Source organism: Rhinatrema bivittatum, chromosome 3 (genome assembly GCF_901001135.1).
Source record: "Rhinatrema bivittatum chromosome 3, aRhiBiv1.1, whole genome shotgun sequence".
NCBI lineage: Eukaryota > Metazoa > Chordata > Amphibia > Gymnophiona > Rhinatrematidae > Rhinatrema > Rhinatrema bivittatum.
The window spans coordinates 133,375,997-133,448,085 of NC_042617.1; positions in this window are offsets into that span (position 1 = coordinate 133,375,997).

Genomic DNA, 72,089 nt, shown 5'->3' on the forward strand with positions numbered 1-72,089 from the left:
AATTATGACTGCAGTGTACCAGAATAGATTGGTTTTAGATTACCCTCTGGCCCAGGAAGGAGGGTTTGTGGAACATTTAACCTCTCCAATTGTTGTTTACAGGTAGATGACCAAAACAAGGTTATCCAAGACATCACTGATCGCATGGTCAAGATGGCACATGTCCCTGTCCAGCAATGGAATAGTGCTTGGGACTGGACCAATGGATTCCGTGGTTGGTTTTCCATGATCGGTGGATTTAAGAGCTTGTTTGTTATCCCAGCCAGTTTAATTCTGTTTTGTTTTTTAGGACCCTGAATTATTCCTTTCTTGCTCAAACCGCCTTCGTCGGGTGATGAAGGACATTGCTGAACGCAAAACAGCCACGCAGCTTCTGTCACTGTACATGTATTCCTCTGAGCCTATAGAACCTGTTTAACCATCCTCATGTTTTATCCTGGGCCATCTTCCCATACATGACAAGTTCGGGCTACAAAGGGGGGTGGAGCCAATAGGGCCCATCCGTCTCAAACCCGTGAAGAAACCATCGGACTGTTTGGGAAATTAGGGCCCCCTGAGAACTCAAATTGCTAATTTTTCTTGTTTCTGTTTCTTTCAGCTCCACAGTTGCGTTGTGATGGTGTGATACTTTTCATAAATAATGATAAGTATCAAAGGGGGGAATGAAGGGGTCTGAACGCTTCAACCTGACAAAGGACTTCATGTACCAGAATTCCCTGCTTCATGACGGGTTTACTTACAGTCTGCAATACAGCTGTAATTAGGACATTGAGAAACTTTCTGTCAGCACATTGCACATTTTCATTTTTTTTGGCTTCGCTGTTCTTATTCTCTGATAAGCTTTCACTGCTGTAACCTAGATTAGAACAATGGATGTATTATGTGATGGGCTGTACTACTGCAGACTCGCGAATTCCTTTCCAGAACTGCAAGTCCCAGCAGCCTCTCCTGCAGAACATGGGAGAAGTTTCACGAAAGTTCCAGGGTGTCTAGGGAGGGGGTCAGTAGCCCCTTCAGCCGGAATATGCTCGCTCAGCAATGCTTAGAACGCATGTGTAAAAGATAAGAACTGTAAAGTGCATAAGAGTCTGCTCCTGGAGGGGAGGGGCATGCAGTTGTACTAAGCCTTTGTCTTAGCTGCATCTTGCTGGCAATAAAAGTCTATCTTTACGGATCAGTTGTCTGGACCTCCTTACTGACTAAAAAGAGACGGTTACACTTTCATAACTCTGAAGGACATTACTTGGGACCTACAAGGGGATCGAACTGGGGACCTTCCACATAGCATTGCGCAGCCACCAACATGGCTCCATAATTCTGTGATTCCATGAAGAACGTTAAATATTATAGAAAGGGTGGAGAAGAACAACAATATGTAATTATACTGCACATCTCAGAATGTTATTCTGAAATTAGAACACAAAGGAGTAGATTGTCCACTGTGCGCACGCACGTCCATGGCGCGCATGTTAGAAAATCCACGGGCAGCGCGTGCAAGGGGGGGACTTTTGCATTTTCCGTCCAGCGACGCATTCGGGCCTTCCCCAGTTCCTCCCAGTCTGCTCCAAGTAAGGAGCGGACTGGGAGAGAACTTCCCTACCCCACTACCTAACCTCTCTTCCCCTTTCCTCCCCATCCCCTAAACCTACCTAGCTTTTATTTTTTTTTTTTGTTTCAGGACTTACTTCAGCTCCCGATCAATGGTGCTGTCCCAGCCCACCCCCTGTTCCTCCCCTCCCAGAACACGCCCCCCCCGGCCCGCCCCTTCAAACAGGCCCGGTACTTATGTGTGTACTGGCGATTATGCGCGTTTCTGGGACCCTTTGAAGATTCACATAGTGTAGCAAGGCCTGGCCACGTGCGTAAATACTGGGATTTACGCACATAGAGCTTTTAAAATCCATTCTAAATTCTTTTGCAGATTGTGATTTCTTTTCCTGCAAAGATGTTGTAGTACATGAGTTTATGAGACCATTTGTGTAAAGAAGGGACCTATATTTTTCCCTATTGTTGCATTTTTTGATATCTAGCTAGACAACCTAAACTATGGTATCTGAATGTAATCCACTTTGAAATGTCTGAAAGTCAGAATATAAATTAATTTAAATAGACTTCACATATGCAGATTGACCTGTTTCTTAACTTTGAAACACTTATTACAGAAAAATTGAATAAACATAGAACTTACTGTAAGATGAAATAGAATTAAGAACTGTACAGACTGTCTGAATTCTTACAACTGTGATGAATATTTCTTAGAATACTCTGGTTGAATGCAGGATTAAAAGAATGCCTCTTTAGGATCTCAGAGAGCGAGAGTGTTGCAAGAGTCTTCATAAAGAAATAGAAGTTTCTCCCCAAGAAAAACAACTTCTCCAGGGTGTCCTGGGCTCTTTAGGGGTGACCAGTTGGGAAAAATATTACACTTTGAATCAGGAAATGGAAACCAGAAAATGCCCACCCAGAAAGTATCAGATTACCCACAATCCAGTTCTCATGACTAGCTGAATCAAAGGTTACAGGCTTTTGCAGTGTAACTGAGTTAATCAATTACAACCACAGGTCAAAGGATGGCAGTCTGATGAGAACTATAAATTATATATAACAAAAGATATATCATCATGTACTGTATCATCTTTGGATTATGATGTCTATTATTATGTCAGAACAGTATAAGGTGTCATTTCTTCTCTCCAGTCTTCTCTCCAGAACCAATATGACTTTCAATACTCTCCACTTAGAGGCTGATATTTAAGGACCTAGGTGCCTAACTTTAAGACTTATGTGCTTTGATCTGGAAAAAGTGAATGTATGTCTTATCCAAACTCCTAAATTTAGGGCTCTGCGAGGTTGATATTCAAAAGCCATTTAGACGGGTAACTGAAAAGTTATTCATCTAAATGGCAAAACGGCAATATTCAATGCCGTATGCGGCTACATTCTAGTAGCATAAATCAGGGCTGGGTCGGAGGCGGACAAGAGGCAGATATGTTTATCCAGCTAACTTGCCAAGCCACACCGCAGCTGAAAAAAAGACCCCTGCCTTTATAAGGCTTCTAAATTTAAATGCCTTAAAAATGGTCTGGGCCAGGTTGGGGGATTGAAGGCAGAGAGCTAAAATGAGGTAAACAAATGGCCATCCTAAATTATAAGCTCCTCAATGCTAAGCATCTATAATTTCAAAGAGCTGCCTATACTCAGCTCAAAATGAAGACACTGAAAGTTGGCTGAACCTAGGCATCTAAAGTTAGGCTCTGAGCACTCTGAATATTGGGATCACAGCTACCATTTCATCCATTTTCCAGTTTATGATGACATGCAAAAGAAAACGTAAGCATCAGAGACAATTTCAACTCTCCACCTTATTTTCTCTTTTTTTTTTACTTCCTTGTAGAGGATGTAGTTTCTTTTAGTGCTGCTAGTTAGAGCTACTATGCTCAGCTTGAGGCAAAATGAATCAAAGTGAAGCATGTTTTGGCTTTGTTGTAGCATATGGCCAAGAATATGTATTCCATTCTTTAGAAATACCCAGCATTCTGAGCTGCTTGTAAAGTGACATAAAAAAACATGCCCACTACTTGTTTTCCTCTCTGTTGTTATTTCATTATTTGTTTTTATTTATTTGAGTTTTCTGTTGCAGCCCATCCATTCAGGCAACATGTTGCTGATCAGAAACGGCACTGAACCAGCCAGAAGGAAAGTGGAATCCACCCATCCTCCCTAATATCCCAGCAAGAGTTCATTCTTCTGGAACAAGAACTGCATGCACTTGCTGGCTAATGACAGTACGTAGAAACTCAGAAAACACATTTACATGAATTAATTGAAATTATACAAATTAAAAACATAACTAATATAAATGTAAATATAAGTTGATTTAAAATGTTTTAAATTATCTTTAAACTGGCTTCGCAGCGGTGCTTATTTCAGTGAGAGTGCTAAGCCTCACTAATTTCTGTTTTCTTCTGTTTTCTGGTAATGATTTTATCTGTTGTCTTAGAAGCTTTCCCTTTGGAAAGGTCCATAGGGAAACATAAAACCTCTCTTTAGTCTGCGCGCTGACAATGGAGGCTCAAATTTGAATGCCTCATGAGACAAGCTAACTTCTTACTGGTCTGTCATTCTCCCCCCCCCGCCCCCTCTCAAGCTACTGCTCTTCTGAAATGGAGGTGTTTGGGGATGTAGAAAGTGACCTTGCCTACACATTTTATGGCCATGTGGTATTAAAGACAGTAAAAATAGACAACTAACAAGGGAGCATTTTTACAAGAGGGCAAAGAAGCACATAGACCAGTGGGAAATGCCTTTCTCCTTTCTCACTCCCTTTCTATGTCTCTCTCTCTCTCTCCCCCTTATTCTCCATCTCCCTTACAAACACAGAGCCCTGGACAGAAGTGATCAATGTTCTCGCAGGGCCTGGATCTTGCTGAAATCGCACACATGAGTACTAACAAAACACCCCCCTCCTCCTCTAACTTGCTCTTCAGGACAAGATGAACCCATCCACCTAAAATCATGTTTTCTTTGCATCCTAACTGAAACACCATTAAAGGGAGAAATGGGAATTCAGAGCTGCCAGCTATCTCTGCTATCAGTTCACCAATAAGGCCTAGTACAGACCTGGAGAGCCTCTGGATAAATTGTATTTTCCAAGGGTTAATTAAGCTGTCTTGAGCGGCTGCATGAAGGGGAACAAACTGGCACTTGCAGCGTTTTCTGAAACCTGCTGTCGACATTACAGTCCCTGCTGCTTTTAGCTGTATCGATCCAATGCCTGACCTGTGAAATCCTTGATGGCTGCTAACACTGGAAGCTTACTGGAGCTTTCCAAGGGAGCTTCAGGACAGCTTGTGTAGTCAAGTACAATTACCTGTCCCTCCAGGAGAGCCAATTAGTTCACAAAGAGCTGGAGCAGAACAAATGTTTTGTGTGCGATTTAGAATCTTTAAAAAAAAAAAAAAAAAAAAAAGCTTTGTTCTGTCTGATTCTTTTGTCTCTGATTTTATGACTATTTTTCAGCTTGTGATGCTCTGCTAAGCCTTTATTTGCATGCTACATACAAAATTGCAAACACATAATAACATAGTTTTGAGATTATTTTTAGAAAGCTACTCTTGCAGGAACATTTTACATTCAATGGTAAGATCCTTCAGTTTAATGAGTCCTAATATAATGCACCCTACTTAAAGTTTCAGGGCAAACATGATTTTTATATCATGTCCTGAAACTGGCGCCTTTTGCAGTGTGCTGAATAGGATGCCACATTTGGCAATGCCGCAACTTTTTCTTTCTATGCAAAACATAAAGCATCCCACAATAAATAGCACGGGACAACAATATAGCAGTCTATTTACCAAACATGCGTTAAAGACTCATTTGCATATGATACTCCCTCGTTTACATTTGGGTATAGGAAATTTTAACACATGCAAATTAATGTATTGAGAGACCATGATAGCATGATATTGCATAACATGGTATTTTTAGCATGTATTAAAGAACCTTACCATACATATTAAGCCTTATTGCATAGGTCCCAGAGGACTGCCTTTAGATGGTGCTGTATTATAGGAATATGCTGTATAAAAGTTGTTTTTCAATTCTTGTCAGAGTTCCAAAATGGCTTGGTTAACTTTTGGAAAATTGCTTGCTGTGTTGCTGACACTTCAAAATGATCACCTTTCCAATGCGCAAGGATTGGTTCCAGCAATCTCAGTCAATTTACTATGAAAACATATTTACTGCCGAGTTTGTCATGGGAGAAACCTTAACATTTTAAATGTTATAATAAAAGCACTCCATGGCTTTAGGTGTTACAGCTCTAGGGGAGTAGAGAATTGTGTTACCTTATGTAGGCCTGCATTGAAATTCTGTCACATACATAAACAGTAGTGGGACAAAAATGCGCTTATTCATTAAAATACCCCCTAACAGAATAAATAATTTAACTCTAAAAATACAGGCATATTAGTTTAATAAACTAACTAATTTATTTCAATCCCTTGTGTAAAAAAATATTTCTACATACTAAATGCTGTAAGGTAATATTTTGCCACATAGTCATTAATATGACTATTGCACTATACCTACCGAATGTGCCATTGAAACAATGTGCTGACATCAGTTCTTGTAGTGTGCATTTTTATTTATTAAGAGGTCGGTTTTAAAAGCATTGCTCTAGCTAAAATGGCCACACATATGTGCCTGTGGGCCGCGCGCAAGCAGCATAGATTTTGAAAGCCGTGGTTTATGTGCGTATTTGCACGAGCATAAAAATAAGGGACAGAAAAGGGGAGGGGCCAACTGTTGCATGCATAACTCCGTATTTTAAAACTGGAGGCCACAGCGCACGGTGCCTTGTTAGCCAAGTAACTTTACTGCTGCTCCTGATGAGGAGCAAATCTTCAGATCTTGCATTCTAGGGCTTACATAACAGGGTGAGGGGTCCAGGTCAAAAGGGGGGTCGTGCCGGATGACCTTGAGATTGACTGGGTAAACCAGTGGACCAATTGGAAAAACTGGGAATATCTCTCGAGTTAGCATGTTTTTAAAATCCACTTACATACTCGTGTTAAAGCCGGCAAAGTTGTATGGAAGATATGTGAAGTAGGTTTGCTTGAGAAACTTCTTAAAATTAGGAGCATACTTACGCGCGATAGGCGTAGTTTAAATCATACACGCACATATATGTGCATGATTTAAAATGACAGTGTCTATCTGCTTGCGTGCTGATTTAAAGTTAGCCTGTAAGAGTTTAACTTTCAAACCTTTCCATGCTAGAGCATTTGCATGCATAAGAGGATGTGCTAAGAATTATGCTAGTATTTTAAACATTTTCTGTCAGGAGCCGCACAGTTTATAAAAGAAAACTGCGTAGTTCTGCGTTGAAAGTGTATGCATATGTTTCAGTATGTGTGACCTATTTCCAATGCAAGAAAAGACATGCCTTTCTCTATCTTATAAACATACATATGTATATTTTAGGTGCATAAAAAGATATAACGTGCACATAATAACTCCGAGTTATATGTGGAGGTAGGTGTTTTATAAAGTATGGGCGTATACTTTTTTGAAAGTACTTACCTGCATGCACACTTGAAATCATTAGTTCGCTGATATCTCAGCCAGTTCATCCAGTCCATCTCCAGTTCACCTAGACTCTCTAGCATTTTACCCTGAACCCAACCAGTTCAGCCAGACCTCCCACTCAAAACCTGTTAGGGATGTGCATTCATTTGAATGAGATAGGAAATGTCAACATTATGTTTTCAAAACAGAATGAAAATTTAATTGCTTTTTCTTTGTTGATTTTCTTGGTTTCACTTTGAACAACTGGCCAAAAAAAAAAAAATGTCTGCTGGCCTATGACCTGCCGCATAGCCTGCCCCAAGACCTGCTCTGAAACATCACACAGACCACATTACCCATCCTCTGGTGAGAGCACCTTACTCTAGTCCAGGCCTGGGAAAGCTGCTATTGTGATGCCATGCTGATGCTGCGGCCTTCTAAGCACGTGAGTGCACCGCATGCCTTGAGAGCTCCGTGGCAGGAATGCATCTGCGGTGCCTTGAGATGACGTCAGCTGACTGGGCCATTTAAGCTGCCTTGGAACAATAGCTGATACCTCAGCAAAAGGTGCTCCTGCGTACCCTGTGTTCATTGCTTCATTCCTGCCTTGCCTGTCCTTGTCTAGCCTTGGTTTGTTCCAGATCCTAGCTTTATTCCTACCTTGCTGCAGTTCCTTGCTCTCTTTCTGCCTTGTTCCTGCTCCTTGTCCTGCCTTCTCCATCTTTTGCCTAGCCTTGCTCCAGCCCTTCCTTTGCCCTGGTCCTCAGTCCCCCTTGACCTCTGTCTGCTCTCTATTGCCTTGACCTCTGCCCAGATAGCTTGACCACCACCTGCCTAGACTCTTGCCTGGATCCTGTTGCAGTCTGACTGCTGCCTGCCTTGACCCGGGACCACTCCTCTAGTTGTGCTATCTCTTAAGTCCTGCTGCCCTCAGAACTCAAAGGCTCAACCTGTGGGGGAAGAGGCTGGTATAGGTGAAGCCTCTTCTATCTCCCAGCCAGGAACGTGCCTGCCTGCTGTTGGCGCGGATCTGGCCCATGCCCGACGAGCTAGGTAGCACCAACTCTGCTACAGCTCATGGACTCAATTTCCGTGACATGTTCATAGCCTGCCCTGCAGCCTCTCTAAGCCCCTCCTTCTAGAAAACGAATGGGGCTGGGAACCATCGTTGCCCCACTTACCCCATTTATAGGGGTCCTGGGCAGTTAAAAGGGCACTAAGAATGCCCACTCACCTCCTGCCCCATTAATCATCTCTTTAAAATGGCGCTGTCAGTTTTGAGACTGGCACCATAGAGACTATGAAATAGTACTGGGCTCAGGGCAGGCCAGCGCCATTTTCTTGTATGGATGTACGTTTGTATTATATCACTATGATGCTTGTCTCGGCTGACCAGTGCCGTTTTAAAGAGACAACCAAGGAGTCTGGAGGCAAATGAGCATCCCTCCTGCCCATTTTATTACCCAGGACTTTTGTGGATGGGGTAAGTTGGATCAGGGCTTGTTCTAGACCTCAGCACCTTTTGGGGGCAGGGGGGCAGGGTCCCTAGGGACTCCCTCCCATTTCATTTTTTTTCTTTTTTTTAAATGTTCATTTAATTTTGGTAAAGGAACCGAAATTAAATAAACATTAAACAAAATGGTACTCGGGGGGAAAAATATTCCAAAAACAAAAAAATAAAATACAATTTTTGTGATTGCAGACCCCTATTAACTTCAGTGGGATAGCCGTGTTAATCTCGTGTAGCAAAAAATAACAGGCGTCAGGTGGCACCTTATAGACTAACCAATTTATTGAAGCATGAGCTTTTGAGGACAGTGTCCACTTCGTCAGATGCTTGAAGTGATGTATAGGAGATGGGTAAAATACACACAGAACAAAGAAAAGGCATTGGATTAGGCACCAGCAACCACAAATTGTACAACAATGACACCAGACCCTGCCAGAAACCCAGATGCCAACTCAGGCCACAAACTAAACCAGACAACACCATCACAGGACCCAACATCAACTACAACATTGGGGGCTCATTCACCTGCTCTTCTTCCAATGTAATACATGTCATTACCTACTTGCTAGCAATGTCCCTCTTCTGTCTACCTAGAACAAACAGGTCAATTCCTAAGGAAAAGAACAAATGGACATAAGTCTGACCTGCCTAATCCAATGTCTTCTCTTTGTTCTGTGTGTATTTTACCCATCACCTGTACTTCGCTTCATGCATCTGACGAAGTGGACTCTGTCCTCGAAAGCTTATGCTTCAATAAGTTGGTTAGTCTCTAAGGTGCCACCCGACTCCTGCCATTTTTTGCTACACCTATTAACTGTTTCATTACATTATTGAAAAAGGGGAGAAAACTGTACCGAGCATGTGCAGTCCTTGATATCAATGCAAATGAAGGGCAAGAAGCTAAAAACACCTGTCCACACTTCAATATCCACGCCATCTCATTTGCACATTCTGTGAAACAATTTAACCTCCCTGGCTTCATAGTATTCAGTGGGGAAAGGCCCAACACATACAGCCTTGCACAGAAGAAAATATTTACTACAGTTTGAAAAATCCCACAAAGTCAATAACAAGTTGCAGCACATGAGAACAGCTGGCAAGCAAGGCCAACATGCATTTAAATATAGCTCCCGGTGCAGGCCCCTGCCAATGCCATGTTCTGAACATATGCTGCATTGCTCAAGACAAAGCACTCCAAAACAGCATATTTATTTTCTTTCAGTTTCTGTTTCTGTACAGATAACAGCACAATTCTATGCCATTGAGGTAGCAGGGCCATTTTAGACACATACATTATAGTTGGGGTGAGGGGCGGGGAAGGGAACGGACGACAGTCAGCACTTTTTTCAAAGTATTTTGACATCGTGTATCTATTTGGCGGCACATCTCTAGCAGTCACAGTCTCACAGATGATCTAAAGTCACATTGCAGGCACTCTGGACAGATTTCACTGTAACTTTCCACCCAGGATGTGTTTTGGTTTCACAAAGAGATATGTCTCCTATTGTTTTGTTTAAAGAGGAGAAAATGGGAGAGTGGCCTTGCAATGTCCACATGCACACAGGACCTACTGACAGTTCTCAGCAGTTTCAGCAAATATGTTGAGCTTGGCTTTTTCAGTAGCACTAGCATTTAGTAGTATTTCATCTTGGCTCACAGGAGTTAGCATGAGTTGCCACAGAAGTTAGCATGAATCTTGTGCTTGGCCTGTAGAACTGGACATGGAATTACGCAATGCATAATTTTTGCAGAACTAACCACAACAAATGTTTTCTTAAAAAAAAAATAAAATCCTTTACTGATAAATTGATTGCAGGCAAAATCACGATGGCTGCATTTCTACTACTGAAGCATAAAGTCCTATAGACATCTCAGCCTCAGTAAATGGCAGCTATGAACATTCGGCAGTAGGTACTCACCAGGAAACCCCCCCTGGGCACTTCCCTGGTAATACCTGCACTTCTGGATGCAGTTCTCTTAAATTCAGTAGACAGGCAAGCCTCTGTCTGATGCTTTCCTCAGAGAACAAATTTATGGGATCCAGTTTTCTGCGAGGAAGTCCTTCCTTTGATTCCCCGCAAAACACAGTCCTCTCTAAAATCACTCTTGCAGAAATCTCCTCTTGGGCAGATGAGAAATCTGGGAGTAACTTCCCTTTCATCAATGTCCTCTCTGACTCCTCAGCACAGACTCAGGAATCCATTCTCTTCCACTCCGAAGAAATCCCTCTCTAGTGGCTCTTCGGAAATCTTCCCTGGATCTCCACTACAAGATCTTCCCTAGTCCTATAGGCCTGAGCACCCTGACTACGGGCTGGAGCTGCCCTCCTGGGACAAGACACCAGAAAGAAGTCCAAACTTTTCTTTATTTGAGTGGAGACAAGAATTCATACAAACGCCTGACTCGGGCCGAGTTTCGCCCCACTTGGGGCTGCCTCAGGGGCTAGAATGACAAATACAACATGTAAATAAACATACATACACAAATAATTAAAATCCATAAATTAAATTGAGGGTACCACAGAACTGAATGAAACATAAATACCACTTGATGATTAAATCATATACATAAAATTACATAATATGCTTTAGCAGAGATGTTTGTACCTGTATGTAGATGTTCCTTTTTTTTAAATAAAAGGTATTCTTATGTTAGGCTTCAAATGTATGAAAGTCTGAAAATAAATGTATAAGATATTATGACTTCTAAGTTCAATACTACGGTCAAATAAATGTACATAATATTGCAAACAAGGCGACATATCTGTGAATTATGGGCAACACATAGGATATTAAATGCATGTAACTAAACCATATTTAAATACATCAACATAAAACTGTGCGAGGATAGGTCAAAAACAATACACAGAATAAACTTGTTTGAACAGCTGAAGCAACTAAAGTGACTTTAAAATATTATTTTTAATAAAAAGACCTTTTACATCACTTGATGCAGGTTTGCGTATAAACAAGCGATTGGAAAATTTTAACAAAAAATCAAATTGATATAACTGCCTTACTAGATTTGTGATGATTTACAAATACCAAGTAAATAACTCAATGTTAATTAAAGTATTGAAATATTACATGTATTTCAATTAGATGAAACAACGGAAATCACTTAAAATATATATACAGTACTGCTATGATAATTTAAATCAATGCATGAAAACAAAATGGACAGTAGTACAGCTGCAATATAGGTCTAATACTGATTTTTGGTTAATCTTGTTATTTTTGTTATTTTGAATACCATTATATCGCGGCAAGTGCTTAGATTCATTGATCTCTATTAAACCAATTATGATATCAATGTGCGTGTGGTCTGCTCAAAAAAACTAAGTATACTCGAACAACATAAAGACTGCCATAATTAATCGGTACAGGCATATTTTTATTAAGACCAACTGCTTGTTTCAATATCAAAATAGATGTGCACGGTCTCCACTCGGGTGCATAACAACCTGCAACGCTGCAACGCCATGATGGTTATTTGAATAAGCAAGAAACCGCGCCAAAATGCGCTGTATTTTGCCAATGCCAAAACATTGATATTGAAACAAGCAGTTGGTCTTAATAAAAATATGCACCGATTAAATATGATTTAGTTACATGCATTTAATATCCTATGTGTTGCCCATAATTCACAGATATGTCGCCTTGTTTACAATATTATGTACATTTATTTGACCGTAGTATTGAACTTAGAAGTCATAATATCTTATACATTTATTTTCAGACTTTCATACATTTGAAGCCTAACATAAGAATACCTTTTATTTAAAAAAAAGGAACATCTACATACAGGTACAAACATCTCTGCTAAAGCATATTATGTAATTTTATGTATATGATTTAATCATCAAGTGGTATTTATGTTTCATTCAGTTCTGTGGTACCCTCAATTTAATTTATGGATTTTAATTATTTGTGTATGTATGTTTATTTACATGTTGTATTTGTCATTCTAGCCCCTGAGGCATCCCCAAGTGGGGCGAAACTCGGCCCGAGTCGGGCGTTTGTATGAATTCTTGTCTCCACTCAAATAAAGAAAAGTTTGGACTTCTTTCTGGTGTCTAATCCATATTCTTGCCTACACGGCGTTCTTAGACAACTTACCCTCTTGCTTCATCACTCCTGGGACAAGAGGCAGCACAAGCAGTTCTCTCCCTTGGGAGAGACGACTCTCCAGCACCTTTCTCCATGGAAGAGACACCCCGAGGAACTGTACTCTGACACACCCTCCTCGTGCAAAATTTAGCTGGCTAGAAATAACAGGCAGTGATTGGAGGTGTTCCAGAGGCATGGTTAAACTTATCTGACTAGTACTAATATTCCATGCTAGCTGCATAAATTTATCTGGCTAGCCCTGATGGGAAAAACTGGTATACTAAAGTTAGCTGGATAAGTAAAATCTAGTGGGCAGAGAGCTGGGCTGAATATTAAGTGTCACGTGAATAGACCAATGAATGGCCCCTTCATAATTGTTAGTGAAGGGGACAATCATTGGTCTATTCACCCGACTGTAGTATTTAGTCATCTCCTCCTGCTGGGCTTCTGAGGCACTTTGGGGGGTTTCTTGATGGAAATGGGGATTTGTAGCAACCCATTTATTAAATAAAGCATGGGGGGTTGGGGGAATCCATGTTGCTTGCCCCACTGTCTTTTTAAAAATATCTTAGGTGATGAGTGCCTGAGCCACTCAGCCCATACTACATTTCTTTTAAAATATCTTGACGCGCAGGATGGGTGGGGGCTGCTTGGCCTGCATTACTTATTTATTCTATCCTGGAGTTGGAAGGGAGAGGGAATTGGAGTGGCTGGTGGCCGCTAATTTTTTTCCAATATTCAAAAGCCCAGTGAGCAGCAAAACTACCCAGATAACTCGACCTGGGTAACTTTAGCTGAGTATTTTCAAACGCATTTTTTTCGGGATAATTGCCACTGAATATTTGGCTAAAGTCGTCTGGGTATCTTTATCTAAATAACTTTTCCATTCATCAACTTACTGAATATTGACTTCTAACTTTTTCCCATAGACGTAAAATGAGAAAAACCATTTAGAGCTTAAGGCTCGCAATGTCTAATTTGGAAATATCCCAAAAAGTGACCATTGGGATGTTCCAGCTAAAGTTCATCTGGTGAAATGAGAAAAGCTTTTCCATATTTGGATTACTACATTTCTACAGGTTAATACCTCCTGCTTCCCAACATTGAAAATGTATCCTTTGATGCAGGGGTACTCAAACAGGTCTTCGGGTGCCTTCAGCTAGTCAGGTTTTCAGGATATCCCTAATAAATACGCTTCAGAAATATTTCCATACATAGGAAGTAGTGCTTTTTTTTTTTTTTTAATTAAATCCAACAGAGAGCCATCTGGATAAAACGTTTTACAGAAAACAACCTTCATAAGCCATGCATAGCAGTCAAAGTGAGATAAATGTAAATGTTTTGAATGTAGTATTAACATTTTAATATTATCCAAAATATGAGATATGTTCAAATTTTATATTTATTGGGTTTCGCTATAATGCCAAATTAAGGCCTAGATTCATCAAAATGCAATGTGTTCTCACAGGAGGGGTCCCAATTTGTGTGTGTGGGGGGGGGAGTGTTGCCGCGATAGTAGGGCCCCTGCCCTAAAAACACATCACAGATCCATGGTGCATTATTTTGTGTCACTGCTAAACACCATGACATAAAAGAACGTGGCAAGCGGATCTTTAACATGATGGTTGCCCCAACATCATGGGACCGCCATCATCTTAAAGGGCCACTGGTTGCCGAAAACCCCCCCCACATGGCCAAATGGAGAGGTTGAGTGGGGGTCATTGCTGACTCCCGTTTTAACCCAGGTCAAGGCGGCCCTGAGGTCTCATAAGAAAAATAAAGTTGACAGTAAGTGGGCAGTGGCCCCCCTCCCCTTCTCCGGCCCACCGATAGCCATATATACAAAGCCCCCCTGACCACCTCAGCCCATACTCTATCATACCATCAACCTGACCCCTAGGTTGATGGTATGATAGAGTTTTTAACATTTATAGTGGAATTCTTTAAGTGCTTCAAGTTCATAGGTCCAGATGATGAAGATGTCATCAATGTACCTTAGGTTGAGGAGCAGCTTGTGATTGTAGGAGCTGAGGAAATAATGTTCTAAGTCTGCTAAGAAGATGTTGACATATTGTGGAGCAATGTGGGTACCCATAGCAATGCTCGTGATTTGCTGATACAAGTCCTCTTTAAAGCTGAAGTAGTTGTGTGAGGACAAAATGGCAAAGTTTGTTGACCAGGTCAACTGTGGTGGTGCCTGTAATGATATTCCTGATGGTCTGTAATGGTCTGTAGTCTATCTTTGTGGAGGATTTTGGTGTAAAGAGCTTATAACATTTATGGTTGCCAGAATGGTGTTGTCTGGGAGGTGGCCAATAGAATGGAACTTCCTTAGAAAATGTGTGCAGTCACTCAGATATCTAGGAGTGCTGGTGGCACTTAACTGTTGTCAGCTCATCTTGTCTTTTCACACATCTCAGTTGTTAATAGGCCTTATTCAGTGCTTCTCTTTGTTCTGTAGCCCTCATTTCCTCCCACCCATCATTATGGGTGAGATAGAATTCCTCTACTGTCTCCAAAGGCACATAGAAATAAAATAGACCTTATGTGCAATCAGTTCTCCATGGGTAGCTTTTTACTTCTAAGGTCCAGGGCTTCCTGTGGGGGAAGCATAGCTTCAAGACCCCTTTGCACTAATCAAAGTACAAAGCCCCTTTTCCACTCTCTATAAACAGTGCTGATAATTTCCATAATCTATAACATAAATCACCGAGAAGCAATGCAGTTTCCAATTTCCTTACTGATAGTTTATAAAACAAATAAAGAATCTTTACAGCACTTAGACTTAAAATAAAGTTGATAAAAAGAATGAAAATTAATTAATTTGTGACCTCATTCTGCTAGTAAAGTCTCTGAATTTGTGGAAGCCAATTCTTTAATAATTGAACTCCTTCTTTCCAATTATTCAGACTGAAGAAAGCATAATCCTTCTTCCAATTCCCAAATTTAAATCAATTTTCTTCCCATTGTCAAATGGTTAGAATTTAGTCCCAGTTACTAATCAGAGCACAAGGAGTCCCATTTCTCATATCTCTCCTGTATTCTTCTCAAATGTCTTAGGTCTTCTTCTAAAAGCATCATTGAGCAATTTCTTCTCAAGTACATCACACTTGAGTCAACAGAAAAGATATGAATTGAACACTACCTTCACCTCTTTCCCTCTGGCAATGGACAGGGTTCTATTCCACTCAGATGACTCCTCTAATCTTCAGGTTCTTCCCAGGTGAATGATACCTCTTCCAATGGATTTAGAAACTCATTCCCTAGTACCAAAGGCACTAAGTTCTAAATGGAACAAAAATAGACATAGACTCAAAAGGGTGAAAAATAGAGAAGAGATGGGAAGGGTGGAAAAACTTCCTTGTCTCCCAAATGAGGAGATAGCCATTGAAGAAAACCAACTGGAATGTGAAATTCCTCGGTATCAGGTCACTGACGTATCTATCCACTGGAGGTGAGATAGAGATCAGCAAAGTCTTCTTTACCCTCTGATCTATCCTTATACAGGGACACCCCAATCCTCTGTGAAGAGGTACTAAAGTTCTCACAGTGAAAGTCTTCAACAATGGATTAAATAGAAGGAAATAAGCCAAAATGGGTCAACCAGAAGCCTGATCCCTAAAAGATAACTCAGAAAAACTCCTCTGAATTGAATTAGAGAGAAAATAAATAGCAGGAGGCACAAACCTAAGATGGTTGCAGAGGTTTATATACACTACTAGAGCACATCATATGCAGCTCCCACATAGGGAAGTAAAACCCAAACCTCTAAATCTCTCCAAACCTCCCCAGCTAGTTAGTAGAGTCCATCTGATAAGGAAACTAGAGCTTCCTTACATGTATATTTTACCCACCTCCTGTACTACACTTCATGCATCTGATGAAGTAGACTCTGCCCTCAAAAGCTCATGCCTCAATAAATTGGCTAGTCTATAAGGTACCATTTGCCTCTTGTCATTTTTTCAGATGATGTACACTAAGAACTTAGGGGTAAATTTTAAAAGGGCTGCACGGGTATCCATGTGTATGCGGATCCTGGCATGCGCACATGGACGTGCCAATTTTATAATATGCGTGAGTTGCCGCATGCATGTTATAAAATCCAAATCCCATACGCATGTGCACCCGATTTTATATCGGGGGATTTTTCAATAAACGCGCAGCGATGCAATCGGGCCAGCCCCAGTTCTCTAACCCACTTCTTTTCCTTCCTACCTTTTACCCTCTCCTCACTGACCCCTAAACCCCACCTATCTACCTGAATTTTTTTTTGTTTTAAAACTTAATTGCTCCCAGAAGCAGCAGTAAGTTCCACTTGCCAGCTGGCTGCTGGTGTGTTCTGTCCTGGCTGGCCCCCTCCCCACCCCTGCCCCACCTTGACCTTGCCCAGGTCTGCCCCTTTTGAAAAGCCTGGCACGTCTGCGCGTACCGGGAGATAAAGTCATGGCGGGGGTGCTCTGAAAATGCACTTAGTGCGTTTGCGGCCCAGCCATGCACATATCTCCCAGTATTGGCGTGCACCAGGGATTTAAAATTCCCTCGTTAATGTAAGAGTCACGTACTGAGGAATTAGTACAGTGTCACTGACTCTTTTACACAGAAAAAGTAAGCTGTCCCCTGTCACAGTCACTGGCCATGTTGCACACGCTTTAACAGAAAATCAATCCCTCTCTTTGCATGTTTCTTACAGACACTGACATATGCTGCATGCTGGCTGCAAAAAGTGTAGTCTTACCCTGCTGATGTACAGTTACACTGTAACCTTCTGACAGAGATTATAGTATCTCTTGCTACTGGTAGCACAGCTAGGACACAATGACAGTGACTGTAGAAGCACACCTTGCTTTCTCCTCTAAATCTAAAGCTTTCTTCTAATATTTCCTTTAACTCCAGAACTTTGGAACAAGAAGCTTCAAAATCTGTCTTCTCTGACATCCAACAGAGGAATGACTGAAAGCAAAACAAAAAAAAAAAGATGAAGTCAATCCATGCAGCTGTCAGCTAGGCTAGTTGAAAAAGTGCTGAAAAATGACTTTTCCTGCTCTTTCCTTATCCTATCACCAAATAGCTCCACTCTGTCCAGCTTTGCATCCCCCATACACTTTAATGGGATTGAGCCAAATGGGTGCAGTCCCCCAAATCATCTGAATCCTTTTGGATCATTTGGTTCAGATGACCCAAACCAAATTGAAAATTGACTCATTAGGATCACGTTTCACATTTGGACTATTTAATTATTTATTTATTTATTTTTAGCTTTTATATACCGATCTTCTTGCATTGGATACAAATCAAACCGGTTTACACTGAACAGTAAGAACTTGCCGGTGGGCTTTACAAAGAACAAGATACATCTAAGCAAAAACTTTAAGTACCATAGTGTGCAACTTAAGTAACAATTTAAACTTAAATAATAATTTAAACAGAACTTAAATAGTAATTAAGTTTTTTAACTTAATTTAAACTTAAATTTAAACTTAAATAATAATTTAAACAGAAATTAAATAGTAATTTAAACAGATTGAAATGAAATAGCAAAACATATATACAAGCGGTCGATTCAAGTACTTGGGCTAGGTTGGATTAAAGGGGGAGAGGAAAAGGATGTGGTACCAATGGCTTGCAAAGGACAGAAGGAGTCTGTGGATCTCAAATGGGAACGTGAAATTAAGGTGAGGAGGAGCTAATTTGAGAGCGCATAGTGTCAAGTCATACTTTTAGGGAGAATGGGCTAGGTGAGAAATAAGGTGAGAATATGATCGGTTAATTTGCGGGATCTGGAAACGCTAGTTTGAATAGCCATGTTTTGAGTTTTTTCTTGAAAGAAATTTGGCAGGGGTCCTGTCGGAGGTCAGGTGGGAGAGTGTTCCATTGCTTAGGACCTGCTGTGGGTAGGGCTCTATTCCTTAGAGATGTTTTAGCTTGATGAATGAAAAGAGTGCCTTGGTATGCACTTCTAATCGGTCTGGAGGAGTTGTTAGGGTGAAGCTGGAAGGTGAGCTCAATAGGTGCTAAGTTGTGTAGGGTTTTGTGCATGGTGGTCAGAACTTTGTAGAGGATTCTATATTTAATAGGGAGCCAGTGGAGGTTGTAGAGGATTGGCGTGATGTGATCCCTCTTTTTTGAGTTTGTTAGGATCCTGGCGGCTGAGTTCAGTAACATTTGGAGAGGCTTGATGGTGACAGCAGGGAGACCAAGCAGCAACGAATTGCAGTAATCAACTTTTGTGAGGCTAATTGATTGCAGAACCAGGCGAAAATCATATGCGTGCAGAAGAGGTTTAAGTCTTTTCAGCACTTGTAATTTGAAAAAGCACTCCCTAGCCGTATTGTTGACGAATCTTTTGAGGTTCAGCTGGTTGTCCAAGAGCACGCCTAAGTCTCTTACATGTGAAGTGTTTTTGAGGTTGTCCGGAGTGGTTGAGGGGGAGTGAGGGCGAGAGTGATTTTTGTCCTGTGATTGGTCCTCTGGGTGAATGGTTGTCTTACTAGAGAAGAGGTTTTTTTCTTGGGAGATGATGAGGAATTCAGTCTTGTCTTTATTGATAACTAGGTTAAGCCTAGTGAGGAGGGAGCTGATTTCCTGAAAACAGCTGTTCCAGAAGTTAAGGGATTTTTGTAAGGACTCCTTGATAGGGATGACAATTTGAACATCATCCGCGTATATGTAATGCTTGATTTTCAGCTTGGTAAGGAGGAGGCAGAGAGGGAGAAGGTATATGTTGAAGAGGGTTGGTGAGAGGGAAGAACCTTGCGGGACTCCCAGATTAGATCTGATAGGATGAGATTGTTTGTTATTGATTTTTACCTTGAATGATCTGGTGCTGAGAAATGAACGGAACCAAACGAGAGCAGTGCCTGAGATACCAATGTCCCCGAGCTGGTCTAGAAGGATTGAATGGTTGACTGTATCAAAGGCTGCAGAGAGATCCAGAAGGATGAGTAGGTGGGATTGACTTTTGTCCATGTTCAGGATGATGGAGTCAGTAAGAGAGATCAGAAGGGATTCCGTGTTTCGGGATTTATGAAAACCATATTGTGATGGTGCCAGGATCTTGTGTTCCTCCAGGAATTCTGTGAGTTGTTTATTAACTATTTTCTCCATTATCTTGGTGATGAGGGGTAGATTGGCTATCGGGCGGAAGTTAGCTGGATCTGATGTTGATAAATTGGTTTTTTTTAGGAGAGGTTTCAAGATGGCCTGTTTTAATGAATCGGGAACTAGACCTTGGGTAAACGAGCAGTTGATGATTTCTGCAATGGGTTTTGCAATGGTGTTTGGTATTGAGATGAGGAGGTTTGATGGCTTTGATGGAGGTTTGATGGTTTTGATGGAGGTTTGATGGTTTTGATGGAGGTTTGATGACTATCCGAATGCACATCCTTAATATTCAACCCAAATCAAAACTGGCTGAATATCAGGTCTAAAATTGTCAGGACAAAGTTGTCTGGATAATATTAGGCTTGTTATCAAATAACTTTGTACAAACAGTGCTGAAGCCATACAATAAAATGGCGCTGGCCTCAGGTTGGCCAACACCATTTTGAAAAACAGTAGCAATAGAGCAGGAGTGAATGAGAATCATTCCTGTCCCATTTAAACCTTGCATGGGGTAAGAGAGATCCAGAGGTTAAAGGGGGAGGGTGTCAATTAATTTTTGTAGGTTTCATAGGTAGTACTCCATGAGGACACTTTCATTTTGATTTTCCCCTTTCTTTTTTTTCTTTTTTTTCATTTAATTTTGAATAAATGAACCAAAATAAACAAAGCAATGAAAAAAAAGTAAATCGAATGAAATAATTTTATTTTAGTGTTTATTTCATGACCCTGACTAAGGGGCCTGTGCATTAAGCCATGTTAAATCAGCCGTTAACATGGTGATTTTAACATTGGAATTATCTGCCAATTTAAAGCCTGATGTACTAAAAGGAGTTAAGCCTTTTGTGCATTGGGTGTTAACAGTAGGTTTTAACACTGCTGGTAATGCACCTGCATAAACATTGCTGGTAATATATCCATGTTACTGGCAGTAATAATGATAGCCCTAATTTGAACCTAACCCCTTTCCTACCAAGTACAAGAATAAAGGACCTAGTTGGCTCAGTAAATTCCCAAATCCCCACATCAGATCAAGGGCCTTCCAAGGCCCAGTTCATTTGGCATCTACTTCAAGGTTCCTCCAAGTGCTGATCTCTTCCATCAGTTGACATCCACATTGAGCACCTTCTGAGGTTCAGTTATCCTGATATCCACATCATGGGCTCTCTGAGGTCCAATGGATCCTTGAGCTCCCTTCTTTCTCCATGAAGAGTGACCTCCCCTCTTTGCTTACCTGACCCAAAATAGCCAAAAATGAACATAGGGGCAAAAAAAGGCATGATGTCATCCTATCCCATTGGCTTTAATTTCCAAAATAGTATTATCTGAACTTATGAAATTCTTTGGCCTGCACATGCAAGGAGCTGGTGAGAGAGGAGGAAGTCCTGTTCTCTCCTTCTCCCACCTTTGTTTTGGCTACTTTGGATGGGATAAGAGATGGAGAAGGTCAGCTGGCTGCTAATTATTCATCATATGTCATACACGACAAGTGCAAACAAATCCTCAGATGGTCCAAATTCTTGAATTGATCAAAATTTTTAATATGGCAACTCCACTGTTAATATAATTTCTCAATATAATTCAAGGATCCCCCGACATGGACCCCATGTTTCACCAAAGCTGGCTGCATTGGGAGGGACAACACAGTTAGAGCATCTTTCTGTAAGAACAAATATAAATATCACCATTCAAGGAACATAGGGCACAACAGAAAGTCCATTACAGGAAACTTAAAGTATATAAGAACATATCGTTTTCCGTATAAAATGACAGATTACAGGGAATGTGTCAATGTTACAGTACAACCAAGATTTAAACGCCACTTAACATGCATTTGCATGATAGGCAATTCATTTTACATTTTTTATATGTTAGGGCACTTAAATCCATGTTAACGTTAATATATATTAAAATGGGCTAATACAATTTTGTGTTAACTAACTCATTTAGCATGCTTTAGTACTTGTGTTATCATTTAGCATATACTACAAACTTGGGTTACCATTAATCCTTTGGCACATAATGTTAGGCGACAAATCCGTACCTCTGTCTTGCCCTCGACCTCCCGACATGATCAGGGCTGTGTCTGGCATGGCCATGCACCACGGCACATCGCGCAGGCCGACGTGGTTGGGCTCCTCCCCTTACGTCAGCATTCCTCCTGTCACTCTCCGCGCCTAGCATGGGAAAAAAACCAGTACTTAAGCTGACAGGTCAGCACAAGCCCTTGCCTCATCTACAGGCTCGCTTGTGCTGGTGCTATCTTCAGGGTTTGCTGCTTTCTCGATTGGACCTGGTCTGTCTACGGTTTGCCTTGTCTGCTGCCTGCCTCTTGATTTGGATTGTCTCTGGATTTACCCTGCTTGCCACCTGCCCTTGGATTCAGACTGTCTCTGGATTTACCTTGTTTGCTGTCCGCTCTGGTGGATCTGTGCTACCCTTTACAGTGTGCAGGATTGCTGCCTCCTCGGCTGACCCAGGTAAGGCTGTTATTCTACCAATTGGGTCCACATAAACTAACACATAAATCCCTAAGTGTGGCCACATGAGACAAATTCTACATTTGATTTAGCTAGCCTTGAGCATTAAAACTATCATTTGTCAAAACATATGCAGATATGATTGGGGTATACATCCACCCTTTCTTATTATTATAAAGTAATTTCTCAGAAATTTCTTTCATTTTTGTCCATATTGATTAGATGCTTTTAGACTAGCATTATGTGACTTGCCTAAACCTATCAAATGCTCTAATGTTGTTGCTTAATCCCCAGGCTCTGTTAACTTCTAACAGTCCACTGCAACATGAAAACGGTTTGCAAGGTGCTTGTGCTAAAGAGATCAATAAGCATGTGCATATTAAATTTGTAATATTGTTGTTAAAGTTGCCCTTTAACTCAGCACATATTACATTATTTTACTCTGCTATAGATTGTAGGCATTTCATTAGTAACATTTAGAGTGTGCATACTACATATCCCCATGAGTTAAATAAATGATAATTCACAAGTGATTATGTCTCAAGTGAGTTATTAGGAACCTGCTTAGTGTTAGGATAAATGCATGCTCCCTATGGATTTCATTGTATTTTCATTCTGTGTGCCACAAACTCTACAGTTATATATGTTTTGTCCACTTAAAACCTGTTTTGTAGAGAAGGCATGCCTTAATTGTTCCCAAGACATTGGGTAATGCACTGCTGTGATGGTGCTAGCTTGAGCTAATAGGCAAGCAAGTTGCAGACTAGCTTCAGCACATTTTAAAGCACTAATGAAGTTCAATGTATTGAAGCAAAAACATGTTGAGATGTGTCAAAAATTATTAGAAGTCTAGATACAATTTGTATTTATATAAATATTGCATTACTTACTTTGCACAGATGATTTTTATATAGACTGCATTTTAAGTTAAAACAATGCTCAAATCATGAAAGTATCACAATTTCTTCAGAAAATATTGCTGAGGAAAATTATTTTGGTCATGGTTTTCAGTTATTGAGGCCTGAATGACTTGTGACATGCACCATATTATCTTGTAGGGACTATTCAATTTTCCTAACAATGCAGATCTAGTATATCTGGCCAAGGAAATGGTCCCATGGCACCCTTTCATTAGATGTAATTGTTAAAATTTTCTGTCTTTACTGCTTAATATACAAAACTGCCCTGGTTTAGGGTGTAGGATATTCAAATTCTACTCCCACCAAACTGACAATATAACACACCTAAAATCTGCTGGTCCAACCAGAAACACTTAGGAAAAATGTGATTAGCTAATTCAAGTTGTTTTCCAGAGATTGTAATCCTTCTATCCCTATTTAATTGTTGCTTCATCATCCCCTAGTATGGTGCATGATACTAGGTTTGCTGAGTGAATTTAGCAAATTCTCTTTAAATTAGGGTCAGAGGATAAATTGGAATGTATTTAGAATGAATTTTGGCTAAAGAATATAACCAACATAATCTGTGGTGAGGCCTACTCTTATCCCTCTTCCAAAGCACAACAGCAAGAAAATGTATTACACTATGTTGGATAAATTGGCAACAACTTTATTAGATGACATGACAGGGGAATCTAATTAGATACTTGAGGTTTCTTAACTACTTATCCCATCCCTCTTGCACTCAAATTCTCCCTGGAGGGGGTGCCATCAGGGATTGCTATTCCACTAACCTGGTGGAGCCATAACAATGTCTACCATGAATAACAAGGCCCTACAACAATGGATATCATGAGCCCAAATTGGCCCTGTCCCCAAGATATCAGGCCCTATAAATGTGACTTACAGGCCACCATTGGTAGGATACAAGGTCCAGTTTGCTGGATCAGTCCTCACTGAGCCATGACAAATAACTAACATAAACCTGGGCACCAACCATATCTTGACAGTGCAATCCCATCAGGCTCCACCCCCTCATTCTCTAGACCAATAGCTCAAGCACCTTGCCATGATAGTATACAATAACAGTGAAATGTACTCCCCAAATGACTGTCAGATGTGAAAGTCAAATTTATACAAAATTAAATCAAGTTACATCAAGAATCATATTCAAGTGACAATTATTCAACCAGGCATAAATTCAAAGGGGTAGATTTTAAAAGGTTGCGCACGCGCACGCTACCCGGCGCACACACATGAATGCTTGATTTTATATCATGTGTGCGCAGGTGCATGTATGTTATACAATCGGGGGTTGGCGCGTGCAAGGGAGTGCACATTAGTGCAACTTGTGCGTGCCGATGCCCGTGGCCTTTCCCCATTCCCTCCCAGGCCGCTCTGAAATCGGAGTGGCCTGGGAGGGAACATCCCAACCCCCTTCACTAAGCTCCTTCCCCTTCCCCTAACCTACCCGCCCCTAGCACTATCCTACACCCCCCCCCCCCGACCTTTGTCTTACCTTTTGCGCCTGCCCTGGGGCAGGCACAGGTTGCGTGCACTGGCAGCCTGATGGCACACGATCCCCTGGCAGTGACGGGAGCCTCTGACCCCACCCCACCCTGCACCCACCCTGCACACCCTGCCCCCGCCCTGACCCTCCCCGCCTATTTTTCGAAGCCCCAGGACTTACTCGCATGGCCAGGCCTTTAAAAAAAAAAAAAAAAAAAAAGGCCCGGCGTGCGTAAACCAACCTACGCTCGTAAATCCAGGCCAAATTGAACAAAACAAGTAAAGAAAAAGAAAGAAAAAAAGGGGTGAGTGGGGGAAGCAAGAGATGAGATGAGAGTGCTGCAGGCAAAAGAAAAAGAATGAGAGGTTGTATCATGTTCTAAATCTTGTGGCTCCCTTCTACAATCTATGTTAGTGCCTGCTGCTGGCCAACTCCTTGAGACACAGAGGCTGTCCACAGGTACAAAGGGGCATGGGAGCTGCACAGTCTGCTGGGGAGAAATAAGGAGTGACAGTCCACCAATGCTATTGAGTTCCCTGTGGCCAAGACAAAGGGAGGGGGATTAGTACAACCCCCCCCCCCCTTCTTCCACCAAGTCAACCCATGTTGCAGCGGGATGCACAGGAGAACAAGGGGCAACAGGGATGAGCTGTCTCACCTTTCTGCAGATTTGGTGAATCGGGAGGCTTGGGGGAGGGGGCTGGTAAAGGGGAACCAAGCTGCTGGCACTAACTTTCAAAAAGGAGATAGAGCAGCTTTTAAACTAGAACAAGGGGGAAAGCCGACAGTCACTCAACAGTGCATGGTTCGAAGAAATGTATCCTTGAAGGATACTAATGAAACAAGAGAGTTAGGGCATCCCAACAGAGAGGTTCCATTAAAAGCAAACATAGTCCATATGCCTATATGTAAAAAATCACCGAAGCTAATGATTTCTGAATTATCCCAAACAAGTGAAAAGCAGGTTGTTAATACAAACAAAAACACACTTTGAAATGTCTGTATGCCAATGCCAGAAGTCTAAGAAGTAAGATGGGAGAGTTAGAGTGTACAGCAGTGAATGATGAAATAGACATAATTGGCATATCAGAGACTTGGTGGAAGGAGGATAACCAATGGGAAAGTGCTATATCAGTGTACAAATTATATCGCAATGATAGGGAGGATCAACTTGGTGGGGGTGTGGCACTTTATGTCCGGGAGGGTATAGAGTCCAACAGGATAAAGATCATACAAGAGACTAAATGCTCAGTAGAATCTATACGGGTAGAAATCCCATGTGTGTTGGGTAAGAGTATAGTGATAGGAGTTTACTACCGTCCACCTGGACAAAATGGTCAGACAGATGATGAAATGCTAAGAGAAATCAGGGAAGCAAACCAATTTGGCAGTGCAATAATAATGGGAGATTTCAATTACGCCAATATTGACTGGATAAATGTAACATCAGGACTTGCTAGACATAAAGTTCCTGGATGTAATAAATGACTGCTTCATGGAGCAATTGGTTCAGGAACCAACAAGAGAGGGAGCTATTTTAGATTTAATTCTTAGTGGAACGCAAGATTTGGTGAGAGAGGTAACGGTAGTGGGGCCACTTGGCAACAGTGATTATAACCTGATCAAATTTAAACTAATAACTGGAAGGGGGACAATAAGTAAATCTGCAGCTCTAATACTAAACTTTCAAAAGGGAAGCTTTGATAAAATGAGGAAAATAGTTAGAAAAAAACTGAAAGGTGCAGCTGCAAAGGTTAAAAGTGTTCAACAGGCTTGGACATTGTTTAAAAATACAATCCTAGAGGCGCAGTCCATATGTATTCCACACATAAAGAAAGGTGGAAAGAAGGCAAAACGATTAAAGTCATCATTAAAAGGTGAGGAGAAAGAGGCTATTTTAGCCAAAAAAAATCCTTCAAAAACTGGAAGAAGGATCCATCTGAAGAAAATAGAATAAAACATAAGCAATGTCAAGTTAAGTGTAAAACATTGATAAGACAGGTGAAGAGAGAATTTGAAATGAAGTTGGCCATAGAGGCAAAAACTCATAATAAAAATTTTTAAAAATAAATCCAAAGCAAGAAACCTGTGAGGGAGTCGGTTGGACCATTAGATGACCAAGGGGTTAAAGGGGCTCTTAGGGAAGATAAGGCCATTGCAGAAAGACTAAATGAATACTTTGCTTCCATATTTACTAATGAGGATGTTGGGGAGATACCAGTTCCGGAGCTGGTTTTCAGGGGTGATGAGTCAGACGAACTGAATGAAATCACTGTGAACCTGGAAGATGTAGTAGGCCAGATTGACAAACTAAAGAGTAACAAATTACCTGGACAGGATGGTATGCATCCTAGGGTACTGAAGGAACTAAAAAATGAAATATCTGATCTATTAGTTACAATTTGTACCCTTTCATTAAAATCATCCATTGTACCTGAAGACTGGAGGGTGGCCAATGTAACCCCAATATTTAAAAAAGGCTCCAGGGGCGATTCGGGTAACGACCAGTGAGCCTGACTTCAGTGCTGGGAAAAATAGTGGAAACTATTCTCAAGATCAAAATCGTAGAGCATATAGAAAGACATGGTTTAATGGCGCACAGTCAACATGGATTTACCCAAGGGAAGTCTTGCCTAACAAATCTGCTTCATTTTTTTGAAGGGGTTAATAGACATGTGGATAAAGGTGAACCGGTAGATGTAGTGTATTTGGATTTTCAGAAGGCATTTGACAAAGTCCCTCATGAGAGGCTTCTACGAAAACTAAAAAGTCATGGGATAGGAGACGATGTCCTTTCGTGGATTACAAACTGGTTAAAAGACAGGAAATAGAGAGTAGGATTAAATGGTCAATTTTCTCAGTGGAAAAGGGTAAACAGTGGAGTGCCTCAGGGATCTGTACTTGGACCGGTGCTTTTCAATATATATATAAATGATTTGGAAAGTAATACGACGAGTGAGGTTATTAAATTTGTGGATGATACAAAATTATTCAGAGTAGTTAAATCACAAGCGGACTGTGATACATTACAGGAGGACCTTGCAAGACTGGAAGATTGGGCATCCAAATGGCAGATGAAATTTAATGTGGACAAGTGCAAGGTGTTGCATATAGGGAAAAATAACCCTTGCTGTAATTACATAATGTTAGGTTCCATATTAGGAACTACCACCCAGGAAAAAGATCTAGGCATCATAGTGGATAATACTTTAAAATCGTCAGCTCAGTGTGCTTCAGCAGTCAAAAAAGCAAACAGAATGTTAGGAATTATTAGGAAGGGAATGGTTAATAAAACGGAAGATGTAATAATACCTCTATATCGCTCCATGGTGAGACTGCACCTTGAATACTGTGTACAATTCTGGTCACCGCATCTCAAAAAAGATATAGTTGCGATGGAGAAGGTACAGAGAAGGGCAACCAAAATGATAAAGGGGATGCAACAGCTTCCCTATGAGGAAAGGCTGAAGAGGTTAGGGCTGTTCAGCTTGGAGAAGAGACGGCTGAGGGGGGATATGATAGAGGTCTTTAAGATCATGAAAGGTCTTGAACGAGTAGATGTGACTCGGTTATTTACACTTTCAAATAATAGAAGGACTAGGGGGCATTCCATGAAGTTAGCAAGTAACACATTTAAGACTAATCGGAGAAAATTATTTTTCACTCAACGCACAATAAAGCTCTGGAATTTATTGCCAGAGGATGTGGTTAGTGCAGTTAATGTAGCTGGGTTCAAAAAAGGTTTGGATAAGTTCTTGGAGGAGAAGTCCATTAACGGCTATTAATCAAGTTTACTTAGGGAATAGCCACTGCTATTAATTGTATCAGTAGCATGGGATCGTCTTAGTGTTTGGGTAATTGCCAGGTTCTTGTGGCCTGGTTTGGCCTCTGTTGGAAACAGGATGCTGGGCTTGATGGACCCTTGGTCTGACCCAGCATGGCAATTTCTTATGTTCTTATGTTCCTATGTCTGCCCCATTACAACCAGCATTCTTTTATAATGACTGACTATATGAAGGCATTCAAATCACATTGTGTGGTGTGTGGTAGCCGTGTAGGAAGGCCTCCAAAATTATCTTTTTTCTTTAAGTGTAAGGGTGATGTAACACAGGTGGATAAATTCTTTAGATGATTGTTTGGTTCTACCTTCAGTGGTTCATTTGATTTAGTGTATGTTTTATGGAAACATACACTCAATTTTGTAACAACATTCTTTTATTTAGTCATATTTGTTACTTATCAATCAATCAAGTACTCATGGTGAATTACAATAATAATAACAATAACCCTTAATAGATAACTTTGACTTTTGTTTATTCTCTCTCCCTTTTGTTTCACCCATGATCCTAACTATATTTTTGTTGATGTATTATTGTATTATAATATTGTATTTGATTATTGTATTTGGTCAAACCTTTTTTGAGGAGGATGGTATAAAAGTGTAGGAGGAGTAGTGGATGAATAGCCTAGTGATTAAAGCTATAGACTGTGAACCAGGAAAGTCTGTGAATGGACAAATCACGTCACTCTCCATTGCCTCAGGAATAAATTGAAGGGTTTATTTACTAAGCTGTGGTATTATCTCCTGGAGAAGGAAAATGCTGCATGATTAACTGAGCTGTGGAATTTGATACCACAGTTTAGAAGACTGTGCAATATTTTTCCTGGTGGAAAAATAAGTTGCATATCGATCATGGAAACCCCCCCCCCCCCCCAGCCAGGGGCTGCCATATTGTAAAGAGGCCAGAACAGCCCAAACTCCCCCCCCTCCAATTGTAGAACTCCCCAATGGGCCTTGTGGGATCCCCCATTTCAATTGCCCCTAGAAGCGGCCCCAATGCCCGATTTAAAAATATTTTAAAATGCCGTGCGATGCAGGTCCCTACTTAACACTTTGACAAAATATTCATTCCAGCTTAGGTCCCCTTGTTTTCCATAAAACCCACACCTCCCAAGTCATACTTTTGAAACCCTTATGGCTTAGTGGGACCTGGAGCATCCCTTGGCTCTGGGCATCATGTTTTCCTAGAAAAAAAAATGGCACTGGACAGTTTTCAAATTATATCCCTATTCAATGAATGAAAAGTTGTGACTGAAAAGTAGCATAGCTGAGATGCATTGCCTTCAGTGTGAATTAATAAAAAAGGTTTGTGTAGAGGATCTTTTTTGGAATACTGAAAAACAGGAAGGCAAGAGATGAAAAACCTGTCTTGAAGGAGATAACTTCAGCATGTATGTCCTGTTCATGCATAAGTTTACTCAGACTGAGCAGAGGCAAAACTGGAGGCCGACTTAGGTAAGTGTTGGCATTTATGTGTATACTTTTGGATTTGAAAAATCGTTGGGGTCATATTCAGTAAGTTGGCAAGTGGACAAGTTATCCAGCTAAAGTTAGCCGGATAACTTGTCCCATATATTCAGTGGGATAAATGACCTGCTATACATACTCACCTAAAGTTATCTGGATACATGGAGCAAAGGGAAGTCATGCTTTATTAATATATTAGAATGTTTTGAAAGTGTAAATCAACATGTGGATAATGGTGAGCTAGTCAAAATAGGGATTCGAGATTTAAAGAAGGAATATGATAAAGTCCTTTTTGAGAAACTATTCAAGAAATTAAAATGTCATGGGATGGAAGGCAGTGTCCTATTATGGATTGGTAACTGATTAAAAGCTAGGAAACAGAGAGACTAAATGTCATTTTTCTCAGTGGAGAGGGGTAAATACTGGAATAACCCATGGATCCATTCTGTGACCAATGTTGTTTAAAAGATTCATTTGCAGATGTCGCTGAATTATTCAACGTAGTTAAAAAAAAAAAAAAAAAAAAGAGCTGATTCTATTTGCAGGTGGATCTTGCCAGAATGGCTAATGAAATAATCAATATTCAAAAGCCATTTAAACGGATGACTGAAAAATTATCCATCTAAATGGCAAAACAGAGATATCCAATGCTGTATGCAGTTAAATTTTAGACATCATCAGGATCATTCATCAAAAGATGTTAGGGCCCTAATGCATGTTAAATAGGGTCTAACATGCGTTACATGCGCAATAAATAGTGTAATGCAAGCTAACATGCAAATGAGAGGAGTTAATGCAAATTAAGGTATCCTAACCGCATTCCACGATAGATCAACGCATACTAACGTGGGATTTAATGTCAGAAATAACTACACCTTTTTTTCGCGGTACAAGGGAAAAAGGTTTTTTATCTCGCATCTGCGACCATTATGGCGGATCGTGGCTATTATCATATGTGATAAAATGAGGCCTTCTATCAGACACACCTACCACGCCCCCCTGGCCTGTCCTTCTAAACCTATTATGTTTGTGGCAAGTTTACTTTTTGGGGGATACTGGATGCTTCAGGATGCTCTCTGCAGACAACATCAAGAACAACAACCGCAAGAACAGACAAGAGAAGTTCCATCCCCTCCTAGGGAAGTCCTTGCAAAGGAGCCCAAGCCACTGGCTCTGCAGGGAGTGGATCAGAGCCCACGCAGCAGCATTTAGCATGCAGGTGTGCACAGCAGAGGAGACACAGGGAGTGCATCTTTCCTCCATGAACCTCATCGCTGGGCTTGCCAGAGGATTATGTGGTTAGGTATCACCTCAGCTCTCGGGTTATCCTGGAATTATGAAGAAGTCTGAGGGGATCTGGATCTGGTCGGAAAGGTCCCACACTATCATGGGGCTCACCAAACTATTGGCCAGTGGCCACCCTGCATTTCCTGGCATTTGGCTCCTTCCAGGCGACAGTAGGGGCCATCGGGGGCAATGTCCTAAACCACTTTTTCCCGCTGTCTGGGCCAGGTCATAACAGCTTTATTAGACCGAATTAATAGCTACATAGCATTTCCTCAGAACAGGCAGGACTTGATGGGATTGAAGAGTGGCTTTTATGCCATAGCTCACTTTCCAAATGTTTTGGGAGGCATTGATTGCACTCATGTAGCCATCATCCCACCTCGTGGCAGGGATCTTCCGCAAGAGAAGGCTCTTCCGCTCCCTGAAAGTGCAAGTGGTCTGTGACACTCGACTGTGCACCCTCGACTTGGTGACCAGGCACCCAGGGAGCCGCGCATGATTCCTTTATACTTAGGCAATCAGACTTCTTTAAACATTTTGAGGATGAGCTCTATGGTGACGGTTTGCTCATAAGAACATAAGAACATAAGAAAATGCCATACTGGGTCAGACCAAGGGTCCATCAAGCCCAGCATCCTGTTTCCAACAGTGGCCAATCCAGGCCATAAGAACCTGGCAAGTACCCAAAAACTAAGTCTATTCCATGTAACCATTGCTAATGGCAGTGGCTATTCTCTAAGTGAACCTAATAGCAGGTAATGGACTTCTCCTCCAAGAACTTATCCAATCCTTTTTTAAACACAGCTATACTACCTGCACGAACCACATTCTCTGGCAACAAATTCCAGAGTTTAATTGTGCGTTGAGTAAAAAAGAACTTTCTCCGATTAGTTTTAAATGTGCCCCATGCTAACTTCATGGAGTGTCCCCTAGTCCTTCTACTATCTGAAAGAGTAAATAACCGATTCACATCTACCCGTTCTAGACCTCTCATGATTTTAAACACCTCTATCATATCCCCCCTCAGTCGTCTCTTCTCCAAGCTGAAAAGTCCTAATCTCCTTAGTGCTCGTTGATAAAACACATGCTTCTTTCTCTCTTCCCTCTCTGGCTATGTTTTTTTCAGCAAATGGCATAGACATGGAGGGAGAGGGGTTGGCTGTGGGGGATGTAACAGCATTGCTGACATGACAAGTGGATTGGACAGTTAGGTCTGCATGCTATTGCGCCAGGGCTTGGCTTACTGTTCCCATGCTCGAGAGGCCTGCTAATCTTGTGAGGCCAAACAATGCACTTGCCATAAAGCTTTGTGTATGAGCAGCCATTACACACTTTCTACAATTTCACTTTAAACATTGGCCTTTTCCAATCCTCTGATTTGGCGAGGTTGAAATCTCACTAGTTAATCACAATCTTTAAGTGTCCACACTGCTGGTATTCGCAGGTGCTGTGTGCCCTGTTAGTGATGGGTCAGCCAGGATGTCAGGCACAGTTTGTCTTGACCAACACACATTTAAAACAGAAGCAGCAGTCTGTGTATTTTTGGGCCTAGCATATTTCCTGTGTCAGGGCAGACAAATTGGTACCAATGCAGGACATACTGCAGACTGGCCAGGGACTTGTACATTCAGAGCATAAGGTCTAGTTTTTGTGCTAGGACAGGTGTGGCAGTTCTGATGTACTGCTTCAGGGTTTGATGACTGCCTTAGCTTGGTTGTGAGGGGCTGCTATACATTTGGTGGAATCCCCAGATTCAGTTTCCTAGTCTGGAAGATCTGACCCAGATTCAGCTAGTGCTATAGTGTTCATATAGTGTCACAGAAAATGATGACATGGATTTAGGGTAGGGAAATTGGATTTTAAGGCTCATGTTAAGCTAGAGGTTAGCTTCTACTGCCTTATAGCATGCTGTTGGTTGGTTTCCATATCTCAAAGTGACAATGGTTGATTGATGCCCCCTTTCTGTCTTTGCTGCTGGAGATTCCGGATATGGCTGCAGGACCTGGCTTCTCACACCCGTTGCTATTCTCAACATGCCGGCAGAGATGAGGTGCAACGAGGCCTTATGTTCTACCTGCTGTATCATAGAATGCATCTTCAGAGTTCTCAAAAGAAGATCTTGCTATTTGGACAAAACAGGTGGAGCTTTAATGTATGCCCTACCCAGAGTAGCAGATAGAGTGCTGCTCTGCTGTGTATTCCATAATCTCATTCTACGCCATGGGATACCAATGGAGATAAATCCGTATCTACCCGTAGATGCCCCCATGTGCATCTGCACAATCTAAGGACACTATGCTGAGTGGCAGCCAGCTTTGGCAAAACCTCATAGAATGCTACTTTGCCTGTTAGGCCTCAACCTCCTCTTTCTTTTTCATGGAAGAGAGGCCAGTAGAGTGCTTGCAGCTGCTCTCCTATCATCTTTGTTTGACTCACTGATCCTCTGTATCAGCATGTAACAGAAACCCTGCATGCCTAGTTACACTTCATCTTGGCAATGCAGCAGTGGACTGTATTTGGAAAATTGTAGGCAAAGTAAAGATAACACTAGGGATGTGAATCATTTTTTGACGATTTAAAACAATCGTCAGATATATTTTAAATCGTCAAAAATCGTTAGAGCCGCGATACAATAACAATTTCCCCGATTTGTTGTCAACAAATCGTAAATCGGGGGAGGGGGGAGGGCGGGAAAACCGGCACACCAAAACAACCCTAAAACCCACCCCGACCCTTTAAAACAAATCCCCCACCCTCCCGAACCCCCCCAAAATGTTTTAAATTACCTGGGGTCCAGTGGGGGGGGGGAGTCCCGGGGTCCCGGCGCGATCTCCCGCGATCTCCCGCTCTCGGGCCACGGCTGCGTTAATAGAAATGGCGCCAGTGGCCCTTTGCCCTTACCATATGACAGGGCAAAGGTAGCGCCGGCGCCATTTTGGTTCCAGTCACCCGACGTCACGAGTGCAGGAGATCGCTCCCGGACCCCCGCTGGACCCCCAGGGACTTTTGGCCAGCTTGGGGGGCCTCCTGACCCCCACAAGACTTGCCAAAAGTCCAACGGGGGTCCGGGAGCGACCTCCTGCACTCGTGCCGTATTGCCAATATTCAAAATGGCGCCGGCGCTACCTTTGCCCTCACTATGTCATACGACCCATATGACATAGTGAGGGCAAAAGTAGCGCCAGCGCCATTTTGAATATTGGCAATATGACCCGTATGACATAGTGAGGGCAAAAGTAGCGCCGGCGCCATTTTGAATATTGGCAATACGGCACGAGTGCAGGAGGTCGCTCCCGGACCCCCGTTGGACTTTTGGCAAGTCTTGTGGGGGTCAGGAGGCCCCCCCATGCTGGCCAAAAGTCCCTGGGGGTCCAGCGTGGGTCCGGGAGCGATCTCCTGCACTCGTGACGTCGGGTGACAGGAACCAAAATGGCGCCGGCGCTACCTTTGCTCTGTCATATGGTAAGGGCAAAGGGCCACCGGCGCCATTTCTATTAACGCAGCCGTGGCCTGAGAGCGGGAGATCGCGCCGGGACCCCTCCCACTGGACCCCAGGTAATTTAAAACATTTTGGGGGGGTTCGGGAGGGTGGGGGATTTGTTTTAAAGGGTCGGGGTGGGTTTTAGGGTTGTTTTGGTGTGCCGGTTTTCCCGCCCTCCCCCGATTTACGATTTTTTACGATTTAAAAAAAACAAAAAAACATGACGATCAGATTTCCCTCCCCCCTCAGCCAAAATCGATCGTTAAGATGATCGATCACACGATTCACATCCCTAGATAACACTAAATATATGTGGCTGGCCTAATGTTTTCTGACTGATAATGAGTCTAAAAGAGGTAATCACTGCAAAAGTGTTTGTGTAGAACTGCCAACACAGTTTACGTAGCTTGGCCTAGCTTGTGGCATTTTACTGGGTGGGCCTACCTCTAGGACTCTATCCTAGCCATCACGTGTGGGTGAGATATTGCCATGGGTATGATGGAACTTCAGCTGGGCCTTGAACATGGAGAGCAACAGCGCTAGAAATCCTATAAATACAAGTAGCTCTGATGTTTAAAGGCAAAGGCTAAAGCTACAGGTTGTCAGTTTAAAGTATTAATCACATAGTTTCTATTTTACAGCCTCATCCCATAGCTGACAACTGTGTGCATTTGAAGTTATACACCTGTACTTGGGATGCTTTGTGTCTCATGGGCCAGCAAAGATACTGGTGGCAGCACTGCCTCAGCTGTTTCTGAGCTACTGCTGACATCAGAGTGCTCACCTTTAGTAAAATGTGTGTCAAAGATTGTAGCATTCCAACAATGCTCACAGGTCATTTCAAGCTAGCATACTTCTTTGGGGATGTAACCTGCTACACCTACCTAGGCAAAATGTCAACTATTATGTACAGTTGGTGAGGGCCTTTGCTGTTGGGCTGTCATGTTGGTTATTTTTGCTTCTCGGGGAGGCAGGACAAGGATGCTGGTCAGACTGTGTGAAGGCAGCGTTGGGAATCAGATGATATCATGCCTTCACTTGTAGTTGAAAGTTGGCTTTGAAATATCAAGAGCACAGTCTACTTTGTGATGACTCTTAGCACCCAAATGTCTCCTAAGAAAATGCTCATGTCATGAAAGCCAATGCAAAGGTGTATTAGGAGCTATTTGCCTTGCCTGACACATCACAGGTAGCTTTTGTTAAATATGGAGATGTCACGGTGCCTCAAGGCCCTTGGCCGGTGCAGCTTAGGGCTAGTCATGTGGTACTGTTGTACGTATGTACCTAAAAAATATGCAAAAATATGTTTGTTGTGATAGCTACTATCAGTTACACTCTTTATACTATCTGTGACCACCCTTAAAGCACATAGGCTGAGGACTCCTGTGGTGAACAACCCAAGGCAGACAGCTAGGAGACCTGCTGCTGCTTGGGACCAAGCAGACCTCCACACACTGGCTGCCCCCTTTATACTGGCCTTGCATGTGGATCTGTAGAGGGGGCAGCCAGTCCTCACTCCTCCTCAGTTGTCACACAGCTTATAACATGGTATTAGAGTAGCCTGCAAGTAGAAGGCATTTTGTTTAGTGTGAATCCTAAAAAAGGTTTTGTCTAGATTGCCTTTTAAGTGGAGCGAGGACCCAAGTAAGGGGCCCAATGTTGTCTTGTGGGGTAATTGGTATAACTTGCCCTTAACACCACATAAGCTTTAATGTTCAGTATGTACTCGCTGGCTTGGGCAACTGCAGCTGCACATTTATGCTCCCTAGAAATAAACCACACCTAGGGCTTTATGTAATTGTCAAGTAGCCCTCTGACCAAAGACTTATGTCATGATAGCATTTAGTGCCAGAGCCAGAGTGAAGGCCCATTGTTTGGTTAGAGGTGATATATCTTCACAATGGAAGAGGCCAATTGTTTGTAATAGGTGCCTTATGTCCGTCACATAGCTAGACAACCTATTGGTCCCCAACAGAGTGAAGACGTAGCTTCTGCACCTCTGGCCAAGCATTTCTACACCTATTCCACCAGATAGCATATAAAGGTAAACACTAGCTAGCTAGTGCCCATCTCACATACATGCCCATGTACTCAAGAGTTAGCTAAGAGTATGATTTCTGGTGAAGGCAACAGGAGTCTCCACAGTAAGAAGCTTTCTGTTTAGCTCTTGCTGTCTTCTTTGGGCACATACAATGAGCTTTTGGTTGTATGCCATAGACCATATGGTTTTGCCTGCCAGAAAAGTGCCTACTTGGAATGGCCAATGGCACTCTAGCATGCAAGGTCATGTGGATCCCAAGCCTTTCACCTAGTGAACCCTTGAGAAAAAGAATAGAATGAAAACAAAGAAGAAGAAAGTGTTCTTTCAAATCTGTGACCACTTTATTACACAACAAATGTCATCAACAGATCAAAAGCAAATCAACATCTTCAGTAATCATATTCTATAAGGACAAGATATCTAATTGCACATGACATTGTAACTCAAATGTAGTGTAGACCTGTACATACATTGTTACAAATGGCAACATTACATATACTATATTAGTATCTTATCCTTTTATACAATCATGATTACAGTGAAGAACATAGAAAGTGGAAGTAGCACTCCAATAGCTACAATACAGCTCTAATGTTAGAGCTAATAGCAGCACAACTATGTAATGTTAACCAAAAGGCCCCAGGTATTCCATGTTGAAGGAGTGCACTCAAGGGAATAGCCTAAGGGCAAAGGTAGCAGAGTTAAACATGAAGGCATCAGTATCAGGCCCAAAGAGCGCAGTATGGAGGATGAGGACTAGGAGAAGACGCCACAGCGCATGAAAGCAGCAGCAGGATGAGCTGAGATGAGATGAGACACCAGCATGGAAGCAGCAGCAGGATGAGATGATGAGATGCGGTACCAGCATGGAGGTAGCAGCAGGATGAGATGAAATCAGATGAGACACCCCAGCATCAGGAGCAGGAGATGAGACATGATGAGAATAGACAGCAGCTGGACTGTGACTGGAGGTCACATCAAGGAGGCTGGAATACGGACCGAGCATTGAGGAGGGCATTAGACGTAGGCAGCAGGACAACGCTGACAGACAGTAGACCATCCCCATCAGCAAGCTGGCACAGGAACTCTGTAGTCAAGATGGGCCGAGTAGGCTTCTTCCATCTATCTGGCACAGGAACTCTGTAGAGAGGCCCAGCCAGGCTTGTTTGGACGTCTTCTCATCAGAGAATGGCATGGCCTGCCACTTGGGGGGCATGCTTTGGGGGGCCTACCCCTGGGGCATATCTCAGGCAGGGGACTGCTGTGGGACATGGAGTACTGGGATGCAGAGGAAGACACAGGTCAAGGCTCGTGCATCCTTTGCAGAATTTGAGTGAGGACACTGGTCATATCATTAAATGATGTTGCTACCATAGTTTTGAGCCTGCGTGTGTGCTGCCATCTGATTCTGCAGGGCCTGGGTGTGACTATTCACAGCCCTCCTGAGTTGCACTAGCTCGGCCCATGTTTGGTGGAGGTGTACCCCATGTCTCCTTTCAAGTTGGTGCAGCTACTCATGCATTGATGCCTGTGTTGGTGCCCAAGCTGGTGCTGGTGCTGGGGCTTTGCTGGTCATGGCACAAGCAGAAACTTTGGCTTTCAACAGTGGCATAAGGGGGAAAATGGCCTGCTTATGCAGAGTGCCTGCTGTCTTATGCTGGCATCGTGGTGTGCTCGCCTGAAGTTGCAGTGCCTCAACTGTCTCCATCTGCAGGACTGTTTCCTCCATTAAGCCAGAGATATTTAGGATAGCATTGAGAGGGCAGGCTGAGCCGATGAATTCCAGCATCAGCATGGGCTGGTGAGGATGTAGCTGCTGCTCCTACTCTATCTCCTCTTCCTCACTGAACTGTGTCTGGGCATCCATCTGCAAGTTACCCCAGAAAAGTGCTGGTGCGCTGCTGGTTCCTGGGGATTGATGGTAGGACTGGAAGCTTCATGGACAAGAACTGTTGAAACAAAGAAGAAGACACAAGTACCAATGGCAAGAAGTAGCCATTTACCATTTGGCATCGGAAGCATATTTTGCATCTCAATGTATGTGAGCATCTTATGCCAAATGATATGAACAACTGTAGCAGCCTTGCCATTTAAAGGTGAGGTGAACTTACCAGCTGCTGCTGCTCGCATGGTGTCCAGCTGCTCAGCCATGCCCTCAAACACATCTGGTCCCAGCTGTTGCATGAGGCTATCCTCCATTGAGGTGAGCACTATTAGACAAGGAGCTCCCATAATGTACTGAATCAAAGTTTGTGTGTGGCTCTTTGTGTTGGGGATAAGCTCCAGGGTTCAAGCCCCCAGGTATAATCCCAGTAATTGTGCATGATTATCTGTGTAAGGTATAAGCTCCTGGGTTCAAGTCCTCAGGTATAATCCTAGTCATTGTGTGTGGCCATTTGTGTAGGGTATAAGCTCCTGGGTTCAAGTCCCCAGGTATAATTCCATTAATTGTGTGTGTTTATATGAGATTAGCCCCCCAGGGCAGGATGCCAGTGTACATGGTCTGAACCCATAACAACTTTACCTTCTATCCCTTCCGCCAGGTTAGCCAGAAAGATATTAAACAGAATCGGTCCTAAAACCGATCCCTGTGGCACTCTATCTTACACAGTTCTTTCTTCAGAGTAGGTTACATTTACCATTACACACTGTCTCCTGTCAGTCAATCAGTTTGCAATCCATGCTGCTGCCTTGGCACCCACTCCCAAGCTTCTCATTTTGTTCACATGACTCCTATGTGGGACTGTATTAAATCTTTACTAAAAACCAAGTAAATCACATTGAGTGCTCTTCCCTGATTCAATTCTCTAGTCACCCAATCAAAAAAATCAATCAGATTTGTCTGACAGGACCTTCCCCTGGTGAATCCATGCTGCATCAGGTCGAGTAACTCACCGGATTGAGGATAGTTCACTATCCTTTCCTTCGCAGAGTCTCCATTAATTTTCCCACCATCGACGTGAGGCTAACTGGCCTGTAGTTTCCAGCATCTTCTTTGCTCCCAGTCTTGTGAAGTGGGACCACTTCCAATCTTGTGGCACCACTCCCGTTTCTTGGGATCAAGAACAAGTCCTTTAGTGGAGCCGCCAATACATTTCTGAGCTCCCTCAGTATCCTGGGAGGTACCTTATCCGGCCCCATGGCTTTGTCCACTTTCAGTTTTCCTAGCTCTTCCCATAAATTCCTTTCTGTAAATGGAGTTTTGTCTACTCCACACCCATCCACAGTCCTTTTAACAAGCAATGGTCCTTCTCCAGGGTCTTCTTTAGTGAACTCTGAACTGAAGTATTTGTTTAATATTTTGGCCATTTCTTCGTCTCTCTCCATACATTGATCTTTGTCACCTTTCAGGTTCACTATACCACTTTGGACCTTTCTCCTTTCTCTGATATATCTGAAAAATGCTTTGTCACCTTGCTTTGGCAATCCTTTCTTCCACATGACTTTTTGCTTTCTTGATTTCTTTCTTCATCTCCTTCAGTTTCATCAAATATTCTTCCCTGTGTTCCTCTGTTTGGGATCCTTTATATTTCTTGAATGCTGTTCTTTTTGCTTTTATTTTATTAGCCACCTCCTTTGAGAACCAGATCAATTTCTTATTTCTCTTACTTTTGTTTACTTTTCTAACATATAGATTTGTTGCCTTTGTAATTGCTTTTAGTTTGGCCCACTGTTGTTCTACCTCTCTCTTTTTTCTCTGTCTTCTAGTTCTACCTCAAGATATGTCCCTATTTCGACAAAGTCCGTATTTTTGAAATTCAAAACTTGGGCCTTCTTGTGACTTTTCTGTATCCTATTTGTGATATCAAGCTATACTGTTTGATGATCACTCATGCTGAGGAGGGCACCCACCTGGACATTAGAGACATTATCCCCATTAGCGAGCACTAGGTCAAGTATAACGCCCTATCTCATGGGTTCCATTACCATTTATTTGAACAGAGCCCCTTGCAGGGCATCCACTATCTCTCTATTTCTGGTAGATTCTGCAGAAGGGATTCTCCAGCCTATGTCTGGCAGTTTAAATTCTCCAACAATCAACACTTTTCCCTTCTTTCCCACCTTTTGGATGTCTTCAACCAGATCTCTGTCTAGTTCTTCCGTTTGAGTCGGAGGCCTGTAAACGACTCCAGTAAAAATGGATACATCATCTTTCTTTTAGGATGGTCCATAATGCTTCTTCTGTACCCCTCATTCCTTGCAGTTGAGTTGCTTGGATATTGTTTTTGACATAAAGAGCTACTTCTCCTCCTTTTCTGTCCTCTCTGTCCTTCCTTAACAAGTTAAAGCCCTCTATGGCTATATCACAATCATGAGAATCCATGAACCATGTCTCTGTTACAGCAACAGTGTTCAAGTTCGCCTCCACCATTAGGGCCTACAGGTCTGGGATTGTATTGCCCAATCTACGAACATTTCTAGTCATAGCTTTCCAATTTTTCTCCCTTGATTTGTTGTACTTCCTAGACACCTTTTCAGCTTTTCTGAGCTGATTGATTTTTTATTTTCTCCTCCTACTTCCTGTTTTGCTTGGGAATGACGTCATTTTCATTGGCCATCTCCTGCCACCCCCATTCTTTAGTTTAAATGTCTGATAATTTATGATCTGAATTTCTCACTTAGCATCCTTCTTCCTGCTACAGACAAATGTAGGCTATCCTTACCATATAGCCTTTTACTGCTCCATACATGATCCTAGCCTCCAATGTATCCAAAACCACTTTCTGTACACCAGATTTTGAGCCAGGAATTGAAATTATCTATATAATTCTCATTTCCCTTTCCATGAACAGGTAATACTTCTGTAAAGGCAATAGTCTTTGCAGTGTGTCTTACCATCTTTCCTAGATTTTGGAAATCTTTTTATACTTCATGGATAGCATTTCTATTTAGGTCATTGGTCCCCAGATGGATGATAACACTGATATCAAAGTTCCTACTTTCTTCTTCAATAACTTGGACTATCTGATTTGCATTTCTACTAGCTGAGGATCCTGGAAGGCATTTAACTGTTGTCACCATCAAAATATACTCCCAAATTGGTTCCTTTGATGACTGAGTCTCCCAACAGAAGCAGCTTTCTTTAAAGACATTTGATTCTGTTAAAGGGCTTCTGGGAGTATTGCAGTGTGACAAACTAATTTTAAAACATTTTTATGCCACCTTAGGCCCATGAGGGGAAGGATGGGCGAGAATCTTGCTTTACGCCTGGGGGGATTTAATCACTTTACAGAGGAGGGGTATTTTTAGCCCCCAGGGACCTTAAAATTTTGCTGTGGTAGTATCGAGTAGTGCTAGCATCCCGATGCTCCTGTGCCAAAATATCTACACCACCTTAATTCACTATAAAATAATGAGTTTCATTTTTCCTAAGTCAGATGTGTTATTTTATTTGCATAGGATTTCATATGTAATAACTACTTTGCATGCATTATGCAATTTGATGTATGCAAAGCAGCTAATTTCAGTTGGGGTGGAATTAAAAAAAATGCTTGATATTACTGTGATATGGGCATTTTACATGATAAACAGCATTTATCCTGCAATAAAACCTGTTTAAAATGCATTATAACTGCTTGATAAATCTAAATCCAAGTTTGTACTTGAGGCAATGGAGGGTAAAGTCACAAGAAGTGGCAGTGGGATTTCAATTCTGAAAAAAATGGTGGAAGTTATTGATAGAACAAAATTACTGATTTTATTAAATAAACATGGTTTAAAGGGGAAGAGCCAGCATGGACTTAGCAAAGAGAAGACATTAGGGACGGATACGTTTGATTCGGTATTCATATTTGTCGGGACCCAAATCCGTTACATCCATTTTCGGGGGACCCCGATTCGTCCATTAGTTACATATGGGATTCGTTTCCCATTAAAGTTAAAAAAAAAAACCAACCCAACCCTTTAAACTTAATTAACTACAACCCCCCACCCTCCTGACCCCTCAAGACTTGCCAAAAGTCCCTGGTGGTCCAACGGGGGTCCTGGAGCATTCTCCTGCACTTGGGCCGTCGGCTGCCGGTATTCAAAATGGCACCGATAGCCTTTGCCCTTACTATGTCACAGGGGCTACCGAGCCATTGGTCGGCCTCTGTCACATGATAGGAGCAATGGATGGCCGGTGCCATCTTGTGCTCCTACCATGTGACAGGGGCCGACCAATGGCACCTGTAGCCCCTGTGACATAGTAAGGGCAAAGGCTATCGGCACCATTTTGAATACTGGCAGCCGACGGCCCGAGTGTAAGAGATTGCTCCAGGACTCCCGCTGGACCCTCCCAAGACTTGCCAAAAGTCCCTGGTGGTCCAGCGGTGGTCCTGGAGCGATCTCCTGCACTCGGGCCGTCAGTTGCCAGTATTCAAAATGGTGCCGATAGCCTTTGCCCTTACTATGTTACAGGGGCTACTGGTGCCATTGGTCGGCCCCTGTCACATGGTAGGAGCAATGGACGGAAACCGGAGGATAAATTTAGCTCCTCTCGCTTGAGCTTCATCTCTCATGGTTAGAAATCTCTTTCTATTTGTTTGAGTAATTTTTGTTATGTCAGGAAATATTTTTAACTCATATCCATAAAACTTTTGAGATTGGTTTCGAAAGTAAGTCCACAATATTAAATCCCTTTCACTAGAAGTAGAGAACTGCACAAACAGCGTTGCTCTTTCCTCCACTACTAATTCATATGATTTTTCCAAAATGGACATCAGGTCAAAAGATAATTCTTCTTTCTTATCTTGTTCTTGTGATTTCTCCCGTCCTATTTGGGGTAGATAGTACATTTTCACAATAGTTGGAAAGTCTTTTTCAGAAATTTTCAAGACATTTGCAAGATAGATCTTAAAAAGTTCTTGATGAGCTAAGAGTCTCATTCTTGGAAAATGTAAAATTCTTAGATTATTCCTTCTTAGATGGTTTTCCAAGTTTTCCATCTTAATCATTTGAGAACTTTCTGATTTAATCAGATTATTTTGAACTTTTTGCATCTCTTCCACTTTATTTTCTAATGTAATCATTGCAATTTCAACTTTCTCTGTTCTATTTTCTATTGTTTGGCTTTTGGTGTTACTTTCTTTCACCATAGAGGTTAGAGACTTTATTGATTTCTCCATGGAAGAGATAGCCCTTAAAACTTCTTCTAGAGTCACTTTAGTGGAATTAAAATTAGAGACTCCACATACCACTTGTAAATCCTCCTCCACCTCTCCTTCCTCTGACGGACCTGCTCCTTCCCTGACTCGATCCTGTGCTTCTATGGGTTGTCTCCTGGAGCCCTCTAAAACTGGGCTCGCTGAGGGCTGTGTATCACCTACACTCTCTCTCTGGAATTCCAACTCCAATGAAGCCGATTTCCTCCTCAGAAGAGCTGCTGTTAGCTCGGATTCCAAACCTCCGAGCAGTGGGCCATGTAGAGCCATTTGTAAGTGGCACAAGAGGGAAATGAGAAGTATGCCTCAACAGAAAACCAACATGGAGAAGGAAATCCCCAGAACCCTCTGCGTGTCTTTGGTCTGCCTGGGCTGAATGGACTCTGAGTGACTTACAGAATGTCCCTGGATATCTGTGGAGGCAAGCTGGCACCAGACAGGTGATGTCTATTCTTAGAGTCACAAAGAAGAAACCACAGGGGAGCTTCAGGCACTATTCTCAGGAGTTTGTAATCCACACAGTTACAGACATGTTGATTGTCTTGACCAGTAAGAGTTTACCAGAACAAAGAAAGTCATGGGAAATGGGCTACACATCCTGGGAATCCAATCAGGGATAGTTAGGGATGATTTAATCATGCATTTGACATCACAACTTATGTAAATGATTCTTTGGGCAGTCATGCAAGTCTCTAGAACCTTCTATCCTTTTCCTGTATTTGAATGTTATCTATAAAAGAAGGATCACTTCCTGTATACAATGAGATGCTGGTCAGATTGTAAGACTAAGGGCACCCAGTACCCAGCATCTCCCGAGAACACTTATATTGACTAATAAAAATACATTATACTTTTTACTGAGTCTAAGTGTTCTTGTGTCCATGGCCATAAGCATAGAGTAAGCTTTACAGTCAGGAGTAATGGGTGCACCAGGGCTTAGCGATCTCTCAATGGCCAGAGGGCTCAGGGTCTGCTCATTGCTGCGTCCCTCAGCGGCCCCTCCCTTTGGTTTCATGCACACTGATCCAGCGAAAGCTTCTGTTATCTGGGGCTGTCTTACAGAAGAAATAGGAGTAGAGGCAACATCCTTTATCTTCGCTTTGTGTTTGGTATGTGGCATCTCCACAATATCGGTAAGTAGAAGAAAAAATTTCAATGTGAATTTCAAAAGCGAAAAAGGAAATTTTGAATTGCACCGGAGCTCAGCTTTCACCGTTCATTCCTCGGCGGCCATCTTGCCTCTCACCATAAAGAATTTTAATTACGTTTTTGGAAAACTATCACACTTATATACTTGTGCATGCATACTTAGCATTTCCAGTAACGCACACTTTATTTGCATCTCAGTAATGGCAGTTTATATGCACAATAGATACCATGTTTACACACACATTAATGGCAGATGTTAGTGCACTTTAGTACATTGGCCCCTTCATGTTTACTATGCTGGCTTCCACATTAGAAGATATACTCAGAAAAGGCCATTGAAATCATTAGGGACAGAACATTCAAATTCTCAGCTCAATGTGCAGCAACAATCAAAAAAGCAAATAGAATATTAGGATTTATTGGGAAGAGAAAAAATAAATCTAAGAATATCATAATACCTTAGTATAACTCTATGTTAAGACCACACATGAAGCATTGTGTCCAGTTCTTTTGTCCCCATCTAAAATATGTTTATTTGTATGTGTATATATATATATATATATACATACACATACATACATATTTATTTTATTTATTTATTTAAAGGCTTTTATATACCGATAACCATTTGCACATTGTATTGGTTTACATGGAACGTTATAATTGAGTAATATAGAATAACATTTACATGGAACGAATGGTAGCATATAAAATTTGGAAAATAACTATAAACATATTAATGATTAAAATGAGAATGAAATCAGGCATTTCATTAGAGAAAACGAACAATTAACAAGAGAAAACATTTAGGGGGTTTAGCAAGGTGGGGAGAGGAGTGAAGGGGGAGAGGGGTGAGGGGAAGGGGGAAAACATAGGGGGGAAAAGGGAGAAAAAACAGAGAGAGAGAGAGAGAACCTAGAAAATGTATAGGGAAGAGCAACAAAAATGATAAAGGGGATATAATGGCTCTCTTATGAAATGCTTCAGAGATTAGGGCTCTGTAGCTTGGAGTAAAAATGACTGAAAGGGCATATGATAAAGGTTTAGAAAAATCATAAGTGGTATGAAACAAATTAATATTTATTTATTTGCTTTTTTTTATACCGACATTCAATTCAAAATATCACACCGGTTTACATTGAAACAAATTGTCAACAAATATTATTGAAGACCTAATACAGTATAACAGTTGAAAAACAGCCTGTGGAATAAGGGGAAAAAAACCCCCAAAAAAACCTAATAATTATCAATAAATTAAACATAGAACTATATAAGGTAATAAGCTAACATTATGAAACCAAAATTCAGTATCTCATCGATAATAAAAGGAACAAAACCGTGTATAATAGAGAATTTAAGAAAGTATTTTTTAGTCAATGCACAATTAAACTGTGGAATTTGTTGCCAGAAGATATAGTCAAGGCTAGTAGCATAGCTGGATTTATAAAATGTCTGGACAAGTTTCTGGAGAACAGGTTTTTTAGTCAGGGAGACTGGGGGATAGGCACCCCTTACTTCTAGGAGATGCCAACATGGATTGGATTTTCCATTAGGATTTGCCTGCTTCTTCCTAGTGACCTGGATTGGCCACTTTTGGAGACAAAATGCTGAGTATGATGGACCAGTGGTCTGACCCAGCATAGTGCTTCTTATGTTTTAAAGGAGCACAACTATTGAGACATTTGATTTTAAGAGGTAGAGACTAAACTGGCATAAATCTTATTGGGAAGCCAATATAAAGAAGCAAGGACAGGAGATGATAAAAATTGACACAGTCTCCCATTCTGCAGCCTGATTGTTAACTTGCTAATTATATAATGGTCCACCACCCTTGGGTTTTGTTATAGTTATGGGGGTGGGAGCGGGAGAGGGGAAAAAAGGTTAAAGGGGTGATATGAACACTGATTATCCCTGTACTGCTTTTGAGGTACCTAAGTGTTATGATTTTTAATCGATAGAAGTGTTGATAACTGGTATTGTACCATTTTACTCAATAAACAGATTTTTCCTAAAAATGAGACAGACAGCTAAATTCTGGATAATCTAAATTGGGCAAATAATGGATTCAGGTAGACTTGAAAAACATCATGATAATAGTGTAGCAAAGAATTAAATCAGCTTGTAGTGCAGTGACCCCATTTTCCCCTTTGTATGTGCAGGACCAGGCTAGAGTCCTACTCCACCTTAAATCCCACAGAGGGAGAGAGCTCTGTGAGCAGGACTGTGCAGGGGCAGGAGAGACCTGAACCAGGACCAGCTGGATTCAGGAAGCCTGGTGTCTCCAAGAGAGGAAGCTCCTGTTAATCCATGCTGACCCAGACCCCAGAGAGTAGGAAATGTACTGCAAATGTACCTTGTAGGCAGACACTATATTCTTGATGCGCTATGAATACAAATTTTATCTGCTTCCAGGCTGGAAAACCCCACTTGGCCTCCCATACAGCCAGGGCTGGTGAAAGGGGATTAGGTGCCCTAGGCACCTTCTGCTTTGTGCCCTCCCTCCCTCATCATGCTGCCTCCCCCAGGTTGTGCCACACCCCCAGTTGCACCCCCATTAGGGTATAGGGAAGAGCCCTATACCCTAATGGGGGTGTTACTCTTCCCTATACCTTGCCAAATCTCCACTCCTCTTTGGCACTGCTGCTGCTTGCAGATCCAGATTTATTTTATTTATTTATTTTTTTATTTAAAAACATTTCTATACCGTCTTTTAAAAGCGAGAACGCTCACCAAAACGGTTTACAAAAAAATTTAAACAAAAAGATAAGATAGTAAATTATTAAATTAAATTAAAATAACAAATTAATTAAATAAAATAAAAAATAATAATAGGAGAAAGAATGAAAAGAAAAAGGAGAAAAAGAAAAAGAGAAATTACAATTGTTTCTTATAAACCCTACCTCTAATAAACTTATCTAATTATTTAAAATTAACTATACTAACTTAGTTAAAATTTTACCAAAGTAAGAAAAGAAAAAGACAAAGTATAGAAATAAAATAAATACCGATAAAGAATGGCATTTTTGAGGTCTATACAAGAACCTATGCCTAGGTCAACAAGATCTTCTTTAGATATACGCTGACAACGTATAACCTTTCAACTTGAGTGTTTTCCTGTGTCTAAATCCCCAGATGGCTCGTGCCTTCTAATGGTCGGCACTCTAGGCCCAGGCCTAGTTCGTCTAGTGCTTCCGCTGGCCCTGCACACAGCCTTGATGTAGAGAATGGCTAGTGTCAGTGGCAAGAAAGGATATATTTTGCAGAAATCTAAAAAAATTCAGGCAGATTTTAAATGGCCGTCGTGTGTAAAAAAATGGAGGTTACATGCGTGGCCGAGCCTTGTGCATGCTACGCGCATTTTAGAAGGGGCCCGGCCGTGCGTAACTCCTGTTATGCGCAGAAGTGCTGGCCCAAAGAAAAGGGGTGATCTGGGGGCTGGGGAGTGGTGGGGCTGGGGGCGGCCGGTACAGCAGCCATTTGCTGCTGTACCGGGGAAGGTAGTGAGAGCGTGCACAAGTTGCTACTGCTTTGTTGGAGCATAAGCAACAAAATAAGACAAAAAAAAGGTAAGGGAAAGGGTTTAGGGGGTGGGGAGGAGAGGAGAGGAGAATGGTAAGGGAGGTTAGGGTAAGGGGGTAAGGAAGTTCCCTCCCAGTTTGCTCCTTAATTGGAGTGGACTGGGAGGGAATTGGGGAAGGCCAGGATGCGTCGCTGCGCGGGAATTGTAAAAGTGTTCCCCCCCTTGAACACGCTGCATGCACATGCGTGCGCTGATTATAAAATCAGTGCGTTCATGTGTGTGCGCACAGCTTTTAAAATCTACCCCATTGTGTTCAAGAGGACAAAATTTAGAAATATATGGGATTAAGGACAAATCAGAATAAAATATAACTCCTAGTGTTTTGCAAAGTCTAAAAACAGAACAGGTATGGGATTGATGGACAGAGGTTCAGGAAAACAATAAGAGATTGAAATTTTAATTGGGAAGAGGAGAATTTCAGTTTGGTGGGTTCAAAGCAAAGAACAGTGAGCATATTTAAACTGATACAGGAAAAAAGAGAGTACTGTAAGTGCAGATATAGTGGAAAAAGGTGAAATAAAATTGTATGTTATCTTCAAAATAATAAGGGCATCCTTCACTAGAGATTAGAGGATACAGACCAGAGAGATAGATGGAAAACAATAAAGCACCAAGACCTAAGACTTGGGGGATGCCAACAGAAAGTAGAAGAGTCTGATTTAGTATTATACATGATAACAGAGTTAAGAATAGTTAATGAGAACAGTAAAAAAGCCTTGCTTGAAATACCAATGGACAATCATTTAGAAAAAAAGAATAGAATAATCAATGGTATTGAACGAGACTGTGAGATCGAGAAGGATAAGAAAAAATGAATGACACTCAAGGTGAGATTTCGGTAAGTAGTCAGTTAAGTAAACCAAAACCATTTCAGTAGAGTGGACAAAAGACTTATTGATGTGAGTCAAGAGCAGACAAAGAGAGAAGAAATGTGAGGAGCTGACCATGAACAGACTGTCCAGACCTTATAATGAAATGGGAGCTAGAAAATAAGAGAATAACTGAGGGACTGTTAGTCTAAGGAAGGTTTTTCAAGGTAAACCATATAGTAGAATGATTATAGCACTAAGAAAAAAATACCAGAAGAGAGGAATTAAAGAAGGCAAGAGTGTAGAGAAGCAGAGTAACTTGATTAAAAAAACAAAGGAATGAGTAAGGAGTTTTGGTGGAGGCGGTAGACTTGTGGTGTGAGATGATATTTTGAAGGTTTATCAGATGGGAGGAAACATAAAGGGGAGAAAGAAACAGCAAGACCATTTGGAGGGACAGGGAGAAGACTGGTCATTTGGGATGAAAGAAATACAGAATGGATGGAGTACATTTTTTTGTAAAGAAAAATGACAAAAGGAAGTTGAAAGACTTATAGGAACTGGAGGCAGGAAAGACTAAAGAAGAGTGTTGAAGATATTGAAGAGGAGACAACAATTACCACATAGCTGTGTGATATGATTGGAATAATAGATTTGGCAGTAGAGTATTTGTATAAGAGGTGCTTGAACAGAGAGGCTAGAAGCTTTGTGGCATTTTTATGATGTGTTTTAGCCTAATATAACTGGTTATGCTGGGAGTCTAAAGATTCACAAAGCTATGGTTGCTGCTTGGTTGTGTGAAATAAGACGAGTATAAAATGTAGTTTTGAATAGTGGTAGCAAATGAGAAGGTTACAGAAGAAGGTTCAAGAGAAGACACATTTTTGGGGGATAGTAAATTATTGGTAAGGGAACTGAGGCATGTGAAACTATTGAAACTGTCTACAGAATGGTGAATAGTGGGGTTAACAGAAGGGGTAGATAATAGTCAAATATAGAGGTGAGTAGACAGTGAAAAAAGTAGAGATTGATCAAGAGAGGTGTAGTATCAAGTAAAGAGAGAGAAACCAAACAGGCTTATAGAAGACAAGGTCAAGGTGATAGCCAGAGGTGTGAGTAAGAAATTTAGAGAAGATGAAAGCCAAAGGAAGAAGAGAGAGAAGGGAAAGGGAGATGTAGGTATTGTCAAAATGAAGGTTGAAGTCACCACTGAAGAATTATTGAAGACAATGAGAGAGATATGTGAATAAAGATTCAAGATCCCTGGGGAAGGACTCAGGTAGTCCAAGGGATGTGTAGAGAATATTGACAGTGGAAGAGTAAAGAAGAGGTTTGAATGACTGCAGTTAGATGTGCCTTGTCTGAGACCTCTGTATATCTTTTTTTTATTGTTTCCTCAAACCTTTTCCTGGATTAACTGCATGGGGAAATGGAAAGGGAAAGTTCATACCATCCCTGAAGTATCTGCACCTCCATCTGCAATGGGCTCCGTGGATACTGGATAGACATGTTCACAAACTAAAGGATGAATGCCCTTTGAAGTGCATAGGTGTGATGTCGCTTGAGCATCCAGCAGTGGTGGGTTACCTGTTGGGACTTCTTGACTTGGAAACCTCTTTTTTTTTGCCATAATAGTTTGGGGCTCCTGCATGGCCAGATTTGTGAGGGTGGAGCAGGAGGGGGCTATATCAGTTTTGGCACTGGGATATGGCATCATATGTTGGCAGGTGATGGTAGAGTCGACTTATCTGCCAGATGAAGTGAGCATCCATAGTATGGAGAAGGAAGTGAAAGGCCCTTCTGTTTTGCAAGATTTGCATTTTTCCCCTGAAATGATCCCTAATATGTAGTTCTTCAGGATTGGTTACAGTGTGAGATAGCATCTAGGTATGTTCTGAATAAACCCGCAATGATTATGCTGAACTCTCTCTGCAAGTGGGGCATTGTTTCACACCAGAAAAGATTTTCTTCTGAGCTCCAATCATGTAAAAATGGGATTTCTGAAATAATACATCAAGTTAAGGATATGAAATCTAAAATGGAGACTTTTCAAGAATCAGTATGCTCTATATGCAAGGGTCATTTATTGCTGGAAAATATGATAGAAATTTTGGAAAATTCTATGCATCGTAAGAATATCATACATTTTCCAAAGAAGGTCTTAGGAGATGTATAGGAAATATCTAATGGAAATATTTCAAGTTCCAGAGCAAGCTCTTTCTCCTGTCTCTTAAGCATACTGTTTACCATGCTTCAAGAAAGATCCCAAAAGGGCGGATTTTAAAAGCCCTACAGGTGTAAATTCCGGCATTTATGCGCATGGCTGGGCCTTACGCATGCTGGGTGAATCTTCAAAGGGGCCCGGCCACCTGCGTAAACACTGGTACACGCATAAGTGCCGGGCCTCTTCGAAGGGGCGGGCCGGGGGGCATGTTCTGGGCAGGGAGGGGCGAGGTGGGGGTGGGGTGGGGTGGGCTGGGACAGCACCATTGATTGCTGTCCCGAGGACTTGGCTGCCGGCGCGCGCAACTTCAGGTCAGGCCCTGAAGTAAGTAATAAAACAAACAAAAAAAAAGAATAGGTAGGGTTTAGGGGGTGGAGAGGAGAGGAGAGGGAAGAGGAATGAAGGTTAGGTAGCGAAGTTCTCTCCCAGTCCACCACTTAATTGTAGTGGACTGGGAGGGAACAGGGGAAGGCTGGTATGCATCGCTGCGCGGAAATTGCAAATGTCGTCCCCCCCCCCCCCGTGCGTGCCGCCAGCACATACGCGCCTGGATTATAAAATCCTGCGTGCATGTGCACGTGGCCCATGGATTTTCGAATGTGTGTGCCGGCGCGCACACACGTTAGAAAATTGGCGCATCCATGCAGCCACACTGCACACTATTGCCCCCATAGTGCCACGGGAAAAAGTGTAGTTATTTCCCATGGTACTGCCGGCGATAATGTGAAAAACATTATCGCCTGCAGCGCTGTTGGGAAATAACTCCGCCCAAACCCCACCCACACTCCTCCCCATCCCCTAATTAGAATAATACTGCCGCAATACACGTGTGGTAGGGCCTTATCTCGGGTGATAAGGCCATACCACATGCAAAACCGGCACATTGCAGAATAAAGAGTGACCCTGTTAATTTATTAATGGAGGACCAGCTTAGGTCCTTCTGATTTTCCTCAATCTAAGCCTACTTCATCATCTAGAGATTGAATTATGCATTTAAAGATTGGGGGAGGGGGATGTAATATCAGCTACTGTCAGCTTAACTTTCCTGTTATATAATTTTTTCTTATTTCTTTAGGAATTTGCATTAGACTTCACCCCCTTTTGGTGGACTGAGGGGGTACAAGATATAATTGTTTTTGTTTTTCCTCTTTCTTTATCTTATTAGATTGCATATATCTTGAGGCATTCTCAGCGAGGGTTTCTTGGATGTACTGTTGAAAATTGAATAAATAGAAACATAAAAAAGAAGAAGTTTGTATTTTATAGGACAGATAGTAAAACGTGGCAATGGAGAAAGGATAAAACCCGGAAGCAATAAAGGTCAGTTCAATGCTGCCTCCAAGACTCTTCAGACAGGAGGTAAGAGAAAAGAAGAAGATGATAAGAATATGGAATACAGCAGAATGATGAGTCACGAAAAAAAAAGGGGTGGGGGGGTTGTAGTGGGCAGCTGGCCGTATCGCGGCAGTGCGTTTTCACCCAACATGGCTGCAGCCGCGCTGCCCACTATCACCCCATAGCGCCTCACCAAAAGGTGGTGTTATTTCTGGCGCTACTGCAGGCGATAATGTGTGAAACAGCGGTACCGGAAATACATTTTTTTTTGCTCGCCCAAAGCCCACCCTAAACCCGGGGGCTAAAAATGCCCCTCCTCTGCAAAGTGATTAAATCCCCCCCCCCCCGGGGTAAAGCAAGATTCTCACCCATCCTTCCCCTCATGGGTCTATTTAAGGTGGCATAAAAATGTTTTAAAATTAGTTTGTCACACTGCAATCCTTCTTCATTTATTTATTTAATTTATTTATTTATTTAAAGTCTCTTCTATACCGATAGCCGTTTGCACATCGTATCGGAAGCATTTTATGCTTCTTCATAGCATAAAATGTGCCTTCACCATAGCCCCCTCCCAGTTCAGGACCTCCCCCCCAATCATCCAATGTCCCCTCATCCCCAGAATCTTCCCTTCCATAAAAGCGCGATAACAGCCTATCGCGTTTTAAAGAATGACCCTATAAGAGAGAATGACCCTATAAGAGAGAATGACCCTATAAGAGAGAATTCTAAATTCAAACCACTAATCAAACAGACTCTGGAGCAGAGGCAGGCACTACAATGATTCTACAATCTAAAAATTCTTCGTTGGCTAGGCTCAAAGAAAATATATCTACTGCCATTTAACTTAAACATTTAGCAGGATATTGTAGAGAGAATTCCACCTCTTTCCCCCCCAAACCCGGCACAGTTTCACATAACCGAAGAAAGGATTTCCTCTTGATCTGGGTCTCTTTACAAACATCTGGAAAAACCCAGACCTTCTGATCTATTAAAGAAAAATCTTTATTGCTGAAGACCAATCTCATTATAACATTTTTAATCAATCACTGAAGCACGGTCAATAAAGTAACACAATCCTTCCTTCACTTCTTTAGTTGATTGCTCTAGAAAACTAGTTAAGTTCAAACTTTCAGATGAAACAGGAGAAATATCTAAAACTCTGTCATCTTTTCTCTTAAAAGGCAAACAAAAAACCTTGGTTCAGGTGGTGAGGACTCCTCAGAACTACCCAAACCTTCTTTCATATATTTTCCAATCAATTCTTTGGTACTGAAGAGTGGAGATCTAGGAAAATTAAGTATATGGAGATTAAAAGCCCTCCAGCTGTTCTCAAAAGTTTCTAAATTCTACTGTATCTATAACAGGACTATCTTTGACTGAAGCAGCTCTAAACTCTTGAGACAACAGGTTCTGAGAGTCCAGAACTTTAATCTTTTCGTCATGCCCACAGTAACTAATTGGACTTCAAATAATTGATCCTGCCAGCGCAATACTATCTCTAGGATCACCAATAGAATCACCATAGGAGGAAAGCGGGAATCAGGACTCAATGATATTTCAGCCTCAGGCAGGTTAAACACATCTTGTATGGGAAAAAAAGGGGAGTGGTGTGGGTGTGGTGTGGGCGGGGCATGTGCATTCCGGAGTTTGGTGAAGAGATGTGCGTGCAAATACCTATGCACCTGGGTGTGGGCCCAGTCCAGTGCGGTGCAAATTTACTTCTGCTATGGAGGAGGTGTAAGTTAAAGAAAAAAAAAATACAGGCACTTCTGAGGAGATTTAAGGGGTCTGAGGGAACCAGAGGGGTTTGTAGGACCTAGCTGTAGACTGGGCGAACTGATAGATGAACTGGCGAAACTTGTCATGGCATGGACGTGCGCCCGTTATAAAATTCTCCCACTTGCGTGGCTCAAACCTAACTTTGCATGGCTGAGTGGGCCCATTTGCAATATTAGGCGCACTCATATGCGCACCTAGGCTATTTTGTAACATACGCACGCCTAGGCTATTTTATAAATACACATATGGGTGCCTATTTTATAAAATTGCTGCGTCTCTGGGCGTGCATCAAGGCACACGTGTACATGTGTGCCCATGCACCTGTTTAAAAGTTAATATCCATGGGTATTAAATTTATTTGGAGATGCAGAAATGCAAGAATTCAATACTCTAATGAAGGTCAGGAAATTTGGAAGGCTAAACATGCCTGCTTTTCATTTCTATAATGTGGCATGCCAGATGCAATTTTGTTGGGAATGGTATTCTGGGGAAAACAGGTTTGATATCCCTAATTTAACTGAAGTGCTAGCTACTCCATTTTCACCAATAGGAATATTACATTCTAAAAATGCTTTGTTGCCAACATATTTGAAATATCATATGTTACTTATGCCTGTTTAACCTGGAGATTTTTAGGTATGTGGTGGGGTGGTTCTCCATATTATACAGAGTTACATCCATTGGTTGGAAACCCAGGCTTCATTCCAGGTTTACAATATGCAGTTTTTCAAGAATGGAAGCAAAAAAGAATAGTTGATATCTCACTATTTAATTGTAAGGGACAGCAAATGATTTTTTCTTTTGAACAGATGAAAGCACAATATAACCTGACTCATAAACAATTTTTCACTTATTTACAGACTAGGCATTTTATTGATAGCCTATTGACTCAATTTCCATCACTTTTTTATGCAGACTTTATAGCATGCTGGTTTCATTTGATGAGTAAGTGGCGTAATTCTCTTCCTCACTGGAATAGGCTTCATGTTTCCAAAGTTTCTTCAGAGCTTTGTTCTTCTTTAGCAACTTTCTGGATTGTAAATATAGGAACAGCAATTATGTCAGTAACATAGTAATCATTTATTTATTTATATTCTGATTTTTTCAGTGCTTCAAAGTGGATTACATTCAGGTACTGTAGGTATTTCCCTATCCCCAGAGGGTTTACAATCTAAGGCCTGGATTTATCAAAATGCAATAAGTATCGCATGCGATAGCAAAAGGGGTGTGTTTTATGCAAATAGACAGTTTATCGCAATTTGCACTAATACCCATGTGAAGAGCTAAGTTAACACAAATTGTGATAACATTTTCACACTTTGCAATATGTGCCAGACCTGTTGTATTTCCTGCATACAACGAACAGAACAGTGGTCTCTTGTGAAGATTTGATGACCTTTGGAGAGAGGAAACTCACCGAAAGATGAGATTTGAGCAATGTTCTCTCCACCTAGCTTGATGTTACTCATGGTAGAGAGTCCATCAAGCTAGATGGAGAGAACATTGCACCAATCTCATCTTTGGATGACTTTCCTCTATCCGTAGGTCATCAAATCTTCACAAGAGACCACTGTTCTGTTCGTACGTCTCACGTTGAATGTCAAAGTGGGCCCTAACCCCCCTACACTAATACCTAAACCTCACCTCAAGTTACTAGGTGGGCCTCCCATAGGGATACAAATACCTATCTAGGGAGACAACATTATGGCTAGTCCATCTCTTTCTCTCTCTCTCTCCTTAAAACAGCATGTAATGAAAAACATGACCCCCTAAGTTTATACCTGAGGCAATGGAGGGTAAGGTGACAAGGAACAACAGCAGGACTCAAACCCTGGTCTCCTGGTTTATAACCCACTAGGCTACTCCTCCACTCTAATGCTGGCTGATAAAGACCAGATGGTCTGCCCAGCAATTTGTTTATGGTAGTAACTGCTGCTCCAGGCAGGTTACCCCATGGATTCTGTTAAGGGTAGTAACTGCCATTACGTGCAGGTTACCCCCATGCATAAATGTTTATGTTTCATCAGCCCTTTCTTTATGCTTTTAGGGATCGGCAGTGTTTGTTCCATGCCCTTTTGAATTCATTAACCAATCTGCCTTTCCCACCTCTTTTGGGAGAGCATGCCAGCATCCATGAAGAAATATTTCCTGACATTGGTTCTGAGTCTTCCGTCCTGGAGTTTAATATCATGACTCCAAGTTCTACTGTTTCCTTTGCAATTATATCCTGAATTCCAGTAGCCTCCTCACATTACTTACACCCAAGGTACCAGCTTCTGAGATAAATTGGTTCAATCTGATTTTTCTTGGTGGCTTGAGTTTACATTGGCCACATGTGGTCACAAACTGTGTGGGAAATGTTAGGTATGCAGCATGTTCTTACAGACTGATTAGGTTCAGATTGCATCATCACCAGCATTGATCAGGCTGCATTATGATACCGATTGTAAACCAGTGGCGTGGTTTACTTGATCAAATTTCCATGTTTGAAATTCTATGTAGGCAAGACAATTCTCAATGTCGGGACTGGCATGATCGAACATAAGAGCTGCATCAACAAGCAATGGTTGACATCTCCCCTTGTTGCTCATTGTTTTGAGTTTAATCATTTTTTTAATGAGTTAAGGTTTTGTGTGATCAATGTGATATCACTAGATTGGCAGGGTGATGACTATGCAATGTAGTTACTTAAGAGGGAACAATCTTGGATTCACTGCTTGTATTTATTTATTTATTTATTTAAATTCTTTTGATATACCGATGCTCAAGACGAAGGTCTTATCATACCGGTTTACAGTGTAACCAGGGGTAACCAATTAAATAGAAGATAAAGTTACAATGAACAGGGATTTACAGAACGGGAGAGTTGAGCGAAAGATATTAGTTTAACATAACATAATTCTAACAAGTGAAACGAATGTAACAATTGACGTAAGATACAAGCTTAGACAATGGCCTGCTCTGTAAATCGAACTGTGGCAGGAACGATCCAGGAGAAGGGGGGGGGGGGAACTGTGAAAATGAGGGGTGAGAGACTACGCTAGTTGTGGCGTGACCCATCAAGGGAAGGCTTGAATGAACAGCCAAGTTTTTAGTTTCTTTCTGAAGGAGAAAGGGCATTGTTCCTGGCGAAGTTCTGGGGGAAGAAGATTCCATTGATAAGGTCCAGCAGTGGACAAGGCTCGTTTCTGAATGGAGGTGTGACTAGTGGATTTATTAGGGGGAGCCTGGAGAGATCCTTTGTATGCCGATCTGATTGGTCTTATGGAAGCGTGGAGTTCGAGTGGTATTTTGAGTTGGAGTGTAGATCGATGATAGATGTTTTTGTGGATGATGGACAGGGTCTTGAACAGTATTCTATAGTTGATGGGTAACCAGTGTAAGTTTTTTAGGATTGGTGTGATGTGGTCCTTACGACGAGAGTTTGTAAGGATCCTGGCTGCGGCATTTTGAAGCATCTGTAGTGGTTTCATTGAGGAGGACGGAAGGCCGAGGAGAAGCGTGTTGCAATAGTCGATCTTTGAAAACAGTATGGCTTGTAGTACTGAATGGTAATCCTGAAAGTGTAGGAGAGGCCTTAGTTGTTTTAGGACATGAAGTTTATGGAAGCATTCCTTGGTGGTGTTAATGAACTTTTTGAAGTTCATTCTGGTGTCAAGAGTAGCTCCTAGGTCTCTCACTTGGTTTACTAATGGTGAGAGTGGGTTGCTGGTAAGGGGGTTGTTGTCATTAGGAGAGATGACTAGCAGTTCTGTTTTGGAAGTGTTAAGAACTAGATTGAGACTTGAGAGTAGACTATTGATGGAGCGAAGGCAGTTGTTCCAGAAGTGCAGGGTGCTGGAGGTGGGATCAGTGATAGGGATTAAGATCTGCACATCGTCAGCGTATACGAAGTGAATTAGGTTGAGGCTTTCTAGGAGCTGGCATAAGGGTAACAGATAGATATTAAACAGTGTGGGGGATAGCAAGGATCCCTGGGGTATGCCATGGTTAGAAGGAATGGGCTGGGATTCTTTGTACACTGTGATGCCTGTTGGTCTCAATTTGGACTTAGAGTTTTCGTGCTATCTATGATTTGTTGTGGAGACAATTTATGAGCCGCCTTATTGATTTTTTGTTTCTCTGATTTTTGGTAGGTCTACTTGAAATGGATGGCACATCTTTGCAGCCATCATCTCCAGATTAATTAAATCATGGAGACTCAATGTCTTCCCTTAACATTGTCGATATCATGTTTTGTAATTTTTGAACATTTGCGATATATACAGATGTACTCAGAACACCATGATTTCTGCAAGCTGAGAGGTTATGATCCCATTTTTGACCATTTCACAATTTAGATAAGTGCTTTACATGCTTTCCCCTGATGCAGTCATAGTACAAAACACACATCTGATATTGGGATTGTGAATGGAACCTGACACACTTTACTTTTGTGGAATTATATCTGTTTTGATTGGGCTGTTGTGATGGAAAAGCTCACCCATGGAAATTAAAAATGTTCACATTGAGCATTAAGAAATAATATACAAAAAATATTAACAGACATTTGGGGTTAATGATAGATAGGTTCGGCATCAGCTGAATTGTTCTTTTAGACAAATTTTCTTGCTTGCTGAAATCTCTTTAATTGCTGTGAAATATAGTAGAATTGTTTGAATATTTTGAGTTTCTTATCTCTTCTGTTTTTATTTTGAGTATCACACTTTTTTTCCCATTCTGGGCCCAATCCAGAGATAAATATTGGGCTATTCAGTCAACTGACCAGTTTGAGGCCAGTGTGTATTAAACAGCAAAGAAAACATGCTGATCTTTAAAGCAGCAGTGCTACCATGCGGAAAGCTGAAATCTTGCAGATTCTCATTGGAAAATAATAGGCAACTGCAGACTTCCTGCAGCCATTTCACTTTATTGGCAGAGTTATTTTGAGACCTCCACCATATCTTCATTTCACACAATTTTGATTCTCCTGTTTTCTTGGCTTCCTTATTCCAAGGGGTTTCTCTTTTGTTTTTGTCCATAAGTATGGCTTTACAATTTTTTGAAGTAAAAATTATGTTTTTTAAATTATAACTGCTATTTCTGTTTTTAAGACTCTTCTTTCTTGTCAGCATCATATTTGAACGTAATGGTCTCCATGACAAATCCACCAGGATCTTGCTAAGAGAGAATTTTTTTCAGGCTAACAAATTTTACAAATCATTGGGTCCTTGGATCAAATGTGTAAATATATATGTAAAAATGTATCAGACGGATGTTCTTTCTTGATAATCTGAACACTTTTCAGAAATTGTAGAGTGGTCAGTGATCAGTGGGGGAACCTTTGAGTCAGGACTTGGGGTTTTGGCATGGGTTTTGATTTTGAGATTTGTGGGATCTGACTGCCAAGGAAGGTTTCCTCTTTGAGGTTGAGGGGCGATGGGAGGAGGATTAAGGAGGACAGAATCTCCCGTGTGATTAACTGCAAGCTTGCCAACACTTCCACTTAACTACAACCCCAAATAGGCCTTACATTTAATGTTCTGATATTGCTTGTTAAGTCCTGTTAATGCAGGCTTATTATATACAGGGGGAATTTTGTAAACTATGTAGATTGTTGCGTAGCCTATGGGTACTTTTCCCTTTGGAATTTGTGATGGTTCTCAGAGGGAAAATACATGCATACCTTCCCTTTGAAAATTGCCTAAGGAAAGAATATTCATAGAGGTTTACATCTGCTTTTTCTGTGGATACTTCATCCTTGATAAACAAAGTACACAGCTCTGAAAATGCAAAACTATGCCTGTTGTTGCCTCCACTGACCTAAGCCCACCTCTCATCTACTTTTCCGACAGGTAAAAAAGGCAGTTGATCCCCACATGTTCTTATTCTCATGTATAGAGTGGTCAATTTTCAGTTTTTTATATGGGTAAATAACTTTTGAAAATCGCCGTGCAAATGTTAATGACTAATTTGGTCACTACAGGTTGATTTTACAGGTTGATTTTAAAAGTGTCACTCATGCAGAAGTGCCCACCTACACACACATATGTGGGCCATGCGCGAGCAATGCAGATTTTAAAAAGCCAAACCCGTACGCACATGAGGAATAAGAGGGCAGAAAAGGGATGGGGCTCAGACTTACGCATTTAGCTCAGAATTTGAAAAATGAATGATCCACAATGTGCGAACGCTAGGTACCCGCGTAACTTTACTGCTGCTCCTAATGAGGATCAAGTCTGTAGATCCCGAGTTTTAGGGCTTACAGAACAGGGTGAAGGTCAAACTGGTGGGTGTGTAGGATGAAGAAATAGAGAGGCCTAAAAGGTCTCGCTATACACTGGACAAACTGGGGTACTCATGGCAAAGTTGGGAACGTGGCTCACGCAAGCAGGCATTAAAATTCACTGACATACGCGCGTATAAGCTGACATGACCCTATGGAAGACACATGAGCTAGCTATGCTCGAGTTACCTGTTAAAATTAGGAGAATATTTTTGCGCTGTTTTAAAACATATGCGCACAATTAAAAATTACAGCGTATCTTCACTTGTGCACTTGCTTTAAAATCGACTTCTTAATGTGTAGATGCATTGCATTTTTAATGCACTCACATATGTGCTAAGTAACGCAAGTAGTTCCCCATGTTAGAGGCACTATACATATTATTTAACATGTTGATTAGTGTACACATTAACCTTAATGTACCTTTAGCACATAGGTCGCCATTAATTCTTTTGCCTCTTTGCCCAGAGTAATGCCAACAAAGTAGTTAGTCTGTAGTGCCAAGCATGCAACTAACTGTTGGTTATATTATTTTAAGAAGATGAGGTTAGCAATTCCTTCTTTTGTGTGTTTCCTTCCTAAGAGAATGGTACTTATGCACAATTCTCAGTATCTAGATTTAAATAAAAGTCCCATAATCCCCAATTCCCTGTCTCTGTATGGCTAAAAACTAAAATTTTCTTTAAAGCTCCATGTTCCTGTATGTCATGTTAACCTTCTGGCCTACAGAGGGACCTTTACCATCTGCAGAAATACATCTGTAAAGTCTGTTTACAAATCATGATGCTTTCTGTGTATATAATGCACTCTGTTTTATCACTACTCTATTTGATTTTTCAATACGGATTTGTTCTACAGTATCTGAAATGCTGTCAGTGTTACAAAGCAAAGCTTGGTTCTATCAGTTTGCTGAATTAAGTAAAGATAAACATTTTACATGATGAATGAACTATATGGCTGGGAAATGTAAAGAACCCTGAGCCGCAAAATGAAATGTACCACAAACTCAAAAAGGTTGTTTTGCCTGTTTTCATTCAGCATTAATATCTTGCCTATAGGCCTCTCTTTAAAATACTGTATGAACACGGTTACCATATAATTAGCTGGGCAATAAGTTAGGTGTTTAAAAATATTTTTCAGGTGCTTTTTGGTATTCATGACAGCTTCTGAACACCAAAAATCAATCTCAATCAGAGCTGCAACTGAGTTTATCATAAATTATCATGAAAAGGTTTTCTACTGAGTAGATGGTTAATTACAATCCAATTTGAATAATTTTGCATATTAATGAGAAATGAATGAAAATCATTTTTCGATTTTTAACTTCAGCTGAGAAACCCATGGAGATAATGGTACCCTTTTAAGATGCATGTGATCCTGTTACCGCAGAAGCCCAAGAATTATTATTATTATTATTTTTTTTGCATTGATGTGGTTGTTTTAAACTGATTAATGGATTAGTGTTTGCGTCATTAATAAACTATAACCAAATGAAAGGCAAGTTTATATTTCTACTGCATGGCCTTGTATCTTCTGCCAAAAAGGAAAAGAAGTGATTGAAGACAGATTGTTTTGCATGGGGAATATACATCAGCCACACAGTCCTTTGTAGATTGTCTGCCCTTACTGAGCTGTGCACTGTTATATATATGTATATATATATATTTTTTTTTTTTTTACATGCAGCTGCTAAAGCACCAACTAGTAGTAAATGTGCTTTTATTTGTGTTTTTTTAGGCTCCCTATAGGTATCATTGAGCATATAATAACCATAGATGGATGTTAAATCACCTGTAATCTAAATAATTTTTTGGTGGACAAGTCTACTAATATAAGGACAATAATTTTTAGAAAAGAATGAATGAAAAACAAAGAAAGCAAAAAGGCACAATTTGTAATGCTTTTTTTCATCTTTTGGGACTGAACCTGCACCTAATAATTTCCTGCAGGTTTATCCTTTTATAGGGCTGATTCACTAAAGTTCAATAAAAAATTATTTTGGCAGCAAGTCGCAAAATGTTTTTAGTGATATTTTGTAATATGCACACAAAAATTGAAAGGTGAATTTTAAAAGCCCTACGTGCTCCAAAGCCGTGAGATAGGCGCAGAAGTCGGGCCAGCGTGTGTGGCATGGATTTTAAAAAGTGTGCGAGTATGTGCGTATCTCCGGGTATGTAGACAACATTTTTTTTGCAAAAAACTGGGCGAGGTGTGACATGGCCTGGGCATTCCTAGATTTCTCAATGAAATCTGTGCGTAAGTTTTTACACGCACAAGTGCATGCTGGGGTCCCTTAGCATGTAACTTTACTTTTGCTATGGATGGCGTGCAAGTCCTGAAACAAAAAAACTAAAGAGGTTAGCGGGATTTTAAGGGTTGGGGCCAACAGGGTAAAAGGCAGGCTAGTTAAATTAGGGGGGGGGGGGGGGTTAGGAAGTCCTATCCTTTACCTGGGCGAATTGGGAACGAACTAAAATCCCCCCACTTAGGTAGTAGGGTCAGCATTTGCACGCATATGCGCACGTCTATATAAAATTGTGCCCACATGTGCACACATACATCCTATTTTATACCATGCGTGCATATACGCACGTGTGCTATAAAATGGCTGCACCCATTGGCACAAGCCAGCATATGCTCGTAGATGTGTGCTTGCATGGCTGTTTCAAAGTAATCGATCCTCTGTTTGGGCTAGCAGGAAATTAACGACTGAGTGGTAATAGCTCATGTGCCCATTAGGTATTTAGTGCTGTGACACTATTTAGTGTGAGGAGGATTTTAAAAGGTTTGCGCCTGGCAAAACCTAGAGATACACGTGTGACTCGGATGCAGGCGGGTTTGTGCCAGAGAGGAAGGGAATACTGTAGGAGGAGGGGAGGAGAAGTGTAGCCATGTCATGGAGATAAAACAGGAAGGGAAGAGTCCAAAGTCGAGGTCCAGTAGGCATAGGATGGGGAAGAAAAGGGGAGGACAGGAGAGGGATGAGGGATTGGAGAAGGGCACAGATGGAGATAGTAAGGAAGTAAGGAGGCCTGAAAGCATCAACCAGCAATAAAAGATCAGGACAAGGAGTCAGAGAAGACATGCCCCAGCATCAGTGCTGTCAAAGCAAGGGCACATTTGCAGATGATCAATTCCAGGAGATAGAAGAACAACAAGATGCATGAATACTTTCTAGACAATTACAGCATCTTGATCAGCAAAGATTAAAAGCACAATTTCCTGACTGAGAAGTACCACATCCGGACAAAGATAGCAGCAAATGTCACCAACTTAGGAGTGGTGCCCTAGACCATCAAGCAAATCAAGTGCTGAAACCTGCTGAGCATGCATGATAACTGTTGTTGACCTTTCAATCAGCCCTTATCTGTATGTAGCTGACTTTCTACTATACTTCCGAAATGCACTATATATTTGTTATAGTGGCATAACATAAAAATAGAGATAATTACAAAAATTGCAATTAGACTCAAATCCCTAAATTCAGCCTTTAGTTTAGAGATTTTCCTACTGGAGGTATTTTATTGCATTATAATCCTAGATCCCAGTGATTAGAATGGAGGAGAGGCCTGTGGTTAGAGCCACTGGCTGAAAACTAGAGAAGCCAGAGTTTAAATCTACCCCAAAACATTTTTGCATATCAAAAAATATGTGGCATGTATTTTAAACATCGCTGCATACGTTTTGACTTTGCTGGCTAAGTGGCGACAAATATCTGGCTAAGTAGCATTGTTTAAGACAATCTGGCCAAATAAGAAATCAGTTAATTAAAAGAAAGCACTATATAGGTGGATAAGTAAGATAGCTGGATAACTAATGTTTGAAGATCTAACCCACTATCTTACTTATCACTTGTCCAGCTATGTTGTGCTTTTTAAGACTTATCTGGCTATGTAAAAATTTATCTGGATAAGTGGTGGACAACTGCTATGTGTGTGTATTTGTGCTCCTAATTTTAATCATTTACATGAGGAAATTTAACTTGCGTTTTCCTTAGCATTTGCCTGCTTTTATGCGTGTAAATTATCGTATTTTTTAATATGTGCACGTAAAGGAAATGACCAGTTTTATCAATTAGTCCGCTGGTTTGCCAGTCTATCTCTAGGTCATCAAGACCCTCCCTTGTTCTTCAGCCTGAACTCTCTCCCAGTTTACCCAGAACTCTCACCCAATCAGTATTTGGCTATTAATAATTTTATTCTGACTTACACCGGATAATTATCAGGTGTAAACATATGCAGGTAAAAGCTGTGTGTGTGTGTGTTGCCTTCTCAGGTTTTAAAAGAAATGTGCACGTCAAAAAGCACAGATGTGTGCGAGTCTAGTACACGAGCGTCTCCGATCGATTTTATAAACCAGCCACAGACGCATGCAGGTACTGATGGGCCAATATCTTGCATAGAGTTAAAAAGGGGTGGAATGGGGACTGGTCATAAGCGTTCCCAGGTGGGGCCAAGAGGTAGGCATGTAAATAGCGAAGCGAATGAGTGTGCATCAAGGTCCATCTCGGCACAAATTTACTTCTACTATCGATCCGGTGTAAGTCTGAATAAAACTATTTTTAGTCGCATACAAAGTGCTTGAGGGGTCTGGGTAAACTGGGGAGGAGTGCAGGCTAAATAATCATGAGAGTCTTGAAGTCCTAGATATAGACTCGGCAAACTGGTGGACCATAGGTTAAACTGGTCATTTCCGTCATGCACATGTTTTAAAATTGACTCAGTTGTGCATATAAATGCCTACTGTTCCAAGCTATTCATGTCCATGCTTAAAATTAGGGGCATACATACATGGGCAAGGGCTATTTTATAACATGCATGCGTACTTGCACGCAAAACATAGGATTTCAGCTTATGTTGCCTTATGCCCATATACATGTATATATGAGCGCCTGCAAACTTGTTTTAAAGTTACCCTCCCTATGCATGCATGTGCTCATATTTATATGTGCAACTCTTTTAAAAATTCTCTTTTAAAAGGTGAATTTCAAAAGCCCAGTGCAGGCCAAAACCAGGAGATGCATGCACATGTAGAGCTTACCACCTGAGTACGTGCAGTGAGAAGTCCGTGCGTATCTCTCACTGCCCGCACTTCTCACTCAAAATCAAAAAGAGGCGTGGTGTGGGCGGGGCATGGGTGTTCTGAGGCGGGGCCAAGAGACGTGCATGCAAATACTTATGCACCTGGGCATACCCCTAGGTCTAGTGCCATACAAATTTATTTCTGGTATGGAGGAGGTGTAAGTTTTAAAAACAAAAAAAGCCATTCCTGAGGGGTTTAAAGGATCTGGGATTATTGGGGGGGGGGGGGGGGGGGGGGGGGGGGGGGGGGGGGGGGGGGGGGGGGGGGGGGGAGTGCAAGCTATTAAACTAGGGGGATTTGGAGGATCTAGCTCTACAATGGGCAAACTGGTGGATAATCTGGTGAAATTGGTCTTGTCATGGTTGCAAGCTGGTTATAAAATTCCCTGACTTACGTGGCTGAAACCCGATAAGCGTGGTCGAGTGCACCTACTTGCAAAATTAGGCGCACGCATATGCGTGCCAAGCTATTTTATAACATGCACGTGTATGTACACGTATGTTATAAAATCACCACATCCCTGGGTGTGTGCCAGTGCCACATGTCAATGTGCACCCGCACCCCCCTTTGAAAGCCACTGCATAAATGACTTGAAAATTGCTTCGAAAGTACGTTGCTCCTTTGAAAATACACCTGTATGGTTATGAATCTTCTCTGGGGCAGAATCTACCAATTATACATGAGCTGTCACTTGTCTAAAGCATGGGCTTCGAAAGGAAAGTAACAAAATCCAAACTATTGAAATTGGGGAATAAATGACAGTGTTCCCAATTGTACTGAGCACTTTGCCTTTACCGCCCCGACCATTTCTAGGTTCTTATTACCATGATCAAGGGCTAGTAATCCAATAAATCCTACCTGCAAGCAAAATCCTTCCCAAAAATGTTCTTCAGAATTCACTTTTATGGAGAAATGCTTGCCTAAGGATTTAATGTAATAGTTTTGGTGAAAAATGCCACAATCTCGCAAAATCAATTGCAAAATCTCGCAGGATCTCTTGAAAATCATGAAAAATCAATGAGCCACTGAAAATGTGACTCTGGATTGACTGAAATTTAAATGTTCAATTCATGAATAATTTTCAAAGGCAAAATCTTATAGTTTTTGTACTTTTCACTTTCGACAAGAAATCTTTTTTGACTTCTTCATTCAGTAACACAGTGCAACTGTTCAGAAAGCAAAACTCTGCAGGATAAATTTCATTTTTTTATTTCCCTGCTTTGTGTGCAATTTTTTCTTTTCTTTTTTAAATACAAGCAAAAGAGGAAGCAATTCTTTGTCAACATAATTATAAAAAATTATAAAGGGATACATTTTCAATAGGGTGCCTAACAACTGGCAATCTCTGAAAGTACTTGTCAGTCTGCTCAAATCGAGCCAGTTTTCAAACACAAGGCACCCATGTATATTATGTTTGAAGCTTCATCTTGTGTCAATGGTGTATTAACATACTGCGTACATTTTTTAATATAACCTGCATGAGTGTGGTTTACAACCACGCCCCTGATATGCCCCCTAGAGCACCTTATTTTTTTGTGGATAAAATAAGAGCCTTTGAGAGTCCACACATCCTTTCAGGTGACTAAACATCCACTTGGAAAGAGCTGATTTAGGCCTAGATATATCATTTTGCTATAATTTTCGCAAAAATAGCGCCTGCGATAAAAATGGGCATGGTTAGGATAATTTTTCAGGTACCACATAGGTATTTTACTGTCAGACAGATTTTATTGTAATTTTAGGCAGAGAGAAAGAGAAAAAAAAGACTCTTTGTAAGGCTCTCATAAAAATAAACTATTTATACCACTGTAAGAGGGGCAACTTGTAACTTGGGTGAGGTTTTGGTGGAGGGCTAAGTTTTGGGGGCCAGTTTTACATGCAAAGTCAGAGGTCAAACAGCACAGTAGTCATCAGTGAAGATCTTATGTGATTTGAAGTGATGAAAGGTACACAAAGATGAGATTTGTACATTGTACTCTCGAACTAGCAAGATAGCAGCTAGGTAGAGATTGCATCAAGCTAGGTCGAGAGTTCATTATACAAATCTCATTATCACATGCAACATTAAGCACCCCTCATTTTCATTAACTCCTCCCACTTGTCTAAATTTTTCAAATTTGCATACGCATCTCGCAATGCTTTATTTATCGCATGTGTTATCATGAATGTTAGGGCCCTAACACTTGTGATAAGGCCCTAACATGATTTGAAAAATCATCCCCTTAGGTCAGAGCTTTCCAAACTGTGTGTCGGGACACGTTAGTGTGTCGCCTGCAGTGTGCAGGTGTGTCGCGCAAGCCCGGTCAACTCTGATGCGAGTTTGGGCTTTTTTTTTTCTAGAGATTCACTTTTTTTTTTCGGTTTATGGGTTGCTTATTATTGGGTGATTTTTGCTGTCAATCGCGTTTTTTTGTGGGGCTTGGTGGGTGGAACGAGCCCAGCCATCCTTGCATTGGCTGCTGCTGCCGATGAGGCCTGGCCATGAGGAGTACTGACTGCAAGCAGCAGTGTCTGGTGATCATGGAAGGGAGTGAAGCACTTAACTGGCAACAATCAAAAAGACGAGGTACATGATTGTGGGGGCCAGACATGTGCTGGGGGGAGAGAGATGAGTGAGTGGGGGGCAAACGTGCTGGGGGGACAGACATGTGCTTGAGGGGGAGAGATATGAGTGTGTGGGGGCCAGACGTGCTGGGGGGAGGAGAGAGATGTGTGTGTGGGGGACAGACAATTTGTTTTATTGTTTCTCATAAATTATAACAATAACATGAATCTTGGAATATATATTTTAATATAAATTTAAGGTTTTCATGAGATAGGTTGTATTGTGAAACATTTTATTTATGTATATATTTAAGGAAACATACATAAATTGTCGAAATATGTTTCGTTCGTTTAACCTTTAACCTCTGGTTTACTAGTAGACTGAATTACCGAGTCGTGAAATTATGTTTGTCTAAAAAGTGTGTCACCAACATGAAAAGTTTGGAAAGCTCTGCCTTAGGTAGTAACTGTTGCATGTTTAAAATACATCCTAGCCCTTGAAAATTTCCCCCTAAAGACTGTAGCTTAAAGAGCAGTGACATTTTAAGGTCCAGGGTTAACTAGATGGTAGGCTATCATACCAGAAATAAGGCTTGGGAGGAGAGAGAGAGAGAGAGAGAGAGAGAGAGAAAGAGAGAGAGAGAGACTATTTGTAAGGCCTTCATAGTAGTCAACTATTTATATCTCTACAGGAGGGCCAGCTAATAGCTCAAGGTGAGGTAGTGGTGGTGGTTTAGTGTTTAGGGGCCAGTTTTATATGCAGATTGAGATGTACAAACTGCACAGTATACCTCGGTGAAGATTTGACATCATTTGGAGTGAGGAAAGTCTCACATAGATGAGATTCTACTATGTTGTCTCGCCCTAAATTGATGGTACCCTGTTATAGAGTCCATCAAGCTGAGGTGAGAGAACATTGTAGAAATCTCATCTTTGTGAGACTTTTGTTACTTGAAATGATGTCAGATCTTCACTGAGGTATACTGTGTAGTTTGTACGTCTCACTCTGCATGCTCTTGTGCACGCCGAGCCTATCTTGCATAGGCTCGGCGGCGCGCGCAAGCCCCAGGATGCATGTATGTCCTGGGGATTTCAAAAATGGGCGGTCTGTGGGCGGGGACGGGGTGTGGTGGCGGTTCGGGGCAGTCCGGGGGCAGTCCGGGGGTAGGGCCGAATCCTCCGGCACAGCGGCCTGGGCTGGCGAGCCGGCACACGCAAGTTACGCCTGCCTTGAGCAGGTGTAATTTTTTCAACAAAGGTAGGAGGGGATTTAGTTAGGGCTGGGGGGGTGGGTTAGATAGGGGAAGGGAGTGGAAGGTAGGGGGGAGGGGCCGGAGAAAAAGTTCCCTTAACGCATGCAATAAGCACCATGGTGTGATGCAAATTTTTAAAAGGGGCGGGATTTCTGCAAAAGTGGGCTGGTTTCACAAAATGCAAAGCCATAACACACAATTTTAATGCTGAAAATAACTACACCTTTTTCAATAGCATTAAACTGTGTGATATGATGTGTTATGCCCATAATGCAATTTGCGATTTTTTTCCCAAATTCTGTTTTGGGCATTTTTAGGCTGGGGAAGGGCCTGTGATGTGAGAGGAGAGTGGGGAAGGGCCTGAGAGGAGGGGAGGGAGAGCGAGAGAACGAGAGAGAGATGCCTCTGGGGGTGGCACCATAGTAAGCAGCTATTTATGCTACTATAGGAGGCCCACCTAGTAACTCGAGGTGAGGTTTAGGAAGTAGTGTAGGGGTTAGGGACCACTTTTAAATGCAGAGTGAGATGTATGAACAGAACACTACACTCTTGTGAAGATTTGATGTCCTTGAAGTGAGGAAACTCTACCCAGGTAGAGAATCCATCAAGCTAGGTTGAGAGAACATTGTACAAATCTCATCGTTGTGTAAACCTCATCTCGAGTTACTAGGTGGGCCTCCTATAGAGATATAAATAACTAACTATTACAAGAGCTTTATAGATAATCTGTCTCTCTCTCTCATGGGTTGGGTTTATTGCACTGCATGGTAAACTTACAATGCAGAGTAGTAACTCCCAAATTTTCTTCAATATGCCCCTTTTTCTTAGCACTGCATTATTAAGACTTTTTGATGAACCTAGGGGTTTATGAGCTGCAAAAGAGAAGTATTGTGGGGTGTGAAAGGTTTACTGCACCATGCAATATTACCTATGCAAAGCATTATGTTACCATGTGGTAATTACCCTAAACATCCTCCTTTCTCTTACTGCAGGCATTATCCATAGGATATTATAGCATTTTGATGAATCTAGGGGTTAGCCTATGAAGTATTTTAAGATGAATCTGGCTAAGTAGTACTTTTCAGACTTATCCAGTTAAGTGGTAGCATTGTCATTACTTAGCTGGATAAATCAGAATTTATCCAAATAAGTTTCAACTTGTGCAGTTCACTATTTTTACATACTCAAGCATGTTTGTGCGCATATGTACTTGTATTTTTTGACCTACGCATATTGTTTGCGTGCAAGTTTTAAAATGCTGTAGCAACTTTTTGCACGCACTTATATATGTATATATGGTCATGCGCGGGCAGTTTTGAAAGTTATTTTCCCTGCACGTAAATGGGCTTTTGAAAATTGCTATGATCGTATGTCACATTTACACAAATAACTCCTTTGAAAATTACCTCCCCAGGGAAGAAGCATTCGAGGGGTGGAGTCTGGACAGGGTTGGGACTTATTGTGGTTTAAAAAGTATGCATGTAAATTTGCTTGGCCAGACAATGCACACCAAATAGCAGGTGTAATCATGTCAGCATATTTTGCTAGAATAATTGTCATAGTGGATTTTTGCCTGTAAATCCGCTTTGAAAATCGATATAACTTATGCACATAATTGCCGGCATACTTAGGCGTGTTGTTACAAAATTACCTCCTAAGTGGAAGCACCAGAATATACAACTGGCTGTCTGGGCATGCTTCATCCAATCAAGATAGTTTTCTCTAAAGCTAGACATTAATGAAGACTATCACCATTAGTTTTATGGTATACAGTTGCTTATATATTCATATACCAATTTCATATTTGCTTTTGTAGCCTCTTCCCCCTGAGGTAAGATGTTCAGAAGATCAAAATAGTCAACATTAAACAATGCAACTACAGCTGCAATTTTAAATATTTTATAATCCAATCATTTTGTTTGAGTAGTAATGCTTTTAATTCTTGTTGTGCTGCCCCTTCAGTCTGTTTAAAATGGTTGCTCTGTTCTTGGCTGTGCTGATTCTGAAATTCATAGGGGATGACATTTTTAATAACAGAGCAGTTGACTTATGGAGTTGTGTATCCTGTAGTCTCTTGATATAATCTATAATTTTCTCAGTTAACTTGCTGTACAGCACAAATACAAATTACACATT